We start from the raw sequence: 70,634 nt of genomic DNA, 5'->3' as shown, positions 1-70,634 counted from the left end.
CAATGAATATTCTGGACTGATTTCCTTTGAAGATGGACTGGTTGGATCTTGCAGTCCAAGGGACTCTCAGGAGTCTTCTCCAACACCACAGTTCAGAGGCATCAATTCTTCGGGGCTCAGCTTTCTTCACAGTCCAACCCTCACATCCATACATGACTACTGGAAAAACCATAGCCGTGATTAGACGGACCTTTGTTGTCAAAGTAATGTCTCAGCTTTTCAATATGCTATCTAGGTTGGTCATAACTTTTCTTCCAAGGAGCAAGCATCTTTTAATTTCATTGCTGCATTGCCATCTGCAATGATTTTGGAGCCCCCCAAAATAAGGTCTCTCACTGTTTCCATTGTTTCCCCATCTATTTGCCATGAAGTGATGGGACCAGATGCCATGATCTTAGTTTTCTGAATGTTGAGTTTTAAGCCAGCTTTTTCACTCTCTTGTTTCACTTTCATCAAAAGACTTTTTAGTTCTTTTTTGCTTTCTGCCCTAAGGGTGGTGTCATCTGCATATCTGAGGTTATTGATATTTCTCCCAGCAATCTTGATTCCAGCTTGTGCTTCATCCAGCCCACAGTTTCTCATGATGTACTCTGCATATAAATTAAATAAGCAAGGTGACAATATACAGCCTTGACTTACTCTTTTCCCTATTTGGAACCAGTCTGTTGTTCCATGTCCAGTTCTAACTGTTGCTTCTTGACCTGCATACAGATATCTCAAGAGGCAGGTAAGGTGGTCTGATATTTCCATTTCTTTAAGAATTTTCCACAGTTTATTGTGATCCACACAGTCAAAGGCTTTGGCATAGTCAATAAAGCAGAAATAGATGTTTTTCTGGAACTCTCTTGCTTATTAATGATCCAGCGGATGTTGGCGATTTGATCTCTGGTTCCTCAGCCATTTCTAAAACCAGCTTGAACATCAGGAAGTTCATGGTTCACATATTGCTGAAGCCTGGCTTGGAGAATTTTGAGCATTACTTTACTAGTGTGTGAGATGAGTACAATTGTGCGGTAGTTTGAGCAATCTTTGGCATTGCCTTTCTTTGGGATTGGAATGAAAACTGACCTTTTCCAGTCCTGTGACCATTGCTGAGTTTTCCAAATTTGCTGGCACATTGAGTGCAGCACTTTCACAGCATCATCTTTCAGGATTTGAAACAGCTCAACTGGAATTCCATCACCTCCACTAGCTTTGTTTGTAGTGATGCTTTCTAAGGCCCACTTGACTTAGCATTCCAGGATGTCTGGCTCTAGGTGAGTGATCACACCATTGTGGTTATCTGGGTCATGTAGATCTTTTTTGTATAGTTCTTCTGTGTACTGTTGCCACCTTTTTTAAAAAATATCTTCTGCTTCTGTTAGGTCCATACCATTTCTGTCCTTTATTGAGCCCATCTTTGCATGAAATGTTCTCTTGTTATCTCTAATTTTCTTGAAGAGATCTCTAGTCTTTCCCATTCTATTGTTTTCCTCTTTTTCTGCATTGATCACTGAGGAAGGCCTTCTTATCTCTTCTTGCTATTCTTTGGAACTCTGCATTCAAATGGGTATATCTTTCCTTTTCTTCTTTGCCTTTCACTTTTCTTTTCTCAGCTATTTGTAAGTCCTCCTCAGACAACCATTTTGCCTTTTTGTATTTCTTTTTCTTGGGGATGGTCTTGATCACTGCCTCCTGTGCAATGTCACGAACCCCTGTCCATAGTTCTTTAGACATTTTGTCTATCAGATCTAATCCCTTGAATCTATTTGTAACTTCCACAGTATAATCGTAAGGGATTTGATTTAAGTCATACCTGAATGGACTAGTGGTTTCCCCTACTTTCTTCAATTTAAGTCTGAATTTGGCAATAAGGAGTTCATGATCTGAGCCACAATCAGCTCCCAGTCTTGTTTTTGCTGACTGTATAGAGCTTCTCCACCTTTGGCTGCAAAGAATATAATCAATCTGATTTCAGTGTTGACCATCTGGTGATGTCCATGTGTAGAGTCTTCTCTTGTGTTGTTGGAAGAGGGTGTTTGCTATGACCAATGCGTTCTCTTGGCAAAATTCTGTTAGCCTTTGCCCTGCTTCATTTTCTACTTCAAGGCCAAATTTGCCTGTTATTCCAGGTATCTCTTGACTTCCTACTTTTGCATTTCAGTCCCCTAAACTGAAAAGGACATCTGTTTTGGGTGTTAGTTCTAGAAGGTCTTGTAGGTCTTCATAGAACTGTTCCACTTCAGCATCTTCAGCATTACTGGTTGGGGCATAGACTTGGATTACTCTGATATTGAATGGTTTGCCTTGGAAGTGAACAAAGATCATGCTGTTATTTTTGAGACTGCACCTAAGTACTGCATTTTGGACTCTTTTGTTGACTACGGGGGCTACTCCATTTTTTCTAAGGGATTCTTGCCCACAGTAGTAGATATAATGCTCATCCAAGTTAAATTCACCCATTCCAGTCCATTTTAGTTCGCTGATTCCTAAAATGTTGATGTTTAGTCATGCCATCTCCTGTTTGACCACTTCCAATTTACCCTGATTCATGGACCTAACATTCCAGGTTCCTATGCAATATTGTTCTTTACAGCATTGGACTTTACTTCCATCACCAGTCACATCCACCACTGGGTGTTGTTTTGGCTCTGGTACCATCTCTTCATTCTTTCTGGAGTTAATTCTCCACTGATCTCCAGTAGTATACTGGGCACCTACTCACCTGGGGAGTTCAACTTTCAGTGTCCTATCTTTTTGCTTTTTCATACTGTTCATGGGGTTCTCAAGGCAAGAATACTGAGGTGGTTTGCCATTTCCTTCTCTGGTTGACTACATCTTGTCAGAACTCTCCACCATGACCTGTCCATCTTGGGTGGCATGGCTCATAGTTTCATTGAGTAAGGCAAAGCTGTGGTCCATGTGATCAGTCTGATTAGTTTTCTGTGATAGTTTTCATTCTGTCTGCCCTCTGATGCATAAGGATAAGAGACTTATGGAAGCTTTCTGATGGGAGAGACTGAGGGGAAAACTGAGTCTTGTTCTGATGGGCGGGGCCACGCTCAGTAAATCTTTAATCGGCTTTCTGTTGGTGGGCGGGGCTGTGTTCCCTTCCAGTTGTTTGAGCTGAGGTCAAACTATGGTGGAGGTAATGAACGTAATGGCGACCTTCTTCAAAAGTTCTTGTGTATGCACTGCCGCACTCAAAGCCCCGACCCTGCAGCAGACCTCCGCTGGAGACTCCTAGACACTCAGGGGCACGTCTGGGTCAGTCTCTTGTGGGTTCGCTGCTCCTTTCTCCTGAGTCCTGTGTTGCAGCCTGGTGGAGCAGAGACCAGAACCTGCCCCATGACTTGGGGGTGCGGCAAACTGTACCCTCGTGATTGTCCTAGTAAGCATGCTGAACGGGACATTCTTGTATCAGGATGTGCTCGGCTCCGCTTCACCGCCTACCCTTGAGTCCATCTCCATGGAAACAAAGCAAGATATTCCTGATCAACAGAGGAGCCTGCGCTAATCAAACTCCCCAGTGTGGCTATTCCCTAATGATCTCGTGTGACTTCTGCCAGTAAAAGTGCAGGCTGAAAGGAGCCGTTTTGTCTTCCTGCCACGGAGGGCAGGAGGGGCCTCTGACTCCCCACTTGCCAAATTATATGTGTTTGTCTTTTCATTATGCGCTTGCCCCCGTTTCAGTTCTTTCTCACCTGCTTGTGCTGGACGCAGCAGTCCTGGTATGCACAAGATTTTGTTTGTGCCCTCCAAGAGGCCTTTGTTTACTTTTACCCAATTAACTGGTTTTCTAACCTACCCAGAACCTTCCCCAAATGTATGCACAACTCTTTTCCAAGATGGATACCAGCCCAGAGGCCTATGGCATCACATATTAACATTATGTGTTACTGGGTGGTGCCTAGCAACTAAGCAACAACATTATGCCAAGTCACTTCAGTCATGTCCGACTCTTTGCGACCCCATGGACTACAGCCCACCAGGCTCCTCAGCCCATGGGATTCTCCAGGCAAGAATACTAGAGTGGGTTGCCATGTCCTCCACCAGGACATCTTCCCGACTCAGGGATCAAACTCCTGTCTCTTGTAGCTCCTGCACTGGCAACTGGGTTTGTTTTTTTTTTCTTTTTTACCACTAGTGCCACCTAGGAAACCCCTACACAGCAACAACCACCTCTCCTTTTTGACCTCCAAGGAGCCTTTCTGCACATGTGAAATGTCTCCCTTGCCTCAAGGATGAGAAACACATGACCTCCTGATCCTTTATGCAAACGAGGTTTAGTCCCTTTTTGTGTCTGCCATGATTGTTATCTTAACGTGTTCACAGGACACAAGGCCAGGATATTTACCATTTTAGGAGGCCAGTTGTAAATGTCTAGCCTGGGGCCCTTCTATCTCCTGTCTCACATCCACCCCTCAGATAACCCAGGGTCATCTCCCCATCTCAAACGCCTTTACCTAATCACATCTACAAACTCCCTTGTGCCATATAGGGTGACATATTCACAGGTTCTGGTCATTAGGATGTGGACATCTTGTGTGTGTGTGTGTGTGTGTGTGTTAGTTTCTCAGTCGCGTCCAATTCTTTGGGACCCCATAGACTGTAACCTGCTAGGCTCTTCTGTCCATGGAATTCTCCAGGCAAGAATACTGGAGTGGGTTGCCATTCCCTTCTCCAGGGGATCTTCCTGACCCAAGAATCAAACCCAGGTCATTGTAGGGAAGCCCTGGTGGGGGGCCATCTTGGAGGACCATTATTCTGCTACCACTCTCGTTTCTTAGTAAATACAAATGTGCTGGACAACTTTTCAGGCAGCACAGAATCCCTGATTTCTGGCTGTTGTCAATAGCTGTAACATTCAAGCCTTTTGTGCTATTGTTTCTAAATTGAATACAGTATTCTAGAAATGGAGGGACCTTTAATTTCACTTTGAAAGGTTTAAGGACAGCACAATTAGAAATTTAACTAGCGATTTAAGGAAAAGTAATAATTTCAACTTTATTATCTATTGTCTTGTGACTTTTAGCAAGTCATCTTTACTTCTCTAAATTGTAAAGTTGGGGTAAAAATTGCAATGTGTCTCAGATTTATTATTTATTTGTAAAATGAAAATAGTGAATGCCTACTCTGTCGAGTTACTGTGAGGATTTATTGAATTATACATATCTAGCACAGAGTCGGACACGACTGAGTGACTTCAGTTTCAGTTATCAGTTTCAGCTCAGAGTTGGACACGACTGAAGTGACTTAGCAGCAGCAGCAGCAGCAGCACTTAAAAATGATCAGTAAATATTTGTATCATTATTATGGCCATTTTGCATTTCATTATCACACCTAATCCATGTAAAATATGGGTTTCTAATGTTAAAGAGAAAACCACAGGCCCAAAATGGCATCACTTGTGCTAAAGCCCATGATTCCAAACCTAGACTTGATATGTGACTTAATAGCAGTTTCGACCTTCCCCAGAAACATAATCTTAATCAGCCAATTTGGGACCAGTTTCTGGTCAGCACCAACGTGGTACTGTGTCCTGCGGGCCCTCTCCATCTCCCTCTCCCACCCCAAGAAGAGACAATTCATGTGATACAGATTAATACTGGTCTCTAAAAGATGTCCTGGCCTAAAGTCTCTCTTTTCTTTTGCTAATGACTTCCTTGCACTGCTCTGTTTTCTCTTTTCCTTCTGCAGCCCTCAGGAAAGCCTTTTTAGTTGTTAGACAGGATACTGCTCATTCTTGAATCCTTGGAGCCACTTAGATCTTCAATTTTACTTGGTTGAATATTTTTTTAACATTAACACAAGGCTCACAGGATCCTGTAAGGCCCAAGAATAAGCTTCAAGAGGCTCACGAGTCCTCAAAACCATCTACACAATGTAGAAGGTGAGAAGGTTTGTAGCTTTCATTGGATTCTTGGAGGGTTCAGTGACCTAAATAAGTTTCAAGACACTGAAGCTGAAGGTAAGGAAGGGAGAGCTTGAGATGGCACAAGGAAGCCTTCTGACGACTAGACTCCCTAAGTAGTAGCTCAGGCTCCATCCTTGGGTCAAAAGGTCTAAAAATTTGATTTTCTCAGAGCCCCTCATATTGATCAGATTCAGAGACTCTCACTAGCCTAATTCATAAGAGACCAGAGAACAAATTGGAAAGTTCCCGTGTTGGTGAACAGGAGGCTTGCTTGTCTAGTGACTGCCACAAGGGAACACACTGTTCCCCTGCTCCTGTCACTCAGAGCGTTCCCCTGGTGACAGGCACCCTTCACAAAACAGGCGTTTAAGTTTATGTCTGTTTCTCCTTCTGCCACAGGACTCAAAGATGATGGGATCTGGTGAGAAAGAGATCCCACCCTGCGGTCGCTTACTGGCATCAGGGTATCTGGAATATAAAATACTCTGAAAGGTGGTAAGAAAAAGAGGTCTTCCGTGGCCACTAAGACGGTAAAGAAGAATGGTAAAAAAAAAAAAGAAAAAAAAAAAAAGAGTTGCATAATCAGCAGGGGTATTTTTATATAGACTGTGATTCTATCTGATGAATTCTCTCTGTACCACAACAGGGTTCACCTTGCTAATGACCGTCACATGCCTGTGGTCGCATGCATTGTTCTCTTCTTTTTCTGCTGGAACAGTGCTGGGTAAAAGCCAAGACTTGACTCGCATCACCCTTTTGAAGGTGCAGACCAGCCTTTCTATTAATACACTCTTTTTGCAGAAAAATTATAATCCAGTTGATCATATTATGAGTTTTCTCCCCTTAACATTTAATTGTATTTGGATGAAATAGTATTCTTCTTCCCTTTATTTGATCTAGTGGTTTCCCAAAATCCTATTTCAGGCGTTTACCTTCTCTCAGGATGGTTTACTTTCTCAAGTGATTAAATTCATCTAATAGTCAGTGATTCTTATCAGTTTCACCATCAGAGAGTTGCCTTTTCAAGTTCTGAGTGTACCTTACTGAGTGGCTTCATGTGCCAAACAAGGGACCCATTCTTCTAATCATTATCATCCTTATATTTATTGTTATCTTCATCATTATCATCAAAACAACACTGTAAAAGAGGACTTTTTTGTGTGTTAAAGTACAGTGATCATTTTAAAACTTAGGTAATACTTGCCTCTTCTTATATCTAACCCTTCAATGGCTTCCCATCCTAGTTGGAATGAAATGCAAACTCCTTTCCATGGTGTTGCTAGCCTGTCCCCCAGGGGGACATCCCTTCTTTGGGTTCAGCACCCTGAATTTTCCTTTGGGGACCCACTTTTCTTACACTATTAGTGTACACTTCAGATGGAACAAATCTTTTCCTCCAATCTGAAGTGTGTGCTTTCTCTCAGAATGGCCAGTTAGCATGTTCTTTCTGCAGGCCACAGAGAATGGTTCAAGGACAGATACATGTCCCAAATTTGCCCAATGAAGATCAGGTCTGAATATTTTGCAGCAATCATTGGAAAACTAGTGCAATCTTCCAGGATGCTAAAGTGCTGGAATATACAGCTGAATCTTCTGTTCTTCATTGTTTTATGACATTTATGTCACATCTTTGGCATGGTCAATAAAGCAGAAATAGATGTTTTTCTGGAACTCTCTTGCTTTTCCATGATCCAGCGGATGTTGGCAATTTGATCTCTGGTTCCTCTGCTATTTCTAAAACCAGCTTGAACATCTGGAAGTTCATGGTTCACATATTGTTGAAGCCTGGCTTGGAGAATTTTGAGCATTACTTTACGAGCCTGAGATGAGTGCAATTGTGTGGTAGTTTGAGCAATCTTTGGCATTGCCTTTCTTAGGGATTGGAATGAAAACTGACCTTTTCCAGTCCTGTGGCCACTGCTGAGTTTTCCACATTTGCTGGCATATTGAGTGCAGCACTTTCACAGCATCATCTTCCAGGATTTGAAATAGCTCAACTGGAATTCCATCACCTCCACTAGCTTTGTTCATAGTGATGCTTCCTAAGGCCCACTTGACTTCACATTCCAGGATGTCTGGCTCTAGGTTAGTGATCACACCATCGTGATTATCTGGGTCATGAAGATCTTTTATTCTACAGTTCTCCTGTGTATTCTTGCCACCTCTTCTTAATATCTTCTGCTTCTGTTAGGTCCATACCATTTCTGTCCGTTATTGAGCTCATCTTTGCATGAAATGCTCCCTTAGTATCTCTAATTTTCTTGAAGAGATCTCTAGTCTTTCCCATTCTATTGTTTTCCTCTATTTCTTTGCACTGATCACTGAGGAAGGCTTTCTTATCTCTCCTTGCTATTCTCTGGAACTCTGCATTCAGATGCTTATATCTTTCCTTTTCTCCTTTGCTCTTTACTTCTCTTCTTTTCACAGCTATTTGTAAGGCTTCCTCAGACAGCCATTTTGCTTTTTTGCATTTCTTTTTCTTGAGGATGGTCTTGTTCCCTGTTTCCTGTACAATGTCACAAACCTCCATCCACAGTTCATCAGGCACTCTGTCTATGAGATCTAGTTCCTTAAATCTATTTCTCACTTCCACTGTATAATCATTAAAGATTTGATTTAGGTCATACCTGAATGGACCAGTGGTTTTCCCTACTTTCTTCAATTTAAGTCTGAATTTAGCAATAAGGAATTCATGATATGAGCCACAGTCAGTTTCCAGTATTGTCTTTGCTGACTGTATAGAGCTTCTCCATCTTGGCTGCAAAGAATATAATCAATCTGATTTCGGTGTTGACCATCTGGTGATGTCCACGTGTAGAGCCTTCTCTTGTGTTGTTGGAAGAGGGTGTTTGCTATGACCAGTGCATTCTCTTGGTAGAACTCTATTACCCTTTGCCCTGCTTCATTCTGTACTCCAAGGCCAAATTTGCCTGTTACCCCAGGTGTTTCTTGACTTCCTACTTTTGCATTCCAGTCCCCTATAATGAAAAGGACATCTTTTTTGGGTGTTAGTTCTAGAAGGTCTTGTAGGTCTTCATAGAACCGTTCAGCTTCAGCATCTTCAGCATTACAGGCCGGGACATAGACTTGGATTACTCTGATATCAAATGGTTTGCCTCGGAAACAAACAGAGATCATTCTGTCATTTTTGAGATTGCGCCCAAGTACTGCATTTTGAACTCTTTTGTTGACTAGGATGGCTACTTCATTTCTTCTAAGGGATTCTTGCCCACAGTAGTAGATATAATGGTCAGCTGAGTTAAATTCATCCATTCCAGTCCATTTTAGTTCACTGATTCCTGAAATGTTGATGTTCACTCTTGCCATCTCCTGTTTGACCACTTCCAATTTGCCTTGATTCGTGGACCTAACATTCCAGGTTCCTATGCAATATTGCTCTTTACAGCATTGGACCTTGCTTCCACCACCAGTCACATCCACAACACAGGTGTTGTGTTTGCTCTGGTACCATCTCTTCATTCTTTCTGGAGTTAATTCTCCACTGATCTCCAGTACCATATTGGGCACCTACCCACCTGGGGAGTTCAACTTTCAGTGTCCTATCTTTTTGCTTTTTCATACTGTTCATGGGGTTCTCAAGCCAGGAATACAGACCACCTGACCTGCTTCTTGGTAAATCTATATGAAGCTTAGGAGGCAACAGTTAGAACTGGACATGGAACAACAGACTGGTTCCAAATAGGAAAAGGAGTACGTCAAGGCTGTATATTGTCACCCTGCTTATTTAACTTATATGCAGAGTACATCACAAGAAAAGGTAGGCTTGATGAAGCACAAGCTGGAATCAAGATTGCTGGGAGAAATATCAATAATCTCAGATATGCAGATGACACCACCCTTATGGAATTCCCTGGTGGCTCAGTCGGTAAAGCGTCTGTCTCCAATGCGGGAGACACGGGTTTGACCCCTGGGTTGGGAAGATCTCCTGGAGACGGAAATGGCATTCCACTTCAGTACTATTGCCTGGAAAATCCCATGGACAGAGGAGCCTGGTAAGCTACAGTTTATGGGATCGCATAGAATCGGACACTTTCACTGAGCAACTTCACTTTCACTTTCACGTTATGGCAGAAAGTGAAGAAGAACTAAAGAGCCTCTTGATGAAAGTGAAAGAGGAGAGTGAAAAAGTTGGCTTAAAACTCAGCTTTCAGAAAACTAAGATCATGGCATCGCGTCCCATCACTTCATGGATAGAATCAGACACTTTCACTGAGCAACTTCATTTCACTTTCACACTATGGCAGAAAGTGAAGAACTAAAAGAGCCTCTTGATGAAAGTGAAAGAGGAGAGTGAAAAAGTTGGCTTAAAACTCAGCCTTCCAAAAACTGAGATCATGGCATCGCGTCCCAACACTTCATGGCAAATAGATTGAGAAACAGTGGAAACGGTTGCAGACTTTATTTTGGGGGGCTCCAAAATCACTGCAGATGGTGACTGCCGCCATGAAATAAAAAGACACTTACTCCTTGGAAGAAAAGTTATAACCAACCTAGACAGCATATTAAAAAGCAGAGACATTACTTTGCCAACAAAGGTCCATCTAGTTAAAGCTATGGTTTTTCCAGTAGTCATGTATGGATGTGAGAGTTGGACTATAAAGAAAGCTGAGCACCAAAGAATTGATGCTTTTGATGCTTTTGAACTGTGGTGTTGGAGAAGACTCATAAGAGTCCTTTGGACTGCAAGGAGATCCAACCAGTCCATCCTAAAGGAAATCAGTCCTGAATATTCATTGGAAGGACTGACGTTGAAGCTGAAACTCCAATTCTTTGGCCACCTGATGCGAAGAGCTGACTCATTGGAAAGGGCCCTGATGCTGGGAAAGTTTGAAGGTGGGAAGAGAAGGGGATGACAGAAGATGAGATGGTTGGATGGCATCTCCGACTCAATGGGCACGAGTTTGAGTAAACTCTGGGAGCTGGTAAGGGACAGGGAGGCCTGGTGTGCTGCGGTCCATGGGGTCACAAAGAGTTGGACATGACTGAGCAACTGAACTAACTGAACTGAACTGATGTCACATCTTGGGTTTCCTAGGTGGTACTAGTGGTAAAGAACTCGCCTGCCTATGCAGAAGTTGAAAGAGACACAGGTTCAATCCCTGGGTAGGGAAGATCCCCTGGAGGAAGGCATGGCAACACACTCCAGTATTCCTGCCTAGAGAATCCCATGGACAGAGGAACCTGGTGGGATATAGTCCATAGGGTTGCAAAGAGTCAGACATGACTGAAGCAACTTAGCAGGCAAGCACATGCCACATCTTGCCTTTCTAGAAATGAAGCAAACTCAGAGGAAAACAGAGATAGGAGAGAGATACAGATTGCCATTTGAGCTCATTTCTGTCCAAACTTGATCTTTTCAGACACTTGAGTGGTATCTTTTCCTTTGGGATGGATTAAATGCTGTTCTTCACATCCATAAATGTGAATGGTCAAAGTGAAAGTGCAAGTCGCTCAGTGATGTCCAACTCTTTGCGACCCCATAGACTATACAGTCCACGGAATTCTCCAGGCCAGAATACTGGAGTGGGTAACCTTTCCCCTCTCCAGGGGTTCTTCCCAACCCAGGAATCGAACCCAGGTCTCCCTCACTGCCTGCGGATTCTTCTTTACCAGTTGAGGCACGAGGGAATCCCAAGAATGCTGAAAATCCAGTCTATTCCCATGGCTTGCATGGTCTGTTCCCTGATGACCCCCCCATCTCTCGGGCTGCATTCCCCCTTGTTCTCTCTACGTGACAGGTTTTTGGAACTTCTGTCGGTTTTAAGAAAAAGCCACGCTCGTTTCTACCCAGGCGACTTTGTTCTTACTGTTCCCTTTCCTCCAGAGTTCTCCAGGGCTCTTTCTCCACTTTCAGATCTCAAGTTCAGCACTGTCTCCGCAGAGGCTTTCCTCACTGTCCAGTACAGATGAAACACACAGGACATGTGCTCACTCACTGGCCTGTGAGTTCCCTGAGGGCAGTGGCCTCACATGACTTGTTTAGCATGGTTATCACAATGCCTGGCACTCTGTAAGTGTTACTGAAATATTGGTGGGCCAGTTTCTTGACTTGTTGTGCTTTCCCTGCTGCCTAGAACTCCCCTTCCTTATTGCTTTGCATAATTGACATCTTTCTAAAAGCGCATTTTATTCTATTATTATAAATATTTATTTATTTGGCTGCACCCAGTCTTAGTAGCTGTATGCAGGATTTTTAGTTGCAGTATGGGGGATCTGGTTCCCTGACCAGAGATGGAACTCAGGCCCCCCTGCATTGGGAGTGTGGAGACTTAGCCACCGGACTACTAGTGAAAGTGAAGTCACTCAGTCGTGTCCAACTCTTTATGACCCCATGGATGGTAGCCTACCAGGCTCCATGATCCATGGGATTCTCCAGGCAAGAATACTGGAGTGGGCTGCCATTTCCTTCTCCAGGGGATCTTCCCAACCCAGGGATCGAACCTGGGTCTCCTGCATTGCAGACAGACGCTTTACCGTCTGAGCCACTAGGGAAGGACTACTAGGGAAGTCCCATAATTGACTTATTTTAGTCTTACCTCAAATGTCACCTTCTTTGAAAGCCTTCCCTGATCATAGACACTAACATACATGTCCCCTTATCACAACCCTCTATCACATCACTCTGTTTTTATTCTTCATTTAACTTAACCCTAAGATTATCTTTTTAAATCTTTCATTTATTTACTTACTCATTTTCATTCTCCAACTAGAATATAAGCTCCATGACAGCAGAGGTTGTGTTTGTCCCATTCAAAGCTTCATTCCCAGCACCTTCAGCAGTGCCAGGCTCACATGCTCCCAATAAACATATATTAACTGACTGACTGAATGAATGAAAGCCACGCACTACAGTTGGCAGTCATCTGTGGGCTCTGCACAACAACCTTGTTAATCTTGTTAATCTTCACCACAACCTTATGAAGTAAACACTATCCCACTGTTAGTCTCATATTATAGAGAAGAAAACTAAGTCTTACAGAGGCAATGCAATTTGCCCAAGGTCGCATTATCAGTGATTTGAGAAGCTGGAATTCAAATCGAGTTGTGCATGTTTTGCAGATGAATTCATCCTCTACCACTTAAGATGTCTGTTTTATTATTCATAATGTGAGTTTGGAAATCAAATGGGATTCTTACTTCTCCCACCTCCCCCCTTGCCCATGGACCTTACCCTCCTCAGGAAGAGCTGCTGGGCTGCAGCTCTGCACCCTCAGGTGCATGGGGTGGGGCCTGCCCTGGGGGGTTCATCACGTACCAGGAAGCAGCAGAGTGCATGTTATCTGTGGGTTTTCTACTCTAAAAGAGACAGCCAAGAAGTGGCTGGCCTGACTCACACTAGGACCTTTCCCCCAAATTCATGAATCTGATCAGGTTTTCTTCCCAAGGGGCAAGTGTCAGGGGTGGGGAGGGTATGAGGTGTCTGGAGAGAAAGGCAGAACTATTTTCCTAATACTTCCAAGAGAATCAAAGTTTCTGTTTAACACAGAGAGAGCGAGAACAATTGCCCTTCTCCAGCCCTCTGAAGAGACTTAACATGCACAGCCCTCTGTTATAAAAGAAAAACCTCCAACTTACAATGGAAATTGGAGATGGGATGAGGGGTGAGGGGTGGAGGAGGGTGGGGTGGGTAGGAATATTATCTAGCAAGAATACACAGAAGAACTGTAGAAAAAAGATCTTCACGACCCAGATAATCATGATGGTGTGATCACTCACCTAGAGCCAGACATCCTGAAATGTGAAGTCAAGTGGGCCTTAGGAAGCATCACTGTGAACAAAGCTAGTGGAGGTGATGGAATACCAGTTGAGCTATTTCAAATCCTGGAAGATGATGCTGTGAAAGTGCTGCACTCAATCAATATACCAGCAAATTTGGAAAACTCAGCAGTGGCCACAGGACTGGAAAAGGTCAGTTTTCATTCCAATCCCTAAGAAAGGCAATGCCAAAGAATGCTCAGACTACCGCATAATTGCACTCATCTCACACACTAGTAAAGTAATGCTCAAAATTCTCCAAGCCAGGCTTCAACAATATGTGAACCATAAACTTCCAGATGTTCAAGCTGGTTTTAGAAAAGGCAGAGGAACCAGAGATCAAACTGTCAACATCTACTGGATCATTGAAAAAGCAAGAGAGTTCCAGAAAAATATTTACTTCTGCTTTATTGACTATGCCAAAGTCTTTGACTGTGTGGATCACAATAAACTCTGGAAAATTCTTCAAGAGATGAGAATACAAGACCATCTGACCTGCCTCTTGAGAAATCTGTATGCAGGTCAGGAAGCAACAGTTAGAACTGGACATGGAACAACAGACTGGTTCTTAATAGGAAAAGGAGAATGTTAAGGCTGTATATTGTCACCCTGCTTATTTAACTTATATGCAGAGTACATCATGAGAAACACTGGGCTGGATGAAGCACAAGTGAAATCAAGATTGCTGGGAGAAATATCAATATCCTCAGATATGAAGATGACACCACCCTTATGGCAGAGAGTAAAGAAGAACTAAAGAGTCTCTTGATGAAAGTGAAAGAGGAGAGTGAAAAAGTTGGCTTAAAGTTCAACATTCAGAAAACTAAGGTCATTGCATCTGGTCCCATCACTTCAGGGCAAATAGATGGGGAAACAGTGGAAAAAGTGGCAGACTTTATTTTTTGAGGCTCCAAAATCACTGCAGATGGTGACTGCAGCCATGAAATTAAAAGATACTTACTCCTTGGAAGAAAAGTTATGACCAACCTAGACAGCATATTCAAAAGCAGAGACATTACTTTGCCAACAAAGGTCCACCTACACAAAGCTATGGTTTTTCCAGTGGTCATGTATGGATGTGAGAGTTGGACTATAAAGAAAGCTGAGCGCCAAAGAATTGATGCTTTTGAACTGTGGTGTTGGAGAAGACTCTTGAGAGTCCCTTGGACTGCAAGGAGATCCAACCAGTCCATCCTAAAGGAGATCAGTCCTGAGTGTTCATTGGAAGGACTGACGTTGAAGCTGAAACTCTAATACTTTAGCCACCTGATGCGAAGAAGTGACTCATTGGAAAAGACCCTGATGCTGGGAAAGATTGAAGGTGGGAGGAGAAGGTGACAACAGAGGATGAGATGGTTGGATGGCATCACTGACTCAATGGACATGAATTTGGGTAGACTCCGGGAGTTGGTGATGGATAAGGAGGCCTGGTGTGCTGCAGTCCATGGAGTTGCAAAAAGTCGGACACGACTGAGCGACTGAACTGAACTGAACTAACAGTATCAAGGCTCTAGAGAAGGAAGTGGCAACCCATTCCAGTATTCCTGTCTGGAGAATCCCATGGACAGAGGAGCCTGGCATGCTATGGTCCATGAGGTTGCAAAGAGTCAGACATGACTGAATATCAAGCATGAATATGAGCATATCAAGGCTCAGCTCAGCCAGCTAATGTTAACTGTGTGTGTGCATACATGTGCATATGTGTGTTAAGTTGTTTCAGTTGTGTCTGACTCTTTTGTAACCCGATGAACTGTGTAGCCCTTCAGACTCCTCTGTCCATGGGATTCTTTAGGCAATAATTACTGGAGTGGGTTGTCGTTTCCTTCTCCAGGGGATCTTCCTGACCCAGAGATCAAACCCCCGTTTCTTATGTATCCTACATTGGCAAGTGAATTCTTTACCACTAGCACCACCTGGGAAGCCCAATATAACCATATCACTTCTAAAAATGGGCTCAGCACCTCTGTACTACCTGTTGAGTCAAATTGAAACCTCTTCTCTGGACAAGACTTTTCACCGCTGGCTCCTCTGTAGTCTTATCTGCTCCTCTGGCACCTCCACAGCCGATACCCCTGGAGTAGCCATTGTGAACATCTTATAATTCTTCACTTCTCTGGGTTTTTGTAAATGTTATTTTTTTTTCCTCTACATGGAAGCTTCCTATTCTATATATCCTATATGCTTTCAAGATTAGGTGACTGACCATGAGCAGTTTGAAGGCAGAATAAGTTGTACTCATCTCTGTATCCTTGGACCTCTTCAAGTGCCTGCCTTCAATGAGCGTTGAAGCATCAGCTCAGGGGCAACCTTTCTAGAATCTTTCCTGCTGCCCCTAGTTTGTGCTGGGAGGTCTCCTTCTTGCTGTTAAAGCACTTCATATTTCTATTTATTCTTTGAATGCTATACTTTAAATGTTGTTTTTCTTCTTTTTTAAAATCTACTTTTAATTGGAAGATAATTGCTTTACAATGTTGTGTTAGTGTCTGCTGTACAACAACATGAATTAGCTATGAGTATACTCGTATCACCTCCCTTTTAAGCCGCCCTCCCAGGCCCCGTGTCCCACTCCTCTAGGTCATCACAGGGCTTCCCACCAGCTATCTGTTTTACACAAGGTACTGTATATAGGTCGATGCTACTCTCTTAATTCATCCCACCCTCTCTTTCCTCTGCTATGTGTAAATCCATTCTCTATGTCTGTGCTGTTTTCTTTTTTTTTTTTTCAGGTGAAAGGGGTGTGACTGGTATATCACTGCACCCCAGTGTTAAGCCATGGTACCTGGCACATAGTAGGTGCTTGATAAGTTAAATTTGAATGCAATGTCTTCTGAATCTCCAACATGAAAATCTATGTGCTAGGCACTATTCAGTTCAGTTCAGTCACTCAGTCATGTCCGACTCTTTGCGACCCCATGAAGTGCAGCACGCCAGGCCTCCCTGTCCATCACCAACTCCCGGAGTTCACTCAGATGCATGTCCATCGAGTCAGTGATGCCATCCAGCTATCTCATCCTCTGTCGTCCCCTTCTCCTCCTGCTCCCAATCCCTCCTAGCATCAGAGTTTTTTCCAATGAGTCAGCTCTTCACATGAGGTGGCCAAAGTACTGGAGTTTCAGCTTTAGCATCATTCCTTCCAAAGAACACCCAGGACTGATCTCCTTTAGGATGGACTGGTTGGATCTCCTTGCAGTCCAAGGGACTCTCAAGAGTCTTCTCCAATACCACAGTTCAAAAGCATCAATTCTTTGGCACTCAGCTTTCTTCACAGTTCAACTCTCACATCCATACATGACCACTGGAAAAACCATAGCCGTGACTAGATGGACCCTTGTTGGCAAAGTAATGTCTCTGCTTTTGAATATGCTGTCTAGGTTGGTCATAACTTCCCTTCCAAGGAGTAAGCGTCTTTTAATTTCATGGCTACAATCACCATCTGCAGCCCCCAAAAATAAAGTCGGCCACTGTTTCCACTGTTTCCCCATCTATTTCCCATGAAGTGATAGGACCGGATGCCATGATCTTAGTTTAGAGGGACATAAAGTTGTGTCTCTGATCCTGGGGGGAGAATGAGACATGAAATGTTCACATATATGTTGTCCAAGGTACTATGAGATAACTTGAAGACAATGCTACAGAAAATTTAAAAGAGGAGCAAGTTTCTGACTTGTTTATGATAAAAATTATTATCCACCTTCTTTTCTAACTGGAACTGAACACATCTGTTGACTACTTTCTTAACGGGCTTAGAAGTACCTTTTGTGTGTCCAGTGTGAAAGTAGGTGGGTCATAAATACTAAAGCAAGAAAATAATGCCCAGGTGACAGGTGTGGAAGGGCCTCCGGTTCTGAGTTCAACAGCATCTGAAAAGTTTGACTTGGGGTCAAGGGTTGGGGTTACCCTTGAGATACAGTGGGCTTTAGATTCTACACTGAATGGAAGCAGAGGGTGAGTCCAGGAACCAGTTGAGTTAAAGAGGTAGCCAAAATGGGTGCTCGCCAAGTTGCTTTGTTAGCCTCCAGGACCAGGTCCACTGTCAGCTCCCAGGGCCTCCAGGGTTGCTGGGCACCTCCTGAGGGAGAGAAATGAAATACTCAGGAGTGCTGGGACGCGGGCGCAAGAAATCATCCAAACTAGCAAACAGGAGAGCCAAATTATCTTCTTTCCTATTGGAAGCATTTGGTCTAACTTCTGATTTGTGCCTAGGAATTATCTGTCCAAAGCTTCATTACACGAGACTGTTGACACTGCATAGTCCTATAGGATAAGGATCTTGCACCCGAGCATTGTGAATAGTGGAGGACAACAGAACATAAAGGTGAAGTGGGCTGAATATAATGAATTCCAATTCATCTGTGAGGGTCCCTGACTCTGTTTCTGATCCTAGGTGGTCTTAACAAATCCAAAACAAGACTTTCCAGTATTCTATAAGATAGGGCATGGAAGAGCATGTTTGTCATAAGGTTTAAACATAAAGGAGATAAGGGCTGGGAAGTGCCTCCTTGGTCAACATATAAATTAGGCCAGACTGACATCTCATTTTCTTCTTTTTCTTCTTTTTTTTAAGTAATCAGAGAGGAAGTAGTGGAAGAGGAGGATATTGAACTTGAACAAATATTTTGGCTGGTCCAAATGGACCAGTCCCTTGTTCTTTTTCAAATTTATAATTTTCATTGTATCATTCATTTGGAATTAATCACGGTTTTGTAAGGTTTCAGAAACAGTTCCCTATTGCTTTTTATTATTTAACTTTACACATCTGTGTCTTTGATATTCTGGGATGTTAGCCAACTAGAGGAAAGAGGCTATGTCTTTTTGAAATTCGAGCCCCTTCAGCATCCAGCACCTTGCCTTGCACATAGTAGGTGCGTTAATAAATGATTGATTGTTAAAGAGTTAGGTCCTTAAGAGGAAAGTGAAGAGGAAATATTTCTCTCATGATGAGAGCGAATATTTTTCAACTTATTTCAGATATGAATCAGCTACTCAGCAAAAAATGCTTCTGTCTGCTCACCAGGTATAGAGAAATGCTTTGGCTGAGATTGAGACTGTCTCCAGAGGATAATAAAGTGGGAGGAGATCTGAAGACCCAGAACCACCACGAGGGGGCGGAGTCACAGAGAGTTGGAGAGTTTCTGTCCAATCGCGAACCCTGCCCAGTTACTGAAGCCCGCCAGCCGAAGCAGCCGCGTTTCTCTTTAGGTATTTCTGCCCAGGAAAAGCTGCAGATTCCAAGGCCGACTCCAGCAATGGCCTTTGCAGATCTACGGAAAGTGCTTATCAGTGATAGCCTGGACCCTTGCTGCCGGAAGATCCTGCAAGATGGAGGGCTGCAGGTGGTGGAGAAGCAGAACCTGAGCAAAGAGGAGCTGATAGCCGAGCTGCAGGTTAGGCGAGCGTGAGAGGGCTGTGTGGCATCCTCCGTGGACAGTGGTTGACACACTCGGCCCAGCGCGCCCCACCCTCACCTCCTACCTGGTGTCAGTCTTGGGGGTCTCCCGAGTTTGGGGGCTGGGGAAGGTGGAGGGAGAAGGAGGGAGGAAGCAACTTCTGCAAGCTGCAGGATGCAAACTTTCCGTTCAGTTTGCAACGGCGTGTTCCACGTTGGAACGTTTCCCGCCAACACTGCAAAGTGCCGGCTGCCCGCGGGATGCCAGCGCGGCTCCCCAGGGCCTTCTCTCCCGCCTCGCGCGGGGGTGCCGGGGGGAGGGGCGCCAAAGTAGCTTCCCTTCTTGGAACTCAGGGAGCGGCGAGCCTTCCCTGGCCGGCCCAGCCCAGCCAAGTCCTGCCTTCCCTGGGAGACGCTGGCGGAGTCCAGCCTGTCGCGTGGTTGCTCCAGCAAGCTCCCCCAGAAGCCGCAGGGAAAGCGGCGGGACTAGGGCAGCAAACGCCATACCCGCCTTTAGTCTGATGCAAGACTACGGAGAGTTTTCACCGCCCCTCGGCCGCCTGGGAGCGCTCGGAGGCAGGAGGGGCGGGTGATGGGGGCGCCAGAGATCCCCGCGCCGGCCGCCCAGCCGTGACCGCGGCTCGGGCGGTCCAGGCTTAGTCTCCGCCAGCGGTTTCGGCGGATGACCTCACCTTTGGCCTCGGCGCGGCAAGGTATGGCCAGATCCATAGAGAATCCGATCCCAAATGCTCCCAGGAAACGTGTATTTCTTAGCAAATCTTTCTCAGGAGCGTGTCACCGCTTGTCGTGTTATATAATTAGTGCCGTGTACTTCGGATTTTTCTTTACCTGGTTTGTAAAATCCCTGTGAGATTTGGTAGCCTCGTCTAGGCTTATAACATTTATTTTGGGAACTCTTCACTCCCATTACCGCACTTCTTACTTCTGGACGGCACCCAGCGCCCAGGTGTCTCCGCCCCACCCGTCCGGAAGTATTCTCCCTTGCCCCCCAACTCCCACACCCGGCATTGTAGCCTCCTACCAACTTCAGCCAGACTCAGCCCAGATCCACCCCTCCATCCTTCACTCCTCCGAGAGTCCCTTAAATCAAACCACAGAGGTGGCAGCTGTTGCTCTAGCGGTGAGGCAATCCCACGGTCTTCCTAACTGCCTTTGTATCTCCTCCTGGGTTTCTCCTTGGAATCCTTGTTGGCTCTGTCCCCATGGTACTGTATCCAGCGCCTGTCCTGTACTCAGAGAAGTTTGGTTCCTATCTTCCAGAAGCTTGTCAGCTGGTTGGGGAGCCTGGTTAATAGACTGTGAAGCTAATGACCAGATAACATAGTACTTGAGTGCTAAATGAGACCATCAGAAGCTTAAGCCTCTGCCTGCCCCACTGCTGCTCAAGTGGGGAGGAGAGGGTGATCAGCCTTGACTTGGTGGGGGCCAAGGACTCAGGAGCTGGTCCTTGGAGCACCCTCGGAGTGAATGGGAGACAGGCACTTCACTTGTCACCTCCTCCTATGTGCAGATGGCAGCAGTGGCTTTGGCTCTGGGCAGTGGCCAGAAGGCAGTGTAGTGGTCTCTAGATCCTCACCTCCACCAGACCACCTGGCTGGGAAGTGTGCATGGGACTTCTTGTGGAAATGAAAATCCTGTACCCCTGGGGTAGGGTGGGATGAGGAAGTGGTGAGTGAGTGGAACTGACAAGAATGGGAGCCCTTGGTCACTAGCTGCAGGGTTCCAGGATGTTCGGAGGTTGGCTGGGAATTGGGGGCTGGGACACAAAGGATGTTTTAAAGGCACTGCAAACTCCTGGCAGGAAGAGAGGTGTTTGTTGGCTACATTGTTGAGGGATTTGGGCATGCCCAGTTTTCATGTCTGCCTTTGTAGAAAAACACTAAGTTTGGAATCCCTCTCCTTGGGCCAATGAAAGGACTCCTATCCAAGCTGCTGCTGCTGCTGCTAAGTCGCTTCAATCGTGTCCGACTCTGTGCGACCCCACAGACAGCAGCCCACCAGGCTCCCTTGTCCCTGGGATTCTCCAGGCAAGAACACTGGAGTGGGTCCTATCCAAGCTACCTCTTGTTATTCTGAGTGGAGAGGTATCTGGCTTAGCGGCCCCTGGCCTCCCCTGTTTAAGCCTTTTATATACCGAAAGAAACTGGAGCAGGTTGATAGAACCATGCCTGGCCTCCCTTCACACTCCTTGGTATTCTGGGCAGGCACGGTTTGTTCTCTCTCGTTCCGTGGTCAGGAAGTACAATCATTCCCCAGAAGCATGCTTTTCAGACTTGAAGCAAGTCACAGCTCATTAGTGGGCATTGAAGTCTGTTTAATGGGTCGTGATTAGCATTAAAAAGAAAAAAAAAGTAAATATCAGACAGCAATACAGATAGTAAGGCTAAATGTATTTGTTACTGTGGGTCTTAGTCAAAAGTTTGGAAAACACTGGCTTGAAATAATAAAACTTCTTGTTGGAACTCAACAAAACTCTTATTTAGACTGTGTACCCCTCTTCTATCATCTTATACAAATCTAGTAATAAACATTAAGTCTTACCACCTATCAGTGGTTTTAGACTTTGACCATGACCCACAATAGGAAATTCACGTTACACCGTAACTCAGTATACACACACATATGTGTACACGCATACACTCCAGTTTCATGAAAGAACACCCACATTGTATATGCTGTGTTCTGATATTTTCTTCTGTTTCATTAAATAACAGTGCTGGTCAGAATCCACTAAATGCAGGCTGGTAATGCATTTAACTTTCTGGGGCACCTTAGTATCTTTATCTCCAAGTTTTAAGAAAGCAAAAGAAGGGGATAAATTTCCAGGCAAGAGTCCATGTTTTGAAAGGCTCTTTTAAAATAGCACGTTTCCAGCCTGTACACCAGGATTTGGTTTGCAAAGGTTACATAGCCATCTACTTAATGAGGATCACATATATTGTGCCAAACAGTACCGACCTGCATTCTCTGCAGCCAGGGGAACATAACCTGGAGACTTTCTTTGGCGTCCCCTGTTACATAAGTCAGCGCGTGCTTGTGTGTTTGGTCATTCAGTTGTGAGGCAGGAGCAATGCTGAAATCACCTCCAAGGCGAAGCCTGTCCTCCTTGGGAACGGAAGCATGTGTGAACTTGAGGAGCATGAATGTGTTTCCACTGCTGAGTTGGCATAGTTTGTCTGAAACAGCCATAAATCCAGCAGAACAGGGTCCTGCTGTTTTCCAGCTCTGAGGCCACTGAGGGGCTGGGAGTAGGAAGGCAAACCGAGTGCAGCAAATGCCTATTCCAGCCAGCTGTCATACGCGGATACAGCACACACAGCAGAGAACAGCAAACGGCAGAGTAGGTGTGGTGTTGAGATTCCTGTCGCAGGAGCGCCAGAGAGGACCTTGCGATGCTGCAGAAGAAAATTATAACCACAGCAAACTTCTGAGAGGATGTGGGCTGCAGTTTTCAGAAGTAGAGGAGAGGTGGGGAGAGCAGGGAGCCACATCTCAGAGGGATGGCAGGGTCCTGAGAGGGGGACGGTGCCTGGGAGTGCAGACTCTCAGTAAATGTATGCAGATTGACTGAATCCTAACTTTTTTTGGGGGGGGGGGGGAGCGGCGCTCACCACGTGTGGCTTGTGGGATCTTAGTTCCTTGACCAGGTATTGAACCTGGGCTCTTGGCAGTGGAAGTGCAGAGTCCTAACCGCTGGACCCCCAGGGAATTCCCTTGAATGAATTAACTGATGCTGTTTGAATGAACAGGAACAGAGGTAGCTGAGGGTATAAGAGGCCTTGCAAGTTTGTGAACTCTGGCCACAGGGATGTCCAGATCATGTGGGACCAGTGTCTGCTGAGTGGAAGTCTGCAAAGGCAGATTCTCACTTGGGATGGGCGAGCTCTGCCTGTACATCTCAGCTGGTCTGACTGGAGGCTCTGTAGACTTCGTGGCTTCAGAGGAAGCTGGGACACACCCTTGAGGGAAACAGAGAGAGAATGTAGGATAAATCTCCATAAGGGAGATCCTTCCACAGAGAGAGGCTCTGCTTGTTAAAAACTGGTGTTTCCGTGTTTGTCCTTGGAGTCTGCAGCGATGGGGTGCACTCCTGGGGAGTCTATATGCCCTTCTGCAGCTAGACTGCCCTGTGAGAAGATTCCCAGGGTTTGGGGAAGGGCTGGCAGCTTTGGAGAGAGTATTCAAGGAGCATTCTATTTCAGAACCACAGACACGAAAGGGTGTGAAGTGCTGGTGAAGGGTCCTTGATGCAGCTCTCTCTGGTCTGGCAGAGCTCCAGCCAGTGAGCATGCATGAAACATTCACACCTCCAGAGAAGTACTTTTTCAGCCTTTTCTAAAGAATCATCCCAGTGTTGAGAAGCCCTCCAGATCTAAGTAGACTGCAGAGTAAGCTTCTTTTCTCCTCTCCCCTCCGTGGTGGGAAAAGAACCCTCTGTTCTCCCTGCATTTAACTTGTCCAAACTTGTTCCTAGGCTCTGGACTTGTGCACAGTAAACACAGAGTGGGCCCTTACCCTGGAAGCCAGATGCCAATAGCCTCTCTTTGTCTTTGGAATCCATGTGGTGGGAAGGGAAGAGGGAAGGTTCTCATGGGATCCAGCTGGGTGCCCCACTGGGGAAATGCAGAGTGAGTTACAGGCTTCAGATCAGCTGTCTATTCCAGTGCTCTTGTGTTACTGGAGGAAACCAGGGGTGGTGGTGACATAACTTGGCACAGTGACCCAGTGTGTCATTGGCAGCACGGGGCCTAGAGCCCCAGGCTCCTGGTTCCCAGCTTGTTGCTTATGCAGACGCCCTTGCAGCTTGCTCATCAACGAAACCTGGGACAGCCAGCGTTGGGCAGAGTGTGCAATCGCTCTCCAGCTCCATTTCCTGGGCCTTCTCGTTGAGTATTTGGCACAGCATCCTTATTCTGCAGAAGATACCATCAGATGCTGGACAAGCCTAAGGACGATTATCCTCAGGTCTGGCTTAGCCCAGGTAAAATGACTGTGATGAATCCAAAAAGTCTGATTTCTCACATAGGTTTAGTTTTAGTCTAATAGTGCCTGGTTTTCTGAGCAACTGTGAACCAGCTTAATTGTTTTCTCCCCTTCCCTCTACTGTGGTTTCTATTTTAGGAAATGTTTTTCTTTTAATAATTTGTCTTTTATTAACTTCACTTATTCAGCCGACCAACATTTATTGAGTGCATTCTGTGTACCAGGCATAGGGGCTCGCAAAGTGGAATCTGATCCCACCTCACCCCTTTAGTAGCTCCGTGTCTGATGAAGGAAGTGATGTCCCTTGAGCAGGGCCAGATATTGTGCCAGGGGTTGTACCTGTCATTTCCTCCTCACACACCTGAGGAGGCTGAAGCTCAGAGTCTTAGCTTGTCAGGGCTGGAGCTTGGATTTGAACCCAAGCCTGACTGTTGGTGAAGGCTTTCAGAGGTGTGTGCGCATACACATGCCTTTCCTGGCTATCCAGCATCAGCCTGCAGGGACTCCCACCTTGGACAGAGAGGCTGTACAGAGACCAACTCTGGGGATCCAGGTGTTTCTTTCTCTGCCTCAGGACTGTGAAGGCCTTATTGTCCGCTCGGCCACCAAGGTGACCTCTGACATCATCAACGCGGCAGAGAAGCTGCAGGTGGTGGGCAGGGCTGGCACGGGCGTGGACAACGTGGATCTGGAGGCCGCAACCAGAAAGGGCATCCTGGTCATGAAGTAAGTCGTGGAGGTGGTGGGAGTGAGTGTGGAGACTGACTGCGTGGAGGGAGGAGATGCCTGTAGAGTCAGAAGAGGGTCCAAGAGGCTGCCTGCTCCAGGCTGAGAACAGATGGGGTGGGGGCAGGTCGGAGCTCACGGCTTAGTGGTTCCCCAGGTTTCTGACATGGAAGCTGTCTTGTTAATCTGAAAATGCTTCACAAACTCACCCCACAGATGCTTGCACGCCTGCAGCCTGGCTGAGGGATCAGAAGAGCCTTCGTGGATTTCCCTCAGTCTCTGCTGCAGCCTGCCCCTCCCCCTCTGTGGTTCCGCATGGAGCCCGGTTCTGCAGGCTCCACTGGATGGTGGTTCTTGTGCTGCAGCACAGCCTTTGCTAGTAGACAGACTTGCCCACTCTTTCTCTTCCTCTCTTCCCTGTGCTCTTCTGGAAAGGGACCCCAGTTTCTCTTTCAGACTCCAGGGCCAAGAAAGAAGGGGTCCTCCTCAGAGCTGTTTTTTGCAGAAACTCATGGCCAAGGTCATGGCAACCCTTATTTCCGGCACCACTCTGACATAAGATGGAGTGGCAAAGTTATCCCTGTCCACTTCTCCATCCTCCATGTTTTCTCTTCCCTCGGGAGCCTCATCATCGTCAAGACCTTCCCCTCCCTCCTCTCCACTTCCCTCTGTAGGGTAGAGGTTAACTGACCTGGTTATCAGCCTGAGGTCAGTATCCAACAGAAGCGATGTTAACCGGTAGCATGCTCCGCGCTTCCCAAGTGACTCACTGGCAAAGAATCACCTGCCAATGCAGGAGACGTGGCTTCCATCCCTGGGTTGGGAGGAAATGGCAACGCACTCCAGTATTTTTGCCTGGAAAATCCAATGGACAGAGGAACCTGGAGGGCTACAGTCTATGGGATCACAAAGAGCTGGACATGACTGAGTGACCGAGAACACAATGCAACCCATCCTTCAGTCTTGTCCTGGATCCAGAAGCACCAGCCCCCTGGCCCCAGCACTACCTCCCATATCCTGTTTAGTGTGGTCATTAGCTGCGGGTGACAGGAAGCCAGGTGTTCTTAGAAAGACAGATTCTAAGAATCCTTTTATCTTGACTTTTTCATTTTAAAAAAATAGAGTCTCTTGACCTTTTTTCTTTTTATAACCTTCATTTCCAGAGAAGAAAAGACCCAGTAGAGGGCATAAAGGGTAAACGTGTGTTAATATTCTAAAAGCAGTAAGGAAAATCCTTCAAGAAAAGAAAAATAGTTTCATGGATTTTATCTCTGTCTTCCTTTCTGCAAGATGGGTAGAATCAACATTGCCCTTTGATTTATCATGTGAGGAAGCTTTCTCAGTGCAAAACTTGTGGAGAAATAGGAGAAGCCCAACAGGACGAGATAAAAATATTAGCTTTGTTCCTAATAAAAGCCAGGTTGGGCAACTTGATAAAGGTCTGTGGTCAAATAGCCACCCTCTGCCTCTGTTACAGGTACAGATGTGTGACGCTAACACCACAGTGTAAATCAACTGTACTCCAATAAAATAAAAGCTTGATGGCATGGAGCAGCAGAGACTTGTGCTTTTTGTAGGCAGGTAGATCCTGAAATAAGAGGAGTCAGATAAGGGCTGAGCCGCACACGTTTCTCCCCATCTAAGGAGATGCTTCTCTGCCTCAGGAGAAGTAAGTCTGCGTAGAGAGAGGCCAGGTGTGTTTCTTGAATGGGGGTCCCTCTGCAGGAAAATATAAAGCTGGGGCAAAAGGGTTTTTTTTTCCAACTTTGGGTTTAGGGCAGGAGTACCTCACAGAACTCCAGGCTGGTGGCATGGGGTTGGGGGTTTGCATTAAGAACAAGTACGCTCAAAATGTTGGAGAGAATGTAGAAAGAGGGGAACACTTATACACTGTTGGTGGGGATGTAAATTGGTGTAGCCACAGTGGAGAACAATAAGGATCTTCCTCAAAATCTAAAAATAGACCTACCACATCACCCAGCAATCTCACTGCTAGGTAAAAAAAAAAAAAAAAATGCTAATTTGAATGTACCCCAGTGCTGATAGCAGCATTATTTCAATTGTCAAGATGCAGAAGCAACCTAAGTGTCCGTGGACAGATGAATGGATAAAGATGTGAGATATATATGTATATATATGCACACACACACACAAACACACACAATGTAATGCTGTTGTTTAGTCTGTTAAGTCGTTTCTGACTCTTTGTGACCCCGTGGACTATATAGCCCACCAGTCTCCTGTGTCCATGGGATTCTCTAGGCAAGCATACTGGAGTGGGTTGCCACTTCTTACCCCAGGGGATCTTCCCAACCCAGGGATGGAACCCATGTCTTCTGCATTGGCAGGTGGGTTCTCTACCACTGAGCCATTCTGGGAAGCCCATATAATAGAATATTAGCCATAAAAAGAATGAAATTTCGCCATTTGTGGCAGCCTGGATGATTTTGGAGGGCATTAGGAAATAAATCAGAAAGAGAAAGACAAATACTGTGTGGTGTCACATGTAAGGAATCTAAAATGTATACCAAACTAGTGAATATAACAGAAAAGACTCATTGATACAGAGAATAATCTAGTGGTTACCAGTGGGAGGGAGGGGCATCATAGGGGTATGGAGTTAAGATGTACAAACTATTAGGTATAAAATAAGCTACCAGGATATATTGTACAACATGGAGCGTAGCGACAGTGTTTTATAATAGGTGTAAATGGAGTCTAACCTTTAAAAATCGTAAATTACTATATTGTACACGTTTAACTTATATTGTGTATCAGCTATAGTTCAATTTTTTAAAATGTAAAGAAATAACCCATAAAGCTAAACAAGAGCAATAAAGAGCCAGGAGAGCTCTCATGGAGCAGGAGAGCAAGCTCGGGGTGCACTGGAGGCTTTCCACAGGGGCAGGTGTGGGAATCCTGGTCTGGCTGACAGATGACCCCCCTCTTTTTCCATGCATAGTACCCCCAATGGGAACAGCCTCAGTGCGGCGGAGCTCACCTGTGGAATGATCATGTGTCTCGCCAGGTAAGTGAGTCCCTAACTTCTGAGGAGAGTTACTCTCTGTGGTCTGTCAGTTGTTAACTCCCTAAGCAAACTGACCCAGAGAGGCTTAGGAGCACTTCAGCCTGGTGATGTGCGGGCTGCTAAAAACCTTCAAGGCTGTTAGTTCTTAGCTGCTCACTCATCATCCTGGTTCTCACATCCATTACCTGGGAGCAGGCCCATTGAGAAAATAAAGACGTCGGTGATCTCTTTCTCCTTACTCACTTCCGCTCTCCACACACATCCCCTGTGCCAGTCACAGTAGTAGGTGTCCACACACACACGAAGCCTTCTCTGATTTTGAAGCCTCACAAATGCTGTTTCTGCTGCCTGGGTATCCGTCCCTGCCATTTCTTTCTTTAACTCTTAAAACTGTTCTTCAAGGTTAAGCTCGAGTGTTAATTCATCCAAAAAGCTCTCTCTAAGATTCCCCAGCCAGGCTGATTCTCCTGGGGCTTACCTCTGTCACTGACCTTGCAGATCTATATGAAGGGAATGAAATAGAAAGCTTCCCTGGGATCCCTGGGACCATGACCTGTGGGTTCGTAACACAAGAGATCTCAAAGGGTCAAATCTCTTAAAGAGAGGGGACAGCCTAGGACCAATAAATATCACACAGTGTACAGGAGTCTTACTGTGTTGGGTGGTAAAGTGACTGAGCTCCCACTGTTGAACAGGTAGTGGGTCATTGGGAAGGACAGGGAGCCAGTGGGTGGGCAGAAAGGTGCTCTGGGTCCCTTCGCAGGTCCATGGATCCTTAAACAGGGAACCAGGCAGCCAGGACCCCTTACTTCTCTACTCAGGGGGACTGAAACCTTCTGGGCCTAAGAAATGATCCTTTCCCCTTCTCAAGACCTGGGAGAGGGTCTGAGGGCATTCACCTTTGCTCTAACTCTTCCCCAGGATTTCTACCTGAGATCGTAGGTCTTCACTGATACTCACCTGTCAGTGAAGATGAGAAGAGGGTGGAAAAAGGAAAGAATAGGGAGAATTGCCCAGCAGAAGGGACCCGGTCCGGAAGGGACCCTGCACTGGCTGTTTGGATCTCCCAGAACATCTAGAGATGTACTGAGGCCTGATGCCCTGGTGTCACGTGTGCTACTAAATTCAGTGGTGTGTGTTTGTGTGTGTTTTTGAGGGATGAGGGAAGGATCCCAGTGCAGCTTTCTATTTCTCTCACAATTTTTTTTTTGGGAGTGATGTTCCCTTGGGAGTCAGGAATAGTTTTCCTCCTATTCCATGACCAACTTTACTTAAAGGAGTTGGCAAAGCGGTATGATTTAGGTTCCCAACCACTCATCATGACCTCAGTCATCACCAGTCTCGTAACTCAGTGTGCGCTGGTTTAATCAGTATGCTTTCCCAGCCAGGCAGCAGCAGAAGGGGTGGGCGGTGGGCGGTGGACAGTGAAGCTGAGAGCACTGGGTAGTGTGGGTGGAGAGCAGGCCGGGATGGGCCTTGCGCTGGGGGACTTCGACTAGATGCCTGGTCCTGAGGAGCTGGAGAAGAGCACGGACACGGAAAGACAGGAGGATGCGACAAAGGTAGACTTCACTGTTCGCCTGTTTTCCTTCCTAAGTCAGGTCGGCCTCCACTGAATTCTCGGGAGGTCTTCTGCCCACTTGTGGCCCTCCTCACACTGGCCTGCTGAGGACCCCACAGTGTTAAAACCTGGGAAGACACCGTGGCCAGCTGGGTGCAGCACCCAGAGGGCGGGTGTGGGCATTTCCTGCACCCGATGGTGCCGCATGCATACCTCAGATGGCACCATGCAGCCAGGTGGGCAGAGGTCGGGAGGCAAGAGGACAGAGGAGGCCGATGGGGGCTCTCTCTCACTCGAGCAGGTTTGATCAGTCTGGCTTTGCTTCCTTGAGGCAAGTCATTGTCCTCAGTGAAGTGAGGACTTTGTCCTTCTTGCAGTGAGGCCTGATGGGCCAGAGCAGTGAGATGGGGCTGCTTCCGTGAGCTCTGTTGAGTTTGCCCATGAATTCATGGGGCTGTGACAGCAGGGCAGGTTCTCCGTCAGCCTCATCCTCAGATGGAAGTCTGTGCCTGGTAACGTGTAGACAGGAAAGAAAGCTTTGAATCGGAACTCAGGGAAGTGGAAATATGGGAGCGGTTATCTTGGAATCTCTGTTTTCTCTCTCGCATATGCAGACACGCACACACCGCTGAATTTTATGGCCGGCAGGAAAGCCTGCATTGAAACGCTTAGGAGGCTGGCTGGTGGGGATGCCTTCCTTGGCTTTGACTTCATTCTGCTACTTCTGGCTGAGTGATGCTGGGCAAGGTGTTTAACCCCCAGTGCCTGCAATCTCCCCCCAACTCTCACCCCAACCCCCGCCATGCAGTTATTGTGAGCATCAAATGAGCTGATATTTAAACATTGCTTCTTATCTCCTCCTTTCTCGCTTCCGGAAGAGCCTGGAGGACCATGATCCACATAACATATCTTGCCTCTGATTTCTCACATCGCCCTAATTTCCTTTGTGCCCTCTGGAAAACACATGGAGAATCAGACCTCCATGCTGGCTGATAGGAGAGGATAGGCTGTGGAGTGTGTGGGGGGTGTGTGTGTGTGTGTGGTGTGAGACAGGAGGTCCTGTGGTTGTTGGAAGTGTCCAGACTACAGCACCTGCTACCCCAGTGTAGTCTAACTCAAGGGAGAATAAGTATTCAGCTATCCCCTGATATAGTGGAAGATGTCATAGGTTGTAGCTCTGAATGAAACAAGAAAATGGAAATCTTTGTGCTTCTGAACATTTGGTGTTGTTAAAATCCCCCAGTACACCATTTCATTATCTCTACAAATGCTGGAGGATTAGCGTTTGCTTTTTACATGCCTGGAGTCACTGAGGCCAATATTCAAGCAACTGAGATGGACTCAGAACCTCCTCCCCGACATTTGGCTGGAGACAATCCCAGGGCTCCAAGCCAGGTCTTGTCAAGGGATCCTCCTGCTATAGCCCTTTGTCCATCCTCGGTATTTCTGAACCTGAGCCCCCAGACCTAGCTTGTACTTGTCTTCATCAGGGGATGCCCGGCAGATGTAGTGGCCGTGCAGCCTTCAGACTGCGCCTCCTTCCTGGGCTAGTGGGGTCTGCGTGGCCCTGCTGACTGTGTCTGTCCTTGCAGGCAGATTCCTCAGGCGGTGGCATCTATGAAGAATGGCAAGTGGGAGCGGAAGAAGGTAAGTGGCTGGCCTTGCCTCACCCTGCCTGGCTCGGTGTCCACAGTCTACTGCAGGCGCTGACTTCGGCTTCTTTCCCTGTTTGCAGTTCATGGGAACCGAGCTGAATGGAAAGGTCCTAGGAATTCTTGGCCTGGGCAGAATTGGGAGAGAAGTGGCCACCCGGATGCAGTCCTTTGGGATGAAGGTAAGAGGTCGCCAGACCTCTTTGATGTGGGGCTTCCTGTGGCAATTTTGGAAGAGGCAGCTTTGCTTGAGAGACACTGAAGCTTTGTCCTAGGAAAATCTGATGCCCTCTTTTGAGCCCCTGAGTAAATGGGTGGTAAAGCCAGGGAGGGAGGGGACATGGGCCCACTGACCTAGACCCTTGAACTCAGCATCTGGGAATACTTGGTGGATATCCTTCAGCTCTGGGATGAGTAATTGCCCTGAGTCCCCGTGAAGTAGAGTGGAGTCTTATCCCGCCTGTGTCCTTTCCTCCCCTTCTGTGAGGGCCTTCTTGTTTTGCTGCTTCTGTCTCCTGTGATAAATCAGAAAACAGGAGCAGATTTGTAACCTTGCAGCAGAGCCACTGCTGTCCGTCTTCTAGCTCCCCGCCATAGTCCAGAAGAGGTTGAAAGGTGCTTGCCTATACACTGTGAGGGACTTCCCTGGTGGCTCAGACGGTAAAGAATCTGCCTGCAATGCCAGAGACCTGGGTTCAATCCCTGGGGCAGGAAAATCCCCTGGAGAAGGGAATGGCAACCCACTCCAGTATTCTTGCCTGGAAAATCCCATGGACAGAGGAGCCTGGCAGGCTACAGTCCAGAGGGTCACAAAGAGTTGGACATGACTGAGCAACTCACACTTCCGCTTTCATACACTGTGAAAAGATCATAGAGCCCACAGTGGCTGGGAAAACCCACACATTTCTCAGGAATCTTCCCTGACCCCACTGCCCACCGAGGCTCTGTCTTATCCTGTGCTTGCAGCTCAGTAGTTCTTCTGGTTGAGGGAGAGTTGTCATCAGAAGCAGTGCCACTCCCCAGCCCCCACCCTGGGGACCCATCCAGAAGACCGTGCCAAAGGAAAGGAGAGCCACTGGTGCCCAAGTGGGCGAGAGAGGTGTGGCAGCTGGGTGGGCCGGTGGGCCAGTGGGCATCTTACTGTGGCTGTGGAGAGAGGGATTGTGGGTTCAAACTACAGCCAGGAAACATTAAGGAGGATGGTTTTGAAAATCAGATTATTTCAGGTCTAGAAACATTTACATAAAGCTGTGTGGAATTTTCTCTTTTTTCCCTTGCTCCTTCCTTTCTGTATGTCCTTCTCACTTTGCATTAGAAGAGACCTTATAGATTAACCCTTAATTTTATATCAACCTCTGAATTTTGTAAGTTTTTGCTAAGGGCTCATAGCAAATGGATGGTGAACAAGGACCAGTTGGGCATCCCTTTGTACCACAGTCTGCATCTTCTCTGCTTATCATATTCTCTACTTATCATATCGACTGAAGTCAGCCAGATATCTCTGCTAAGCTTTAGCACCAGGAAGGAGAGGTACCTTTTTCTGGCTCGCTATGAGACGGGACATGGCCCAGTAGGATGCATTGATCATGGAAGCAGACCAAAGGCATGTCCTTTGTGCAAGCCACAGGGAGCACTCTCTCCTTTTTGCTTGTTTGTGAGGGCTCAGGGTAAAGGTTCAGCTCCTGGAAAATTCTGATCATCTAAAAGCAGGGGTCAGGGGTTCAGTAAAACCCAGAGCACATGTAGCCAAACACGTGAGTGCTTCACTGATGATGTGGTGACTTTGGGATGGTTGCCAGACCCAGCGGTCATTCTGTCACGTGCACTCCCCTCCCGTACGGCACCGCAGTACACTGGGCTCTTCTAGCTTGGCAACACTCATTGTCAAGGACGTGAGACGTTTGGGTGACTTAAGCCAGACCAAAAGCCCTACCCTGTTTCCTGAGTAATTGAAGTGACTGGTAAGCTTGTCCGTCCTTTTGGCGTGCACACGTGCTCAGTCGCTCAGTTGCATTGGACTGTTTCTGACCCCATGGACTGTAGCTCACCAGACTCCTCTGTCCATGGGATTTCTCAGGCAAGAATACTGGAGAGGGTTGCCATTTCCTCCTCTATAGGATCTTCCCTACCCAGGAATAGAACCCCACCTTGGCAGATGGATTCTTTACCACTGAACCACCTGTGAAGCCATCTTGTTTCCTGAATAATTGAAGTGATTGGTAAGCTTTGTCTGTTCCTTTGGCAGCACTCAGCTACTTAACCGCAGCTCCAGCTGCTTCCTAGAGGCACAGAGGGATACAGGACCTTGAGCATCAGCAGCAGACATGACTGACATGGCTCAGCTCAGAGATGTCTGGACCCTGCATATGAGTGCTCACCTGTGTCTCTGGGCATAGCACATACCACATGCCCACATGCTCTGTCCCCAGCATGGTTTTGAGGGTGTGGGCACCTTTTTTGTGTTGCAAAATATATCTGCTTCTCTGGGGGATTCTTCTGTCCAGATGTTTCTGGAGGGTCACTAGACTGTTTTGCTTCTGGTACATGTTCTTTGTAAACTTGAAACACACTTTGGAATGTACCCCCCACCCCACATACACCCCAGCCCCTCAAGAGCAGCCTGGCTCTGGTTCTTTCCCACTGGCCCAAAGGGGCCTCTTTTTGTACTCAGCTGCTCACTTTGATCTAGCTCCCTAACAGGTTTCTGGGTCTGACACATTTTGAATCATATTTCAGTGCAGAGAAATTACTGACCTGCATCTTCTGAACCTTGGTTGATGTTTGAGCAGTTGCGGAGAGCAAGATTTTCTAAAGGCCAAGGAAGGAAGATTCTTGAACAAATTGTTAAAGAGATGATTTATCAGCGTCCAGGCAGGATGAGTGTTTACTAAACACAAGTTGTTTCTAACTAGTCTTGGTCTCTCTTTGGAAATCAGTAGTAAACTGGTAATACCATGGGATACCCTAGATGTATATGTCTTGACTATTTAGAATTATAATCATGTAATAAGTGAATGCATTCTCACAAAAATTGAAATTTAGATAAAGGTCTCCTAGGTGACCATCCCAATCCGAGTTTCCTCAGGCAGCATCAGTTTGATATATGTCATCTCAGACTTTTTCTATGTGTTTACATGGAATACAGGTTTCTGGGATATAGGTGCAGTTCTGTACCTATAGAGGAGTTTGAGCCTAGAGACAGTAGAATGTTGTGCATGTTTTTAAGATAAAAACGTATATTTTGGAATAAGCAGATTGACTGTATTTTTAAACTGTTGCATGGAATTCCTTTGAAGGGATAAATTGCTTTTATTTGGCAATTACCTCAATGATGAACATTTTAGCTCTTTTGTAGAATGTGGACTTTAGCAAGCATTGGTGAGGTCTTTCATGATACCTTTGAGATTAAGATGGAGATCATGAGCTTGGTGCAGAGGGTTTAGTAACTGGCTGAAGGATGTATTCATCTCAGTCTGCAGGGGGATTGGTTCAGGATAGTGCAGGGCTCTGCCTTGCTCCCTGTGCCCATCCACAGCCTGGATGACGTGTCATTTGTGGATGACAGGAAGCAGAGGGAAGTAATTAATACTTAAAAGTTCAGACTTAGGTCCTAAGAGGCATAAGAAGTCTAGAATAGTTGGGCATCCTAATAGGAAATTTAGTTGGAATACATGTCAGTGCCCCACATATGAGGCCCCAGAGCAAGTAGAGTTGGGTGTAGAGGTGTTTATAAAGGCTTTTCCAGGAGAGGAGGCCTTTAGTTGACAACAGTGCAGTGTGATTAATTGTGACATGGTTGATAGAAAAGGTTCTGTGACTCTTGGCAGCATTGAAAGAAGATGACTTTCAGAACAAGGGGGTGACATTCTTCATGCTCCGTACCGATCAACCCCTGTTGTGAGTATTTGAGCAGTCGAAGACCCCATGTTCTGCAAGACTGTGAAACTTGGGAGATGGGGTGATAGCAGGGGAGCCCACACATCTGTGCTTCCTAAGAAAGGGTAGAGGCACTGGGATCTCTCAGCTCATCAAGAGGTGGGAGTCACAGGGGAGGGCTTGAAATAGCCAAAGGGAAGTCGTATAGATGAGTCACGCTTTCTGAGAAGTAGATCCAGGAAGGAGCACTAGAGTGCAGGCTGCAGAGGCGGGGTTACAGACAGAGCTGGCCTCAGGGGAATAAGTGATCTCGGGAGAGAGTGAGTCCCCATCACTGCGGATACACTTGCAAGACCAGATAACTACCTGGCCGGCAAGTGAAGAGGGGATGTAAACACAGACACAGATGCCCTTTGAGCCCTCACATCTCTGAGTACACATCACCCCAGTGGGCTACCAGTTTCTTTAAACTGTGAAAGGGCCCTGGCCATGAGTTCACTGTGTGATCATAGGTCATGGTGCCAAATTTTTAAGGACTGGGTTTGTTACGGTAACTTGGGAGAACAAGCTAAAGACATAAAGATGGGACTGCCCTTGAGATCCACTGGTTAAGATTTCACCTTTCAATCCAGGGGTTGCAGGTTCCATCCCTGGTTGGGAAACTAAGATTCCACATGCCTCTTGGCCAAAGAACCAAAACTGAAAACAGAAGCAGTATTGTAATAAATTGAATAACGGCTTTAAAAATGTTCCACATCAAAAAGGTCTTTTTTAAAAAAGGACATAGAGTGGACCAGGAGGCGTGGGGGACCCTGAGTTGTTCTGGTTGGGCCAGCTCGAGCGGAACAGTAAAGCCTGTAGGTGTTATTTTTATCATCCTCTTCTCTCCCAGCACTGAGGTCTTACCCTGTTCCTGGTCTGTCACCAGGCTGTTAACCACTAATCAGGCTGGTGTGTGTGCGCTCCGTCAGTCACATTCAACTCTCTGCAACCCCAAGGACCGTAGCCCACCAGGCTCCTCTATCCATGGGATTCTCCAGGCAAGAATGCTGGAGTGGGTTGCCATGCCCTCCTCAAGCTAATCTTCCTGACCCAGGGATCAAACCCAAGTCTCTATGTCTCCTGCATTGGCAGGCAGGTTCTTTACCACTAGTGCCACCTGGGAAACCCAGTTAGGCTGTTAATGGGATGACTGTTATCTGACTGTCTCTAGGGTATCAGGATTTAAGACCTGACCCCATCATGCCGCAGGAGCTGTAAGGAGAGACCTTCTTGTGCTCAGATGCTGGGGGTGGACCATCCCTTTTCCTCCTTCCCTTTGTGACTGTCTTATCATTTAGGGAAGCGGGAGCTTAGCCAGGTGGCTTCCTAAGAGCATGTGGTGTATGAGTGGGGATGGGTGAGGGAAGAGCCCATCTATGCCAGCACAGGCCTAGAAGGAGCCTTGGAGGTCCTTAGAGCAGCTGCTGACATGCTTGAGCCATAGGTACAGGTGTGGGTTTCTGGATAAATCTGGCAGCCCGCAGCGGCTGGTGTTCTGAATCACTTGAGTCTTAACACACTAATTTTCTTGTCCTCAGTAATATTGCTGGATAACAGATTATAACTCTGGAGGCTCAACTCATTCAATCTGGCCTGTCCCCTGGGATGGCTTAATAGGCCCCAGCCAATCAGGAGCTGAGCCTTATACTTTCTTACTAGGTTTTTGGTGAGGAGCAGACTAGCGTCTCTTAACAGTTTCTTTGTGGCCAGTATTGTGAAGCATCTGACATTAGCCCAAAGGGAGGGATGTTTAACTTGAGGCTCCAGTTGTCATCAGTTCCTTTGGGTCTTGCCAATATTTACTGAGTTAGTTAGACAAGGCTGTGGATTGAAGGCAGGAGAAGGGGACGACAGAGGATGAGATGGTTGGATGGTATCACTGACTCCATGGACATGAGTTTGAGCAAGCTGTGGAAGTTGGTGATGGACAGGGAAGCCTGGCGTGCTGCGGTCCATGCGGTCACAAAGAGTTGGACACGACTGAGTGACTGAACTGAACTGAATATTTACCGATCTGCTGTGTTAGATATGCCTACAGTGACCCTCTGGAGTCAATATTATTATCCCATTTTACAAATAAGTAAACTGAGACCCAGGAAGGTTATGTGTAATGCTCAAGATAATAGGACGAGTAAGGGGTGGAGTCCAGCTCAGACTCTGGGCCTCTTGGGTTGCAGTCTGGTGCTCTTTGCCCAGCACTGCCGCCAACGCCGTCCTTCCTGCTGGTTCCTATTGGTAAATCAGTCTCTGCACCATGTTCTTGCACTCAGTCATTCACGCAGCAGGCAGCTCCCATCTCAGTCTGGTACCTGCAATTCTTTCTGCCCCAGAGCAGTGGTTTTCAGATTCTTCCCAGAGCCTCAAGTGTAGACACATAGTAAGGATGTGGAGGAGCTCAGTGGTAAAGAATCTGCCTGTAATGCAGGAGACACAGGAGACATGGGTTTGATCCCTGGGTTGGGAAGATCCCCTGGAGAAGGGCATGGCAACCCACTCCAGCATTTTTGCCTGGAGAATCGCATGGACAGAGGAGCCTGGGGGCTACAGTCCATGGGCTCACAAAAAGTAGGACACAACTGAGCAACTTAGCATGCGCATATACACTCAAGGACGTGGAGTGTGGGCCCAGGGAGGGAGCAGGTGGTGGGGCTTCTGGACCTTCACCTCTGTGGTTTTGAATTGATCTGGTTTTACATTATTATTATTATTGACTGTGCTGGGTTTCGTTGCTGTGCAGGGGTTTTCTCTAGTTGCCATGCACAGACTTCTCATGCTAGTGGCTTCTCATACAGAGCTCTAGGCTCTCAGCCTTCAGTAGTTGCAGCCCGTGGGCTCAGTAGTTGTAGCTCATGGGCTTAGTTGCCCCATGGCATGGGGGATCTTCCCGGACCAGGGATTGAACCTGTGTCCCCAGCATTGGCAGGCGGATTCTTAACCTCTGGACCACCAGGGAGGTCCTGATACGGTTTAATATTGAGTTTATATTTAAGATTTCATTGTGTGGTGGGGGGCAGAGTGCCAATGCTAAACTCAAAGATTGGCTCTGGGATAGAGAAAGGGCACGTGACCATTAGGCTCCTCTGTTGGAGCCCTTTTATACCTTGAAAGCCTCCCTGATCTCCTCCATCCACAGGCAGCCAGAGGGACCAGGAGCAGTATGACTGGTCTCCCAAGGCTGCCTTCTATGACAGCAGCTAGGAGATCACCTGGGAGCACCACTTGAAAAGCTAGGGTTCCTCTGTTACCCCAACATCAGGACTCTGTCCTGGGGCTGGAGTTGGGGTGAGGAATTTATGCATCCCTTTATGCATCTCCCCAAGGCTCCTCTCTAGGAATAGACGATAAGAACCCGGAAGTGCCTGACATCTATACATTTGACATCTGACCTTTCTTGGACACATCGGAACCCGACTCGGGGTCAGTCTCCTGGGCCTCATGTCACCCTTTTTACCTCCCAGAACATGTCTTCTGATATAAGAGCCCTAGCCCTTAGTTGAGTTCAGCCTCTGTCTCTGCCCTGGGTATCTTGAGTGAAAAATGAGAACAGGGTAGAATTCTTCCCCTGCAGTTGTCTGCAGATGAAGGAGGTGCTGTCTCTCTGTGAAAGAAAGCTGAGTCAGGGCCTGCTGACAGCCTGGCAGATGCTTATCTCACCTGCACCGCCCCCCTCCTCCACCCTTTAGCCCCAGGCACCTGCAGTAGGGACGCTGGGCTAGACTCAGCCTGCAGGAGCCTCCCTGTGCTGATTCTTGGCTTCTGAGAGCCCAGAGACAATAGGGTTGTGTGAACTTGCTCCCTTAGGTTTGGCTGTGTGACTTCTGTTGGTTTCCCTATCCTCCCCATGTTCTGCATGAAAAAAAAAGTATATCTGGATTAGAGATGAATGGGACATTGTTCCAGCCAGCCTCAGAGCTAGTGGACAAAGAAGACTTGTGAGAACCAGGGCAGGGTCCTCTCCCCTCCCCTGGATGTTTCATTCTCCCCACGAGAAAGGAAGAGTTTACCTCTGTGGAATGGCCATGAGCTTACCATCCTGTAAGGGCGTGGGGGTGGGCAGCCTCTTTCCCCGTACCTCCATGAGGGTAGGAGTGGGACCCACTTGGCTTCTTCAGTGCTGCAGAGCTGACGATGAGTGAAAAACGTGGTTCCAAAAGCCACACCTCATTCATAACTTTTCTGTTTTTTCTCTAGGAAGGCTGACTTGATCTAGTAATCTTCTGTGCCATAATTTTCTAAAATAACTTTTATATTTCCCTAGCTTCAAAAGAAAGTCATGATCAGTGGGGGAAACTTGAAAGAGTATAGGAAAGCATAAAGGAGAAGAAAAATTAATTCTACCACCTAGAGGTAACCACTGTTGAAGTAGTAGGCTTTGTGTTCTTTCTGTTTGTGTTTGGTTTAATCTTGGGCCGACTCTGAATGTTTTCTCAGGGAGCTTTCTTTTCATGGAACATTGAATTGTTGAAAACCAGAGGAGGGGTCACTTTGAAATTGTCCACCTGCTCCTTTTCTTAAAGTTGAGGATCCAGGTCTGGAGGCACTGACTTGCACCTGGACACACTGTTGACCGCACTTGAGGCCAGACTCAGGCCCACCTCCTGGTCCAGAGTCCTTATCTTGGGTCCTGCAGACCTGCACAGCTCAGCCAGCTGTCCTGCCTTCTTGAGCATTTCAGTACCTTTGAGATTCTTACGACTGCTACACCTCTTCCCCATCAGGTAACTGTGGCTGACATGGGCCAGGCCTAAGGAGAGAGCCCGGGGCAGATCTCATGGGTAGACCAGGCAGGAAGTGGTTAGGTCTTTGATGTTGCAAGAGAAAAATGCTTCTTACCTAGTTGCACATTCTTCCCCGCTGCTTGTGCTGCCTTGGCAACCTTCAAAGCATCGCCCCTGCTGAGAGGTATGTGGCTGGTAGCCAGGATTCTTTCTGATGTAAGAAGAGATGTTTCCATCTCATTCTATCCCTGTTTTCTCAGGTGGGGGCTGTGGGCCTCCCCACTCCACCCCTGATTAGCAGGTAGGAATTAGAAGTGTGGACGCTGGATCCAGAATACTTGTGTCCCAATTCTACCACTTGCTACCTTTATGACCTTGGTTAAATCATTTAATGGGCTTCCCAAGTGGAATCTACCTGCCAGTGCAGGAGATGCGAGTTCAGTCCCTGGGTTGGGAAGATCCCCTGGAGAAGAAAATGGCAACCCACTCCAGTATTCTTGCCTGGAGAATCCCATGGACAGGGGAGCCTGGTGGGCTGCAGTCTCCAGGACCACAAAGAGTCGGACACGACTTAGCAATTGAGCATGCAAATCATTTAACTTCTGCCTCAGTTTCTTCATATGTAAAACAGGGAAGTAATAGTATCTAACTCATCAAGTATGAGGTGCATATTGTTGTTTGTTGTTTAGTTTCTAAGTTGTGTTCACCAGGTTCCTCTGTCCATGGGATTTCCCAGGCAAGCATACTGGAGTGGATTGCCATTTTTCTTCTCCAGGGGATCTTCCCGATTCAGGGATGGAACCCTTGTCTCCCACACTGGCAGGTGGATTCTTTACCAGTGAGCCACCAGGGAAGCCCCATGAGGCACATAGTTAATGTGAAGGGTGTTTGCCATCATCAGCTATGAGTCTGGGCTTTTTCTTCCTTCTCGTGAGCTTTGTCTTCTCTAGCATTCCCTCTTCCCATCAATATGTGACGACCTTTGGCTGATTTCATGGGGTCGATGAAGTTTACACCCTGAGTTTCCTGTCTGCCCTCATCTCCCAGGAGCCAACCTTCCCTCCTTCTCTGTAGCCTCAGGGAGGTACCTCTGCTTTGGGGGCTGTCCTCTCCCCACCAGCTCAGACCGCGGTTCTTTCTGGATCCTCCCAACCCATGGTGCCTCTAAGTCTCACTTTCCTCCTCTTGAAGTCCTTCCCCTCCCGTCAAACCTGCCTTGTTGAAAGGACCTGCCTTTAGTCGTTTATACCTCTGCCTGATTAGGCACCCAGTTACGCCTTCCAAGACGAGGTACACTTTAAGCCTTGTGAAAGGAACCTTTGAGAGACAGGACTGTACTCTACCCACCTGGTGTCAGCGCTGGTGTTTCACCCCCTTCCCCGGTGGTGAGTCTGTCTTGTTGATAGCCCTGCTGGGCACCGCCACCACCCTTCTCCCTTACCTCTTCCTCACTCCGTTGAAGTGGGCGGCGTGCCTGCCCATCTTCGGGCCCGTGGGGCCTCCAGCTGCAGCCAGCTTCTCCCCTCCTTTCCCTCGTGCCCTCTGACCGCGTCACTGCTCCCCCCAGGATCGTCCTTTCTCACGGGGCTCCCCACTTTCCAAGGGTGTCTGAGCTCCACTGGTTCAGCCACATACCAGCTGCTCCTGCATCCTTTCATGGTCCAGAGCTTGGAGGTGGGCGAACCTCCCTTTGAATTCTGACCCTGCCTGCTCCAGCATGGATGCCCCACTTCCATCAGGTCTCAAGTAGGAAGAATAATAGTACCAACCCCCTTGAATTACCGTGAGAGATGAATGGGTATTGTGGGAGTCGCTCAGTGGTGTCTGACTCTTTGCAGTCCCATGGACTGTAGCCCGCCAGGCTCCTCTGTCCATGGACTTCTCCAGGCAAGAATACTGGAGTGGGTTGCCAGTCCCTTCTCCAAGGGATCTTCCCACCCCAGGGACTGAACTCCAGTCTCTGGCATTGCAGGCAGATTCTTTACCATCTGAGCCACCAGGGAAGGAAGGCTTAACAGTAGCGCTCAGTTTAGTCAGTGCTCCATAAACGGTAGCCATGATTAATAATACCAATACTGACAACTAACAGGGACACTTACCCTCTCCCTCTCACACGTCCCCAGACGATAGGCTACGACCCCATCATCTCGCCAGAGGTCTCAGCCTCCTTCGGTGTGCAGCAGCTGCCCCTGGAGCAGATCTGGCCTCTCTGTGACTTTATCACTGTGCACACACCTCTCCTGCCCTCCACCACAGGTAGGTGTGTGGGTTGACCACAGAAGTCGCCAACCAGGTAAGGGTGGGCCCTCAGTCTGGGCCTTCTGCCCACACTGGGGACCAGCTATGGTGGGAAGGTGGCCTCCAGATCCTGTAAGCATGGAGCACGGTGATGCTTTGTTACACGGCCTGGCATCAGATCAAGGAGGGGTGAGCTGGCTGGAAATGCACAGGGTCTGGGTGAACTAGGTCAACATGTAGGATCAATGACCCTGTGGATACTTCCTTGGACCACTGCCTGAAGCACTAAATCTCAGGGACATTTGAAATGTTTCTCAACTCAACTGAGTCTGGTCCAAATTCGTCACTAGGACTTCTGGCCCAGAGCATCTGAGAAGGGAGCAGTGAGACCAGAGAGGTTGTAGTCCCCCAGGAAGGAGGCGTGTGGGGAAGAGCCCGTGGTGGGGAAGGTGGGGCCTCCGGAGCCAGAGCAGGTGGTTCCCGACACCATCGGTACAAGACAGCGTCTCCTTCCCTCCCAGGCCTGCTGAATGACAGCACCTTTGCCCAGTGCAAGAAGGGCGTGTGCGTGGTGAACTGTGCTCGAGGAGGGATCGTGGACGAAGGTGCCCTGCTCCGGGCCCTGCAGTCGGGTCAGTGTGCTGGCGCTGCACTGGACGTGTTCACGGAGGTAAGTGCCTGCTCAGCGTAGGGGGCAGAGGGGAGGTGGGAACAAAGGGCCTTGGGCTGGAAGCCCAGCTGAGCAAAGACCTTGGCTTACTGTCTCTAGTGGGAAAAATTATGTTGCCAAAAATAACACCTCTGTGTCAGGAGGTAGGTAGTATTAACCCATCTTACAGATAGGAAAACTGAGGCTCAGAGAGATGGAGATGTGCCCAGAGCACATGAGTAGTAAGTGATGGAGCTGAGATTGGAATCCAGTCTCCGACTGTTCTGCTGTGATGGAACATTCATGAGGAAGCCGATTATTACTGAGTCCACGGACCACCGGGTGAAACAGAAGTAGGAGTTGGCATTGCTCCTGTCCTCTCCTCCTCCAGTTCCTGAGGCAGTCCATAGCACTCCACCCAGAGATGTCTCTTTCTGGTCAGGAACCACCCCGGGACCGGGCCTTGGTGGACCATGAGAATGTCATCAGCTGCCCCCACCTGGGCGCCAGCACCAAGGAGGCCCAGAGTCGCTGCGGAGAGGAGATCGCCCTCCAGTTTGTGGACCTGATGAAGGGGAAGTCCCTGGCGGGGGTTGTAAGTATGCCTTGTGGGGCTGGGCCCAGAAGGAGAAGTCAGAGGAGGGCATGTTTTAGCTGGGAATGGGGACCCGGGGCTGAGCAGTGACCAGATTCAGCCCTGGGAGCCCAAGATAAGGCACTGCACTTGACAAGCGGAGTGCTCTGGGTGGGGCGGCAGGAGCTGCCCTGCAGTTTAGCCTTGAGAGCTGAGGCCCGGCACCCTGGAGCCAGCTTAGCTTGCTCTATTGTAGGCTTGCTGCTGAGACACTGGGGTTTTTTTTCCCCTGCGCCATGCCTCTGGAGAAAGGCTCCTTTGTTCTCTGCAGGCCTTGGGAGTGAAGGAGTGAGGCTGGCATTATGGCGGGGTGCCCAAGGTTGGGTGAGTGGGGGGGACGGACCGAAGAGAAAGCCTTGATAGGGTGTTCTCACCTCGTCTCACTTTGTAACACGGAGCACATCTTTCATAACCTCCACTTAGAATCCTGTGCAGAGGCCCACCCTGCCCCCACAACCTTCATCACCCCTGCTAAGGAACTCTCCACTCCCGCTGGCCCCTTAATTTCCCCAAATCGTGACTTCTTGACTGTGCTCTCAGTGGGCCCTTCCTGGTCCTTTGTTTCTTCTCCAAGCTGAACCTGACTTACACTTCAAGTCCTGTCTCATTCATTCAGTCTTCAGATGGTCCCTAAGCTCCAGTGGGTGCCAGATGCTGTCATAGCCCTTTGGGGACACAGGGGTGAATAAGGGGCGCAAGTGGCACTAGTAGTAAAGAACCTGCCTGCCAGTGCAGGAGACGTAAGAGACGTGGGTTCAATCCCTGGGTTGGCAAGATCCCTTGGAGGAGGGCACAGCAACCCAGTCCAGTATTCTTTCCTGGAGAATCTCATGGACAGAGGAGCCTGGTGGGCTACAATCCATAGGGTCGCAAAAGAGTCGGACATGACTGAAGCGCCTTGGCATGGCAGGGGTGCCAGGTGCTTCAGGGGGCTTGCCACCTGCCCCTTCACGAATATTTGCTTGGCTTGTCTCACTTCATCCCAATCCTTTTGCCATGAGCCACATTCTTGTTATTAAGATTTCATGAGTTTATATTTTAGTCCTTAATTATACTCTTTTAAGTTTTCAGAGGATTAAAAAAAAAAATCAAAGCAGGATGTAAGCTTTACTGCAGCTCATGTGGCTCTACCCCAAATACTTAACCAGTAATGAATGGGGGTGGGCAGGGCTAGAGGGTGGTCCCTGACTTCCTGGCTGACCTTCAGCATAGGGCTTTTCGCTTCTGAGGACAGAGTTATGGCGGGAGAGACACAGGGTGCTTTGTTCAGCCCTTGTTTGAGAGCCCGACTCTCCAGGCCACCGTGACCGCTACACCCTGAGAAAGTAAGGGACCCATGAAATGTCCCCTTCTTACTTATGTGGTCAGATCTCAGCCAGATCGTTAAACTTAGTCTCAAATTAGGAACAAATGCCTGTTTTACCCTGCAGTGGCTCGGGCACAACAGGCATTGGTAAGAAAGACCTCCTTGTCACCCAGGAAGCCCCACTGTCCCTCCTTCTTTACTGGGTCCTCTCCAGTTCCTTTCTGCTGTGACTTGAGGCACAGACTAGCCTGAGGATCAGGTTGGCACCTGAATGCCTTGGCTCTTCCTGGAGCCTCCTGTTCATCTTCTAGAGAAGATAGATGCCCCTTTTGACTCGGCAGACCTGTGGCGAGCAGCGCCCTGGCCTGCGGAGGGGAAGGAACCGGGTGTGGTGCATGCCTGTGGGGCTTCTCCGGTAAGCGCTTTCCCACTGCCCGCTGCAGTTCTCACCCTCCAGCTGCCGCCTGGCCCTTCAGTTCTTCCCTCGAAGTTCTGGGATTCACTGCCCTTTCTTCTGTGCACTTCACGGAGGATCAAAGGGGAGCCGGCCGTGGGGCACCGTCACACCCGGGACCTCCTTACACGGCAGGGTCTGCTGGGGAGTCCTGCCTCCTCGGCTGTTTCCATCATTATGAGTCCTTCTTTAATTCTCTGCCAGTTTTCCCTGTGAAAACAGGAATAGATACCTCCACGTTTTCCTCTCATTACATCTGCCTGATTGATTTGCATCCAACCCCAAGATTCTAATTAAATCCTTCTTAGATGATTCTCTTTACAGGTTGCCTCAGTGCAAGTGGCCAGATACTTAACTCAGAGACATCTTGAGCCACAAGATGAAATAGACATTTTGACCCAGAACATGCTGCTTTGTTGTCAGCGGGGGGTCCAGCTGGGCAGACCCTAGACTTCACAGCATTGGAGGATTATGTGGCTTCTGCCTCTTTGCCACTGCCCAGCAGGCCTGTGATGGACTTCATAGGAGTCCACATTTGAAGAGTGATAGGATCATCAAAAGTGTATGAATTCAGGGAATTCCCTGGTGGTCCAGTAGTTAGGACTCAGCGCTTTCACTACTGTGGCCCAGGTTCAGTCCCTGGTTGGGGAACTGAGATCCCACAAGCTGTGTAGTATGGCAGAAAAAACAAGCCTTACAAATAAATCCAGCCTTACAAATTGTGATATTTAGACAGAGTGTTTTGTGACAGTGCAAAAACACACTTAAAATCAAGATAGAAAATAAAAATGAAGGCAGATAGGAAAGCCATTCCAGAGAGACCCACCACTCTAGGTCTAAGTGATCTGTGACTCTCCACATGGTTTATGTCAAAGACCCATCTTCCTTGTTTGCACAGGAAAATCAGATCTCTGGTGGAGTTGGGGAGGGGTGGCGGCACATTCAGAGAAGAGGGAGATGTCCCTTCCCTCTCTTCCCTGATCCCCTCTTGGCAGTTTGAAGTGGGGGAGCCTTTTGTGCTTAGGGGAGCCGATAGGGGGCGCCAGGGAGCTGTGCCGTTTTCTGGCTCTATAGCGCTCCTCAGCGACAGGAACAAGCTGTCATCTTGTGGGTGGCTGATGACGGTTATCACCCCAAGGCACCCAAAAACCAGGCTGGCCCCTGCTGCCTGCTCTCCGTGTGGCGCTAAGGCTTGGCTTTAAGACCTTGTCTGGGAGCTGAGTCGGGCAGGGGTGGCCTGTCCCTCCCCTTCCTGACCTCAGTCCTGCTCCCCTTTCTCTGCAGGTAAATGCCCAGGCCCTTACCAGCATCTTCTGTCCACACACCAAGCCTTGGGTCAGTCTGGCTGAAGCTCTTGGGGCGCTGATGCAGGCCTGGGCTGGGTCTCCCAAAGGGACCATCCAGGTGGTGACACAGGGTGAGTTGGGGACTCTGCAGAGGGAGGGCGAAGAGGGCTGTGGACTCTGCACCGCAGCGGGTGTGTCTGCTGCAGGCCACAGACCAGCGAGGGGCTCCGAGATGCCCCTGTTCTTGTGACCCCACGTCTCACATCCCATCTGAGTATGGCTCGCTTGCTACCAAGTGAGGACAGAAAGGGAGGGGCACACAAAGTCACTGGGAAGTCTGCTTAATTTTTGTAAGTCCTGTTAGGCAGTATTTTTAAAATGTGCATGTTTGGGATGCGAGAAGGACCTCTGCAAGGTTCAGAGCTTCCTGTGGGAGGCGGTAGGATGGGTGGAGGGAGTCCAGGGGAAGCGACAGAACCTTTATTCCAGTTTTGACCCAGTTGCTTACCTGCCCTGGGACTTCCCCTGCTCTGAGCCATGGGTTCTTCACCCATGAAGTGAAAGCTGAGGCGGGTGTGTCAGACAAGGCAGGTGCTGGGGGTATTTTGTGCTCTGGAACATTCTAAGGTGGGCTCTCCAGCAGGCTGATGTCCTCAGGGGCTCAACTGGGGAGTGGGTCCCCTGTACTCTGCAGAGGCCTGTTCTCCCCATTGACTGTTGGACACCTGCTCACTTGCGGAAAGGCGGGGTGGTGGCGGGGTAGACCGCTAGCATTGCCAATACTTGGAAGGGGCAGAGGCAGGGAGGTTGGCTCAGGTGCTTCTGTTGCCCCTTTCTGCCTCCACTTCCTGAGACCAGCAAGGGTATAAGTGCCAAGTAGGGGTGAGGGTACAGGCAGACCCAGGTGGCCGGGCCAGGGACAGTGGAGCTGGGCTGGGTTCTGGAGAGGAGTGTCTTAGAGTGAGCGCCTCCCTGGTGTGGACCCCCAGTATGTCCCCCTCCCCTGGCTGCCTCTCCATCCCCCAGAGGGTAGCAGAACTGCCCAGCAGCCTGGGCTTGGGCCCCCCCCCCAGGGCGGTGAGGAGCCATGTGACCCAGGGCTCAGGGCTAGAGTGCACTGCCCGCTCCCGTGTTTTTCAACACACAGCGCCCTGACGGCAACTTCTCTCCGTCCCCAGGATCATCCCTGAAGAACTCCGGGAGCTGCCTGGCTCCCGCCGTCATCATTGGCCTCCTGCAGGATGCGTCCCAGCAGGCGAATGTGAACCTGGTGAACGCCACGCTGCTGGTGAAAGAGGCCGGCCTTGATGTGCGCACCCTCCCCTCCCCTCCCCTCCCCTCCATCCCTTCCCCTCCACCCCTCAGCACTGCCTTTCTCCCCTGTGTTCAGAGCTCCTCTCAGCTCTGCTCACTGATGGGGACCCCCCCAGGGTGTGAGTCCTGCTGGTGACAGTGCCTCCCTGTGGGAGACAGCCATGACCTCCCCCGCCGCCGGCCCCCGAGCATCAGCATGAGAACTGACACCCGTGAACGTGCTGTGTGCATAACTGCTCTGTGAGCAAGAGGGCCAGCGGGACCCCCACTTCACAGCCAAGAAGGAGATCTCAGAGCCCGGCCGGGAGCTGGGAGGTGGCCCCGCATCCGCCTGTAACTCTCCATCCAGCACTCCTTTACCACCCAACCCAGGGTCTGGGCTAGTCTGCGAACTCCAGGAGCTCGCCACACATCTCTTATCCTCTGCGGCCCCTCATGGCTTCCCTTCAGTGTCTTCCTTTCTGGTTCCCTTTTAAGATCAAAGCCTGTGTCCTCTCCTCCGCCTGCTCTCTGACATCCTAGGTTGGCCACTGCTTCTATGCAGGGAGCAGGAAGTCAGCACCGGAGGGACCAGGCTGGACCACCTCTGGTGGCTGGGCTGCCTGTCCAGCCCTTCTTCAGGGATGATCCTGGGGACAGAGAGAAGTCTGCCTCCCTCCCTCTGCTTTCTCCTCCTCCCACCCTCCCCTCCAAGCCTTTACCTGTATCCGGTAGATCTCTTCGCCCTCCTTCAGGGAGGAAGCTCATGCTCAGGGGCGCCAGGCTTGCCCATCTGCCCTCTCCCCTGACCCTGAATTGCTAAGTGTGGCGGCCAGGCTGATGCCCTACAAATTGGCATTTAGGCCAAGGGAGGGAGTAGGCGTCACTGTGCCTCTTTGCCTCCTCTCTGCAGGTGACCACCTCCCACAACCCTGCCACACCAGGGGAGCAGGACTTCGGGGAATGCCTCCTGACCGTGGCCCTGGCAGGTGCCCCCTACCAGGCCGTGGGCTTGGTCCAGGGCGCCATGCCTGTGCTGCAGGCGCTCAACGGAGCTGTCTTCAAACCAGAAGTGCCTCTCCGCCCGGGCCAGCCCCTGCTCATGTTCCGGGCTCAGGCCTCCAACCCTGCGATGCTGCCGACCATGATTGGTGAGGAGGGCCTGTGGGGCTGGCCAGTGCCCTGGGGGCAGGGACCGCTGTGCGCGTGTGTGTGTGTGTGTGTGTGTGTGTGTGTGTATGGCTCTGTCCTGGGATTGCGCTCTGTGGATTTCTGCCTCCTTCAGCCCCTCTTCATGCCTGCAGGCATCATTGGATCTGCAGCAGGTTCCAGAACATGTGGAATTGAGAGATTAATTGCCTTATCTGAGGTTGCAGAGCCATGCGGCAGGGGTGGGACCCCAGAGCCCCTGTTACTAGCCAGGTGCTCACCACGTTAAGGACTCAGTTTGAGACTGCTTGTAGAAGTGTATCTTGGAGTTCAGAGCTGTTGAGTTGCAGGTTTCCTGACGGCAGGGCTGAGTGGTGGTCAGCCTGATCCAACAAAGCCTGTCTGAGCATCCCCTCCAGCAGTCGCAGGCATCTTGGACCTGCCTCAGGCCCCTGGCACCAAACCTGCTCGGGGTCCTGGGGCACTTCCAAGTATGGCAGAGAATGAGTGCCCACAGGCCTCAGGGGGCCTGATATCAATGTCCTTGCCAGATGCCAAGAGGAACTTTCCCCTGCTTTTCTCCCTTGCTGATCGTCCGGATAAAACTGCCAGCCAGCAAGTCCAACTGGTGGCTTTGGCTCTTTGTGGCTAATCTTCCCTCCCCTGCCTTGCCTGATGGTCAGGGTGTTCCTGACAGGGAGCCCTTTGTTCCCTCTGTCTCAGCTCTTCAATTCTGAGACCACCACCCGTGTTGCAACACTGATGTCAGAAATCAAGACTTGTGAGCCTGCTCCCAGCCTCCTGCTTCTCCTTCCCCTGTGCCTGGTGCTAACCAGGGGTTTCTTCTACTTCCAGGCCTCCTGGCAGAGGCAGGGGTGCAGCTGCTGTCCTACCAGAGCTCCGCGGTGTCAGATGCGGAGACCTGGCACGTCATGAGTATCTCCTCCCTGCTCCCCAGCCTGGAGCCCTGGAAGCCACACGTGACCGAGGCTTTCCAGTTCCGCTTCTAACCTTGGGCTCTCCTGTCCCAGCCTCGTGGGATTTTCTGAAGAAACATATCCACTGGGAGAGGAGATCCACATTTCTGGGGCTGACACTGCTTGTGTCTCCTCTGAATCCTATCCTCCTATGGTACAGAAATCACCTCCCAATAAAGAGCCTACCCTCTACTCTCTGGGCAGTTTTGTGTTGTCATTAGCCGGAAGAGCCACCAGAGGGCATCCGCGGGCAGCCGTGGGGCTGGGCTTTGGCTGCAGGCGAGTGGGATACAGAAAGGGAGACCCATAAAGAGAGATCTAGATGGGGTGGGCTACATGTCTGTACGGGGGTGCTCTGAAGAGGACCCTTTCCCTGTGTCTCAAGTTTTTAACAGACATTTTTATAGGAACAAACCTCAAGGGTTTGAGCAAGTGCCTGTGCTGTTTTGGAGTAGGAAATGGCAACCCACTCCAGTATTCTTGCTTGGAGAATTCCATGGACGGAGGAGCCTGGTGGGCTGCAGTCCATGGGGTCGCAAAGTCTGCGCTATTTTAGATTCCCCCTTCTGGCTGGGAACATAGAGGCGCACTGATAAATGTAACTCACCAAACATGTACAGCACTGTGTGCCAGGCATTGGGTTAGGAGTTCTGCCTTGGGGGAGGTTTATTAGAGCTCAGCTGCTTCTGTAGACATCTCTCTCTGCTGTGGGACAGAGCACACAGGTCACTGGAAACAGGGAGGAAAGAGCCACAACAGGTGTGTGTGAATTCTGTTGAGACCAGAGGAGAAAGTCATTTGAGTTGAGGATGGTGGCTCCCAGGAGATGTTTGGAAAGGTTTCATAAGAGGAAGAAAGTGTGAGTAAAGGCATGGGGCCTGAGGATATTTGGCAAATTCACAAAGCCAGTTTTGTACGGTGTGTGTGTGCACGCATGCTCGGTTGCTTCAGTCATGTCTATCTCTTCACAACCCTATGGACCATAACCTGCCAGGCTTCTCTGTCCATGGCATTCTCCAGGCAAGAATACTGGAATGGATTGCCTTGCCCTCCTCCAGGGGATCTTCCTGACCCAAGGATCGAACCCGTGTCTCTTGTGTTTCCCGCTTTAGCAGGCGAGTTCTTGATCACTAGCACAACCTGGGAAGCCCCAGTTTAGTATGGGATAGACAGTATATCACTTGATTTTAAGATTTTCATGAAATATGTCAGAACAGTACTCCTGTGACTGGAGGGTTTCACCCTTTGAGGGTTGTTTTCCCTCTATCAGTAAGGGATTGTCTATTCCCACCTCAAACCCAGTAGCACCTGTTTTGGAGACTACCCCAGGCTGAGAAGGCCCGATACAGGGTAACTGATTGCCACTGGCAGCAGCAAACCCATTCCTGTGGCCTCAGTGCTGTGACCGAAGGTTGATAGAAACTCCGCCTGTAGCCACTCCCTGTGCTGCCATGGGCCTTGCACACCTGGAAGGGGATGGACTCGGACAGGAACAGCAAAGTGGCTTGGAGCTGCTCTGACCTTGAGCACAGTGTTTCACTCCCTTTAGCCTTTGTTCCCTCATCTGTAAGAGAGACAGTGAGACCTCTCAGGATTGAATGGATAACAACTGATTTGTGGGAAGTGCCTAAGGCACTTGGTCAACATTGGTTCCTTCATCCATAGGCCTTTCAGAGCAGATGAGCAGGTCACACTCAAGGCTCTTACATAGAATCCTGTGCACCAAAGGGCCCTCCCTTCGCCCTAGTAGTAATGTTTTGCCAGATCTAGACATGCTTGTCCTGACATCAGAACCCATTCCCTCCGAATGGAAAGAGGTCTTGCATAATGTGGCATCTGGTTGTTGCGGGGGTGGGGTGCCACTGGAGCCCACTACTAGCTAGAAAGACGGGCTGCGATTGATGAAGCTAAACTTAGTTAAATGTAAAGTTGAGCTCAGAAGCTTCTCTTGGTGGCTCAGTGGTAAAGAGTCTGACTGCCAATGCAGGAAACAGGTTTGATCCCTGATTCAGGGCCACAGAGCAACTAAGCCCGTGCACCGCGAGTATTGAGCCTGTGCCCCAGAGCCTGGGTACCGCAACTCCTGAGCCCGTGTGCTGCAGCTGCTGAAGCACGCATGCCCTGGAGCCTGTGCTCTGCAACAAGAGAAGCCGCTGCAATGGGAAGTCCGCATACCGCATACTGCTCTCTCCAATAGAGAGCAGCCCCTGCTCGCCACAGCTGGAGAAAGCTCAAGCTCGTGTGCAGAAATAAAGACCTAGCACAGCCAAAAAAAAAACACGTCGAACACAACTTTCAGCTTCCCAAACTCCTCTAGACAGACCATATTTTGTGCTCTAAGGTCAGAGCAACCCAGAGTAATTTAGAATTACTCAAGTAATTTAGGAACCCAAAATTACTTGAACAGCCCCCTGTACCTTCCTAGACATGAGTAGCCAGTGAAGGCATGGGACACATTCACTGCATCACTTTGTCCACATAAATGCTCCTAAATTTAAAAAAGCAAGTGTGTTTAAGATCCATCTGGTGCTGGTTACTCCTTCACGTTAGTCTGTGGTTCGTGGTGTCTCCATACCACCTAACCTTAGAGTGGAATTCCTTCTTGTGTACCTTGGCTGGTAAGCAAGGGTTTGCTTCCCGTGGTGGAGACAGAACAAATGCTGGGACAGGAGAGAACTGGCTTCAGAATGCTGACTCCTAGAATTATGAGGTTTAGAAATGTGTGTGGTGTGTCTAATATGTCCTCTGAGGACAGGAAGTTGCCTCATAGTCAGTAGACTGGCTCACTGTCCACGTTTTTTTTTTTTTAATTCAGTCATTTTATTTTTTGACTGTGCTGGGTCTTTGTTGCCGTGTGCAGGCTATCTCTAGTTGCAGCAAGTGGGGTCCATGCCTGGGCTTCTCCTTGTGACTTTTCTTGTTGTGGAGCACAGCCTTTCGGGCACGTGGCCTTCAGGAGTTGTGGTGCACGGGCTTAGCTGCCCCATGGCGTGTAGGGTTCTCCCGGACCAAGGATTGAACCTGTGTCCCCTGCATTGGCAGGCAGACTCTTAACCAGTGGGCCAGCCACCAAGGAAGTCCTCCACATCTGTTTTAACATGATATGTAGGTCTTCTTGATTGAGATGCATAAAACAGGCCACAATACCCTTCCCTAGTCATCACTCCATCCTCTTTCCTGCTCTAGGTTGTCCTGGGTGACTTCTTTGCCCGCATAGGGAAGTTCTTTATTTGCATGATAATAGCTGACCTTAAGGTGAAAATAGTGACTGGGCAACTGAAAAATCATTCCCTTATCTGCTGACCTGACACAGGAGGAGGGGGCTTTCTTCGGAGTCCGTTTTCATGAAGTGGATCCGGATCAGAAGAAGGCCTAGGGCTTAGTATCAAAGTTAGTGGTTGGAGGAGTTGAAGAGGCTGGGAGCCTCTGTCTGTGCGGTAGAGACAATGACCAGCGCCCTTCTGGGTGCCCTGCAGCCGAGCCAGGGCTGACGCTCAGCTGGCACCCTGATATCTTCACTGTTAAATACTAATATTTTTAATATCACCCCCACAGTGTCCAAATGACTCCCAAGTGGAGGCAGGCCTGGTTCCGGCACTGGGTGACACAGAAGCTCCTGATTGCTAAGGCCAATGGAGAGATTTAGCACCAAGACCCCTCAGTGAACTCTACTGAGGGACGGCAAGGCCCCGAGTTCCCTTCTTCAAGAATTCAGATGACTATCACACTGAGTGGAATAAGTCAGACAGAGAAAGACAAATATCATGCGATATCATATTGGTTGGGGGCTTCCCAGGTGGCTGTAGGAGCAAAGAACCCACCTGCCTATGCAGGAGATAAAAGAGATGCAGGTTCGGTCCCTGGGTCAGGAACATCCCCTGGAGGAGGGCATGGCAATCCACTCCAGTATCATATTGCTTATATGCAAAATCTGGAAAAAAAAAAAAAAAAAGATACAAATGAATTTTTTTTACAAAACAGAAAGAAACAAACTCAGAGACTTAAAGAATGAATTTATGGTTACCAAGAGGGAAGGATTGGGGGCAGAGAGACAGAGTGGGAGCTTGGGATTGATATGTACACACTACTGTGTTTAAAATAGATAACCAACAGGGGACTAACCACTGTATAGCACAGGCAACTCTGCTTAATATTCTGTAATAACCTAAATGGGAAAAGAATTTGGAAAAGAAAAGATACATGTATATGTATAACTGAATCACTTTGCTGTACCCCTGAAACTAACACAACACTGTTAATCACCTATTCAGGGGAATATGGGCTTTTCTCCCATGGCTACAGACACTACTGCAGGGATCTTAGGAAAGGTGTACACTGTCCTGCCCGGGGTGCCGACTAGACGGAGGGCCCCCAAACAGCTTGTTGAGGAGCAGGCAAAGGTTGGGGCAGGGGTCGGGGGTTGGTAGCCAACGGGGACTTGTGGGTGGCAACTGCAGCTTGTGTAATAGGGCAGGAGTTCAGGGAGCATCTGGAGAGGGGCGGGGAAGGGAGTCAGCTGATGAAGGCATAGTGCTCACGTTGGGGTTTATCTTGGATTTTCTGGTGTCTACTGTGGAACGAACAACAGGCAGGGAAGTCCAAGGGACAGAGGGGCGTCAGATGAGCAACTCTTTCCCCTGTGCTCAGTGTCCCGTGAACCCTATAGCTTCCCTCCCATCCCCAGCCTTCCCCACCCCCATCCCCCACCCCCAGAAACCGTCTTCTCTCCTCCACAGTGCCCCTTTCTTGCTGGGGTGGTGGAGGAGACTCTTTACAAGGAAATAACTGGATGCTTCCCATTCCCCTTCTCAGCTCCATCCCCTCAGTCCTAAGCCATTGCTATTTTACAAAAAGATTCTAGATGAAGCAGTGTCCCAACTCAAGGGAGACAAAAGATCCTCTAATGGAAAAATTTCCTGCTAGGTATTGAACTTTTTTTCTTTTTTTTTTGGCTGGAGGAGCCAAAAATGTAACCTATTAACCTCTGACCTGTGTTTATTTGTGCAGAAAACACTATCAAGGCATGAGAGCAAGGGACTTTGATCCTCAGCTCCTGAAGTCAACTCTGGCCCTTGTCTTCTTGTCTGCTGGCTCTGTAAAGTGTCTTTATTTATTTGGCTGTGCTGGGTCTCGGTAGGGGCAGAGGGATTTTCGGTCTCTGTGGCAGCATGGCCTGGGAACTCTCAGTTGCAGCAGGTGGGATCTAGTTCCCTGACCAGGGATTGAACCCGGGCCCCCTATATTGAGAGCATGGAGTGTTTTGGCCACTGGAGTACCAGGAAGTCCTCGGTAAGGTGTCCTTAGATTAGGTAAGGAAGCTGGGAGTGGAGGTTCTGTTTCAGCCTACACCTCTCAGCGAATGGAATTGAAAGGGCGAGAGGCAGGGTGAGAGGTGAGTGCTCAGCAAGCTTGCTGCTGTGGGGGTGCGTGTGGAAAGTAGGGCTTCAGAGTCCTGACAGCTGCTGCACTGCTTGTGCCCTAGTTTCCAAGAAACACAGGAGGCATTCTCTGCTTCTTTGCTTTTTAATGGTTATTTTAGCTTAGTACCAAACATGGAATTTAGAAATTCACAGAAAACCCTAAGAAACAAAGACATAACAGCATGGAAATGTGATAATGACAATAATGACAAAGCTACAACAAACAAGAGGCGAGTCATCTGGATCTGGAAGGAGACAAGGGACCCGCCACACTTTCCGTCTGTGATTCAAGGCTGAGTCTCTCTGTCCCGCCACCTCTTCAGAGAGGGCTCTGCAAGGCCATGACAGTGATTGCAGCAGGGAAAGGCAGAAGGACCCATTCAGGATGGCCCCTCACTCTATGGGGCCAGTGTTTACAAGGCTGCTGTGTCCAGTGCAATTATTTACCAGCTAAGAGTGGGGGCTTTATACAGTTGAAAGAGGGCAGCCGTTCTGTAGCACTTTTCCCAGGAAACTCTCCACAAATCTGTAAAGTTTAAAGAAACAAAGGAAGGACATCAATCACAAGTCTCACCCTGGGCAATCCCATTCCCATGTCTGCTCCTTGCCCAAGGCGGGCTCTCCTAAACTGCATCCCTAGGTCTGGGTGTTCCACCGCCCCTTGAGGAATGGAGTATTTCCTGCCACATCAATAAGCAAGGATGTCACAGTCATCAGCGATTCCAGCCTTCCAGGGCACTCAAGAAGGAGAAGAATACCTGGCAGACATCAGGGGAAGCCGCTGCCTACAGGGAGCCCTGAGGAACTCAGGATGTGAAAACACAGGATACGGGCCCCAGATAACTGAGATGCATATGAAAGCAGTGATTTCAGTAAGCCCCGACTCTTGCATATTCCCATACACAGAAACAATAGAATGGGAAAGACTAGAGATCTCTTCAAAATAATTAGAGATACCAAGGGAACATTTCACGCAAAGATGGGCTCGATAAAGGACAGAAATGGTATGGACCTAACAGAAGCAGAAGATATTTAAAAAAGGTGGCAAGAATACACAGAAGAACTGTACAAAAAAGATCTTAATGACCCAGATAACTACAATGGTGTGATCACTCACCTAGAGCCAGACATCCTGGAGTCCGAAGTCAAATGGGCCTTAGGAAGCATCACTACAAACAAAGCTAGTGGAGGTGATGGAGTTCCAGTTGAGCTATTTCAAATGCTAAAAGATGATGCTGCACTCAATATGCCAGCAAATTTGGAAAACTCAGCAGTGGCCACAGGACTGGAAAAGGTCAGTTTCAACCTGATCCCAAAGAAAGGCAATGCCAAAGAATGTTCAAACTACCACACAATTGCCCTCATCTCACACGCTAGCAAAGTAATGCTCAAAATTCTCCAAGCAAGGCTTCAACAGTATGTGAACCAAGAACTTCTAGATGTTGAAGCTGAATTTAGAAAAGGCAGAGGAACCAGAGATCAAATTGCCAACATCCATTGGATCATAGAAAAGCATGAGAATTCCAGGAAAACATCTACGTCTGCTTCATTGACCTCACTAAAGCCTTTTACTGTGTGGATCACAACAAACTGTGGGAAATTCTTAAAGAGATGGGAATACCAGACCACTTTACCTGACTCCTGAGAAACCTGTATCCAGGTCAAGAAGCCACAGTTAGAACTGAACGTGGAACAAGAGACTGGTTCTAAATAGAGAAAGGAGTATGTCAAGGCTGTATATTGTCACCCTGCTTATTTAACTTATATGTTGGGTACATCATGCAAAATACCAGGCTGGATGAAGCACTAGCTGGAATCAAGATTGCCAGGAGAAATATCTGAAGGGTGAATAGGGTAGCAGAGATGTGCCTGCAAACGGGCCTCTCTGCTAGGGCTGGACGTCCTTGCAAACGAGGCGTTCTGCCAAAGAGTCTGGACACAGCCTTGAGTTTAACGGTCCCTTGCAAACGAGGGAGCATTCCCTTCTTGTGATAAAGAAGGAATAGAGGGCTTTGTACAGACTCTGCAGTAGACTAGGATTTTACTCCCCTTTGCTATAAGATAACATGTATGCACCTGCGCTGTGCTGAAAAGGCTTATTCATGCAGTCTGGAATTCTGCCTAGGGGGCTTTTATAATAAATGGCAATTAGTTTTTTGCCCAGTTCTGTTCCTCCGGCCAGAGTGTGCGTGTCGTCTGTCTCTTGTGTGTGTCTTGTTCTGCGTCATTTCACTCATAATCTCCAACAATATCAGTAACCTCAGATATGCAGATGACACCACCCTTATGGCAGAAAGCGAAGAGGAACTAATGAGCCTCTTGATGGGAGTGAAAGAGGAGAGTGAAAAAGTTGGCTTAAAACTCAACATTCAAAAAACGAAGATTATGGCATCTGGTCCCGTCACTTCATGGGAAATAGATGGGGAAACAGTGGAAACAGTGAGAGACTATTTTTGGGGGCTCCAAAATCACTGCAGATGGTGACTGCAGCCATGAAATTAAAAGACACTTGCTCCTTGGAAGAAAAGCTATGACCAACCTAGACAGCATATTAAAAAGTAGAGACATTACTTTGCTAACAAAGGTCAGCATCGTCAAAACTATGGTTTTCCCAGTAGTCATGTATGGATGTGAGAGTTGGACCATAAAGAAGGCTGAGCACCAAAGGATTGATGCTTTTGAACTATGATGTTGGAAAAGACTCTTGAGAGTCCCTTGGACTGCAAGGAGATCAAACCAGTCAATCCTAAAGGAAATCAGTCCTGAATATTCATTGGAAGGCCTGATGCTGAAGCTCCAATACTTTGGCCCCCTGATGCAAAGAGCTGACTCATTAGAAAAGAGCCTGATTCTGGGAAAGACTGAAAGCAGGAGGAGAAGGGGACAACAGAGGATGAGATAGTTGGATGGCATCCCCGACACAATGGACATGAATTTGAGCAAGCTCCAGGAGATGGTGAAGGACAGGGATGCCTGGCGTGCTGCAGTCCATGGGGTCGCAAAAGAGTAGGACACTACTGAGCTGCTGAACAGCAACAACAACAATGCACAGAAAAGTGCTAAATTCCTTCACTTGGGGTATTTGGTTTCTTTTAACAATAGTCTCTTTATGTTCCAGCTATTGCCCTTTGTTTTAAAACACATCTACATAATCTGGCTCCTTCTCTCACCTCGTCAGAGCAGTTGCCTCAGGTTTACTTGAGATGCTGTCTCCTTGACTTGAAGTCCCCAAAATTCCCACTGAATAAAACGTTAACTCTCAGCTTTTAGGTTGTAGCTATTTTTTAAGTCAACACCCTCTAGCAACAAACCTAGATACCTGAGTGCCCTGAGCCCAATGCCCCAGGAGCCAGGGTTGCGAGATGGGCAGGGTCCCCGCGACATGTCCTGTCTGTGAAGGGAGAGCAGACTGGGCAGTGCAGAGCCAGAGCTCCACAGAGCATCATGCTGACATAAAATCTTTGTTTCAGCTAACATCTCATGGTGTAGGCTCATTGCTCCTGTGAGACGAGGATGAGCCCCAGCTTTTCTCTTCATAGATACAATGCTGCCTAACCTTGTGGGCTGGGCTTCCCTGATAGCTGAGTTGGTAAAGAATCTGCCTGCAATGCAGGAGACCCCGGTTCGATCCCTGGGTTGGGAAGATCTGCTGGAGAAGGGATAGGCTACCCACTACAGTATTCTTGGGCTTCCCTTGTGGCTCAGCTGGTAAAGAATCTTCCTGCAATGCAGGAGACCTGGGTTGGGAAGATCCCCTGGGAAAGGGAAAGGCTACCCACTCCAGTATTCTGGCCTGGACAATTCCATGGACTGTACAGTCCATGAGGTCGCAAAGAGTCAGACACGACTGAGAGACTTTCACAAGCTTGTGGACCAGGAGACAGAGGGAACCTGATGTGGAAACTCTCCCTTGAAAACTCCCAGTTCTCTCTCTCTTCCTCCCCTCTCTGTTTTTGTTGACTGAACTAGCTTGATACAGTTAAAGACTCACTCTTTGCCACTGACTTGCCCTCAAGAATCATATTACAAACATATAACAGAGAAGCAAACAGTTGACTCCCAGCTAGGGCCAAAGTCTGAAGAGTCTGCTTGTGGAGCCTGCTGCCTGGCCTGTCGGCCTCCTTGCCCACCCTGCCTCACCTGTAACATCTCAGGCCATACTTCAACTGCCCCATAGGGGCTGGAATGCTGGCAGTGGTTGGTAGTGAACAGAGGACATGCCTTACCCGCAGTTTCCCTTTTTCATCTGGGTATCTCATTTACTTGGGACTTCCTTCTCTTTCCCTGCTCCCTACCCTGACCTTGGCAAGCCTTTTTAGTCTTCCCCCTTCATATCCTTAAGTAGGGGGAAAATTTTTAAAAACAGAAAAACATTTGGCACAAAAGAAATTGCTTCTTGTTCTTCCATTCTGCTTATCTTACCAGTTTGGAAGATAAACTGAAGGCAGATTCCTGAGTAGGTGAACTACAGGCTTCTAATTCCCACTCTTTGATTTTCCTTTAAAATAAAGAATTCTCTTAGTTCTCTTCCTGGCTCAATCCTCCTCCATCAAACTGTTCTCTCCTCACACTGCTCCCCACTTTCTCCCCAAATCGCACGAAGCGGGGATTGCTCACAGCCCCTTAGCCTAAGGCTCTCTCCAGCTGGCTCTCCCAGAATCCCCAGCACCTGTTACCTTAAGAACCTGTTTCCAACAGTGTGTGCCTTCTCTGATGCTATTCACCTTTGTTACTGACTTGCCCCTTTGGAGTACTGAGTTCCACAGTTTCAGGTTCACATCCCGCTTCCCTTTACAGATGCTAATTTTGTTTCTATCAAACTTCTAATTCTATCAACCTCCTTATCAGGAGGAGATCAGATGACAAACAAGTTGACTCTTTTTTCAGATTCAAGATTTAAGGACATGCCCCTCCCCCAGCATTTGCCTTTTGTAGGCGAAGAGCCCCAAGAGTTGTACTTGGTCATCATGGTGCAAACTCCCCACCTCTGGTCATTTTGAAAGCTACTAAGTGGAATGTTGCCTGTCATATGGGTAAACAAAGGATGTCAGTGTCCAAGACTGCAGCCCTCTAATGTGAGCCCTGAGGAAACTTGTGAAATCTTGTGATATCTAGCCCTAGATAGCTGAGGTGTATATCAAAGGAATGATTTCAGTGAGCCCATACTCTTGCATCTTCCCATATGCTGAAAAGCCAGAAAAGTCGGAAAAGTGCTAAGTTCCTTAACTTGGGATATCTGGTTTCCTTCAATTAGCAATAATCTTTTGAAGTTCAGACTACCTACCTTTCATTACTATATAACCTGGCGCCCCCTCTCATTTCCTCTGAGCGGCTCTCTCAGTTACTTGAGATGCTGACTCCCCGACTTGAGGTCTTACAAATTCCCACCAAATAAAACATAACTCTCAACATTTAGATTGTGAATATTTTTAAAAAACTCTCTGGCCTTTTACACTGTCAGAATTCCATCTGTTATATAACACAGGGGGCTCAGCTAGGTGCTCTGTGATGACCTAGATGGGTGGAATTGGGGTGGTGGGTGGGAGGGAGGTCTAAGAGGGAGGGGATATATGTATACATAGAGCTGATTCACTTTGTTGTATAGCAGAAACGAGCACAACATTGTAAAGCAATTACACTCCCGATAAAAATATAAAAGAAGTGAAAAAGAAAGAATTGCATCTGTTGCCCAGAAGAAAAACTTTAAGCCACTAACACTCGAAAATTTCACTCACCACCTTTAGACGGGACGCCGGGCGTACTTTCGGCGATATAGCTCATCCACTCGCTCCAGGTACCAAGTGCCTGGGAAAAGGCTGTTCTTATCACCAGGTGGTGAGAAATTCACTATGGAACAGGAAGGGAGGCAGTATTCACAAAGGGCTCTATGGGGCTGAGGAAGAGAAAATGGTAACAGGGACATCCAGAGCTTCATGTGGAGCTCTCCTGGCTGTGCTGCAAGGGGTGGTGAGGTCGCCTTGTCTACACCCAGCAGAACTCTGGGCTAGCAGAAGAACCAGAAGCAGCTGCCTTGTGGCTGGTACCTAAGACTTGTTGACTAGAAATTTTATTATAAGATACGCTGCTTTCCTACAGTAAACAGGCCCTTCCTCCATTGAAATCTTCATCATGTCCTTCTACCGAAGGTACCGAGCTTGAGGGGTACCTCAGAGAATCCTGTCTTCTAATAGACACTTCCTTCCTAGCCCTAAGTTTTCCAATTCTGATTCTCTGTTTGCCCATTAACATTCATCTCAGAGGCCTTATCTTTAACTGTTTCCTTTTTCGGTCTAACATGTTCCCGGGTCCAGATAAAAACTGACTAATGACTAAGTTTAGGGGTTTTTTTGGAACATTCTCAGTTGCATAACTTCAGTCCTCTTTTCAGTGCAAATCATGGGTCCCACGTTTTGCTTGAAAAAATATGGTTACCCTGGTTTTAAAATCACCGTTTGGTTTCTCCAGTCTGAAATTTAGCTTTGGTTTACTTTTCCTTTGTTGCTTTTTGGGGGCAGTTTTTTTGTTTTATATTTGATAAGGAAAGGGGGCAATTGGAAGGAAATCATAGTATTTGCCGATAACATCATTCATTAATTAATTCATTAATCTCTGGCAATCCTGCAAAGTTGGTATGGTTTTAGAAAGGAAGCAACTCAGAAAAGTTCAATAATTTTCTCAAAAATAGAGGGCAAGTGTCACAGGTCAGTTTAGACTTGGATTTCTGGCTCCAAAGTCTGGGCATTTTCAACCATTGCTTAGATACCATCAGTATTTTCAAAGACCATACATCTGGCTTCCATGGGACTTCATTGTCCAGTATGTATCCTGTTTTGGGTGGCTATCTATATTTTGTACTGGGAAGCCACATGCTGCCTCCTACCTCTTCCCAACTCTGCCTTCTGCTTCCCAACTCAGTTTGTCCCCCTTTGCACCAAACAACCCTTTTTCCCAATCATATATCACAGAAATCAGTACTCTCACTTGCTATATTCTAGACTGCTGATGAATTCCTGCCACTCAGCTACTGGCATAGAAGCTGAGAAAAATTGCCTTCCCCTTCTCTCTTTCCACCTTTTTTTTCTTACTCTTGTGGTAGTATTGTTCTCTTTGGTTCATTATTTCTGTGAACTCCTCAGGAGACACACGCTTCCGGGAGGCAAGACGTTTCTGCAGGTCTGATGTACTGGATACCAGCTTCTCCAGCGGGGAGCCTGGGAAGCAAAAGCAAGACCCGTAAACTTACATCGTTGTCATAACTGCTACCAAGCACAAGTCTAGTATAGGGTCAGCTCTGTGGGAGCTGCTGCTCCAAGGAAAAGTGCTCAGTGTATGGCTTAGAATGTCAAGAAATGATCAAGATCATCAAAAACAGCATTAGCAAAACTAAGGCAGACCTTCATTTCGTCAAGGTGTATCCCATTTAGTGCTTTGATGTACGCCCTTGATTACATCCATCATAAAATAATCAGCACATTTTTACTGGATATCTCAAACCCATCAACTTCTCTTTAGTCAGTTGTAATCAAACCATGACTACCTCTGGCCTAGACTATTTGTTGAAACAAACTAATTGGTTTCCCCGTATTCACCTTTGTTCCTCAACAATCTAGTCTCTAATCAGTAGCCAGGGAAGTACTTCGAATATGTAAAATAGACAAGCTTATTCCATTGCTTAAATCCCTTCAGGGCTTTCCTTTGTTCTTAGTCACAGCAAAATTCTGTCAGGATGGGAGCTTTAGTAGTGGTGGAGCAGAAAATGGTTTCTTTTCCCAGATGGAACTGGCCAGAAGTGCCTGAACAAAAGACTGGACTCACCCAGAGAAGCATCCTGGGACACCCGGAAAGAAAAGAAACTTGCTGCCAAACCAGAGCCATAAGAGAAGGCACCGATCCTGGAGCCAGCCAAGTCTTGGGCAGAGTGACTACAAGGAGAGGAATCAAACCCAGAAAAACACATCAGCGTTATATTCTGCTCTGCAAATAAACTGCCGATCTAGTCAACCTCTTGCAACTAGAAACAGGCTCTGGGCACTCTACACAAAGAGGGAGTTTTGGAAGATCCTGGGAGTAGGCCCCAAAGGAAGAAAACTTGCCAAGAGGAGAACACCTAAAACCCAAGATATCACAGTGAGCACAACAGAATTTCTGGGATATAAAAGGAACTTCTCCCTACCCATGAAGACAAGACAAATTCAGTGAACTCTGAAGTTACCTCCAAGTGGGGGTCAGACCATTGGATTCACCTCAGGGCTCCCATGTTGACTGGCAATGCTTCAGGAGTTGTAAATTTTTAAATTATCTTCTCGTTAGTAATAATCTGAACAAGTCCAACCATACATGTATATATTTTTTCTTATGTTATATACATGCACTATAAGTATTTTTTTATAAACTCTACAAAACTGAATATCTATTTAAAAACTAACACTGGGGCACCTGCTGAGCTTTTACTGTTTTAATTGCTTTTGACATTTAACATTCATCAAAATTTTAGATGGTAGGTATTGTTATTATACAAATTTTATAGTTGGGAAAAATGAGGACTGTAATAGTCATTTTTCCAAGGTCAAAGTTAGTAGGTGGTAAAGAGATTTGAACATAAATTGTGGGTTCGAAAACTACAATGCTTTACTGAGTATAGACATTTTAAATGGATGAGATAAAAATATGCATAAAAATTCTCCTATTTTCTTGATGTACCCAAACAGATCTTGCACATCTGCTGGCATGATACATGCATTTCAGTTTGGAAAAAGTGTTAGTCATGTCTGACTCTTTGCAAACCCAAGGACTCTAGCCTCCCAGGCTGCTCTGTCTGTGGAGTTCTCCAGGCAAAGATACTGGAGTGAGTAGACATCCCCTTCTCCAGGGGAATCTTCCCTCCCCAAAAATCACACCTGGATTTCCTGCATTGCAGGCAGATTCTTTATCATCTGACCCAGCAAGGAACCACTGTTTAATACTGATGGTCAATCTACCTACACATACACCTTTAAAATACATTTCTTTCATTTTCCTTCCTTCCTTCTTTCCTTTGTGAAAAAATTCTGTGCGAGTAAAGGAATGAAACTTGGTTGACCCTTCAGACCAGAGGCCAGAGTAAGAGCAGGTAGGGACAGGTGCAGTACTCACTGGGCCAGAAGTGAGGCCAGGCATCCATACAGGGATGAGGTGTACATATTCCCGTTGTACGTGGAGAGGTAGAGGGAGTTCTTGGTTTTCTTATTGAACATGTTCAGGGAGGCTTTTAGAAATGCTTTATCTACCTCCTTATTGGTGTAGGTGTCTTCCAGCTTTAGTCCCCTGTGAGGCAGCCAAAGAAATAGGTCATAGGAGAAGACACATGAAGGAGGAAGGCAGCAAGCAGAAAGTATAACAGCTACTGGAGAGAAGACTTTGGAACACATGTTTTTATTATAGAATATTCGGAAATACAGAAAATACAGAGGAAGTGTCACTGACAGTCTTGCCGCTCAGAGAGAGAGCATCAGTCATAGTTTTCTTATGGAATCCATTCCAACTTTTACAGTCTATTGAAAAATAAAACCATGCTATACATTCTGTTTAGCATGCTTTCTTAACTAATTTTCTCTATAACATGAAATCATCTCCTTTAGCCTTATTTTTAAAGACTGCAAAATAGACCATGATAGGATGTACCCCTCTTTAACCAAACTCCCCATTTCTATCCTCATTAGCTGAAGCCGTGAATAGCTACATGCTATTTTTTTTAATGAAACAAACATTTTTTTCCATTAAAACCTTTTTTATACAATTTTTAAAAGTTATTGTCCTTTTACAGTTATTACAAAATGTTGGCTATATTCCCCATGTTGTACAATACTTCCTTGTAGCCTATTTTATACCACTGTATATCTATTGGAGTGTACCACTGATGTCTGTCTGTGCTCAGGCACTCAGTCGTGTCCGACTCTTTGTGATCCCATGGATTGTCACGCGCCAGGCTCCTCTGTCCATGGGGATTCTCCAGGCAAGAACACTGGACTGGGTTGCCATGCCCTCCTCCAGGGGATCTTCCTGACCCAGGGATGGAACCTGTGTCTCTGGTGTCTCCTTCATTTCAGGCAGATTCTTTACTGCTGAACCACCAGGAAAGCCTGATATCTAGCTAATGGAGTAGTAATCCACTGTATATCTAAACCACATCTTCTTCAATCGTTCATCTATTGATGGACCCAGGTTGCTTCCACATCTTGGCAATTGTCAATAATACTGATCTGAACATCAGAGTGCAGGTATCTTTTCAAAAAAATTTTTTTTCCAATATATACCCAGGAGTGAAATTGCTGGGTCACGTGGTAGGTGGTTTTTTTTTTTTTTTTTGAGAAATAACTACATGTTCTTTTAAAAAGGTGAAATTACTGAGCCAAAGTTATAAACATCTTTAAGGCTTTTGATTTGTGTTTCCCTATTACTCCCCCAAATCCGTCCACTATTGCTCACTTTCTCATAGCCTTAAGTCTGGATATTCAAATTTTTTAAAGGCTATGTAAAGAAAACATAGGGCTTCCGTCCTAGCTCAGTTGGTAAAGAATCTGCCTGAAATACAGGAGACCCAGGTTCAATCCCTGGGTTGGAAAGATCCCCTGGAGAAGGAAATGGCAACCCACCCCAGTATTCTTGCCTGGAGAATCCCCAGAGACAGAGGTGCCTGGTGGGCAGTCCATGGGGTTGCAAAAAGTCAGACACACTGAGTGACTAAGCACGCACATAAAGAAAACATTGTTTATATGCATTACTAATGGGCATGCGCATTTAAAAATATGCATATGTGCATTTCTTCCCTGAGGAAATTTCTTGTCCATATCTTCTATTTAGTGGGCTTATCTTATTACTGATGAAACTTTCATATGCTAAAAATATTAGCCTATTATTTTTGATATATGTTAAAATTTTTTCCATGGGGCAGTCTTAGAAGAAGCGTTTGTACTAACTTTGCTGTTTTGGTTGGTTAATAGCAGGGTTAGCAGTAGTAGTTAGAAATGGGGACAGATGTTGGTAGAATACTCTAAAACTTGAAATGAGAAGATACCAAGAAGAAAGGGAAAGATTCCCTTCCCAGTGAGATCTCTTTGTGTTGAAGTTTCTTTATTTCTAAATTGCATCAATAAACAGCATTCTCCCTGCTTTATTGAAATCCAAGGAGGGGGAGTATGCTGGACTATCCCTTTTTCATAGATAAGGGGGAGGAGGCAACAAGTTAGACATTCTTTAAGGCAATGGCAAGTAAGAAAGACCAGACCTTCCCCAAGTTGCTATCCTGCAGTGTGATTATTTGTTTCTAGGTGTTTCTGTACAGACTGTGAGCTCCTTTAGGTGGGGAACATGAAGTCACACCCACTTTTATGTCCCTAGAGTTTCATATGATGCCTGGCACACAGTTGATATTCATAACATGTTTCTTGCCCGAATGATTTTGGCACACTCCCTTTCCCTTTTTCTTATTCTCTGAAACTTCTTGAAGTCACCTGATTGACAGGTGCCAGCAGGGTCCCTCTGCTCCCTGAGATACAAGGTGAGGTCCTTACGTAGACAATAACCCAGTAACCCACACGAGGACTTGATGTCATTTCTACTATGTTAGAGGATTGTTGTTTTTACCTCACAGGAGTGGCTAGTCATCCAGATTCAAGGCATGAGGAAGCCCCTTCATTCTCACCCCTCATGAGCCTCTAGGCTCCTCCTGAACAGGACTCACCTGAAGGCCTCCAACCCCTTGTAGATGCCAGTCTGTGTGTCACCACTGGCCAACAGGAAGTCATTGAACATCAGGCGGGCCAGGGATTTCTGGACTAACTTGCAGAAAGGCGTGTGAAAAATCATATACTGCACATCATCGAGAGTGAAAGGCCGATCGATGCCAGCTGGAAGAAGAAGTATGAAAGCAAGGATACAGTGTGTTCTAAGGACTCCCAGAGAACGAGCTCCTACCTACAGTGAACACACAGTTTGTTCATTTTACAAGCATTTTACCGAGCACTTTCCCAGGTGGTGCTAGTGCTGAAGAACCTGCTGCTAACATGGAGATGTAAGAGGTGTGGGTTCGATCCCTGGGTCGGGAAGATCCCCTGGAGGAGGACACAGCAACCCCCTCCAGTATTCTTGCCTGGAGAATCCCCAGGGACAGAGGAGCCTGGCAGGCTACAGTCCATAGGGTTGCAAAGATTCGGACAGGACTGAAGTGACTTTGCATGCACACTACTCGTAAAAAAGGAAAAAAAAATCAATGTTTTCTTCCTTTCTGCCAGTGCCAACTTCCGTGACAGATAATTCCTCAAATCAACCTCATATCGTATTGTTTTCTCTATTTTCCAGAGGAGAAAACAGGGTCTCCAAAATACGAAGCTAAGTTACATGTCCGAGGTCACTCAGCTTGAAAACAGCTGATTTTGGCTTTAGGTTCCAGTGTCTCTGACTCTACACTCCAGACCCTCTTTCACTCCAAAGAGAAGACCAGTGCACCCTTTCCCCTTAGAAAGTTTACAGTTTGGTGCTGAGATTCAAAGCAGCGTTGATCAAATTCGATATGAGAATGAGGGGTACAATTAAAATGTCATGAGTTCAGAGGGTGCCAGAGCAATTGTTCTGGTTTAATTGCTAAGTCGTGCCCAACTCTTTGGGACCCCATGGACTGTAGCCCGCCAGGCTCCTCTGTCCATGGGATTTCCCAGGCCAGAATACTGGAGTGGGTTGCCATTTCCTTTTCTAGGGAATCTTCCCGACCCATGGGTTAAGTCTCCTGCATTGCAGATGGACTCTTTACCATCTGAGCTACCAATTAGCCAGTAGCAATTTTACAATGGGTGGGCAGAGGCTGAGAGGTCTAAGTTGACTCCTTTCTCATGGGGGCAAACTGCATTCCCACCAGCGCAGTGGAAAGAGCCAAGATGCTTTAGGCCACCCCTAGAGCATCTGTGCTCTGACGCTTCAGCATATGCCTTTTCCCACGCTAAAAGCTGCGTTTTTCAGACACCCAGCTAGGCACAGCCAAACAGGTAAGAACACTTTTTATTTTTATTTTTTTAAGGTAAGTAAGTTTCTCTGTATTTTAAAAATAAGATTTGTTTCTTATCTGATTATGAAATCGGCACATATTTTTTAGCAGAAAACTTCAGAAACGAAAGGTGAAAATAAAATTAACTTGCAAAGCTACCATGCAGAGAAAGAAAATTACTGATAACACTTAAGTATATTGAAAATATAGGTAAGAATTTTCAACATCAATCAGACTTTAAAAGGTGGCAAACTATAAACTGAGTCAAATCACCCCTGACTTCAACAGAAATGAATCCTAGCACCCACAAGACATGGTCATTCTGACTCACACACTACCTCCCCAGGTGGCTGACACCTACAGGCTTCAGCTGTGGCTTAGGGTTGTTTACTTTCTTTCACTCAGTTCAAGTTAAAGGCAATTTCATACTTGACTTTGGATGACTTCCAAAGGGACTTCAGCCTAGACCCGGGAAAGCATGTAAGAAGAAGATGTGAAATAATTCTCTTGTGATCATTTGCAGAGGAGAAAAGAGTCCTTGTGTTAAGAGTTTGGGACACACTCTCAGCCTCATGTAAGTAGTCTGTGACTTGGGCCCTCTGAGCCCCATACCTTGCTTCCACTGTTTCTCGATCTTTTGACGGTAAAATGCGTAACATTTGTCCAGGGCCCGTAAGTAGCACTGGATGGAGAGCTTCCCATCCACCAGTGGGTACTCTGAAGTCACATCTGGTTTGTAGAAGTCGTACACGTTCTCCATGTGGGTTCCTCTAAGCCCTGGTGAGGCACACAGAGGGATTCAGAAACTGCACAGTGCAGCCCATATTGAGCAGAGAGGGTGGGAAATCCATGTACAAGCAGCACCCTTGTCTTTATGTTCATGCCCAAGCCCAAGGCCCACTGATTATCCCTCAGGTGTTCAAAGGGAGTTAATTAGATGAATGCCTTTTTATAAGTGAGATGTATATTTCTATTTCCACACCTATATGGGCTTAAAGAAATCTGGAACAGACTCCAAAAGTCTCAAAGGAAAGCTCTTACTTTATAGCCTATTATTTTCTTTCATTTTCAATGGTCACTTTAGCTCCCAAAGGGTCCTTGTCAGCAGCACAAATGCCATTTGATCCAAACACCATTATCCTGATGTGTGATGGTATAGATGAAGCCACCTTGCTGATCCTTCTCTTCCCTTTCTCCCTGCCCTCTGCTCCCCAGTGTAGTCTTTTGCAGGCTACTTCAGCCCTGAATGTTCCAGTTGGGAATTAAGAGCTAAGAGCTAAGCATTTGGCCATGCCATGCAGTCCCCTGGTACCGTGTTTACTGCACAGTGTACTACAAACCTCTCTCGAGGACCAGAGGGGCCTCGGGCCCAACCAGCATTGCCACAGCTCCAGCCCCGCCTGTGGGGCGAGCATTACCACTGGGGTAGACGGCGATGTCCCCACAGACCACCAGTGCGTAGCGACCTGTAAAGAGAAAAGAAATAATTATTACTGCCAAATCTCCAGTAGAGTGAAAGCCTCCTCTATGCCAGGCACAATTTTAGGTCCTGGCAATAGATAACTGAACCAAAATAAAAATTCCTGCCCCCGTGAAAGTTACACTCTAGTGAAGTGTAAATGACATTGCACCGGAAATGCAACGTCAAAACTCAGTGTTCTCTGACTCAGGCTGTAAAAATTCCTCATTTATTCAACAAAAAATTCATAAATCAGCACTTTTGAAAATAATTTAGGTTTGTACTCTTTGTAGTGCTATAGTGGAAATTCTTTCCAAATCACAGAAGGCCAAACGATGGGAAGGAAACTAATATTTGAAATCCTAGACACCAGTTATCCTCAAACAATCCTTTAAACAATCCATTGAGTCAGGTAATGTCCACATTTGTAGAGGACAACATTGCCTTCCAGAGAGTTCAGGTAATTTGTCTAAGGTCACCCATTTAGTGAATATGGAATTTTGTATTCAAACTCAGTTCTGACTGGATCCCAAACAAGGCGCTTTGAAAAATCTAGTACCACTTTCTTTGTGAGAAGAATTAATGTTCAGTAACCACATTTAATGTAGATGATCTATGAAATTACTTCTCTAATAGGCAGATGATTATTCAATAAATAACCGTTGTCTTGAATATTATTTGTTACTTCTTCATCTAGTACAGCTTGCTCCTAAACGTGGGTATGTGGAAAAGACACGGCAGTACTTTTAGTATTCTACCTAACCTGTCAGAAACAGTTATCTCCTCTTTATAGACAAAGGAATTGGGGCCCAGAGAACTGAAGTCACTTGCCTAAAGTCACACAGCTAACAGATGATGGGATAGTGATTTCGTCAGAATTCCAACCCAAATTCACTGAAACCCAACAATTTTCTGTTAAGACTTTTTAACCACACCAACAAAACAGTATTTTTTCTCCCCAATTATATATATATGAATATAAAAATAATATATAAAAGTATAAGATAAATATATAACAAATAAACATAATCTATATAAGCAAAATTTATATGTTATATAAAATTTGGAAACTATAAAAGAGTATTTATT

The 70,634-nt window shown here is 47.3% G+C and overlaps 2 protein-coding genes across 2 annotated transcripts in view; one reads left to right on the top strand and one right to left on the bottom strand.

Moving 5' to 3' along the window:
- Positions 1-18,853: 18,853 nt before the first annotated feature.
- On the top strand, positions 18,854-49,827 carry PHGDH (phosphoglycerate dehydrogenase). Its single transcript, XM_052637734.1, has 12 exons — positions 18,854-19,056; positions 24,637-24,788; positions 27,751-27,816; positions 30,970-31,024; positions 31,113-31,211; positions 41,789-41,921; positions 42,425-42,573; positions 42,995-43,147; positions 46,231-46,363; positions 47,411-47,541; positions 48,439-48,676; positions 49,530-49,827. Exons 1-12 carry the CDS (start codon positions 18,919-18,921, stop codon positions 49,682-49,684), a joined length of 1,602 nt encoding a protein of 533 aa, XP_052493694.1. The 5' UTR covers positions 18,854-18,918; the 3' UTR covers positions 49,685-49,827.
- A 10,984-nt stretch (positions 49,828-60,811) lies between these two features.
- The window catches only part of HMGCS2 (3-hydroxy-3-methylglutaryl-CoA synthase 2), an 18,511-nt gene continuing 8,688 nt past the window's right edge, over positions 60,812-70,634 (bottom strand). The window contains exons 3-9 of the mRNA XM_052637837.1: positions 69,427-69,552; positions 68,699-68,863; positions 66,791-66,956; positions 64,204-64,374; positions 62,887-62,993; positions 62,157-62,282; positions 60,812-60,918 (exon numbers count right to left, since the gene is read on the bottom strand). Of these exons, the coding sequence (XP_052493797.1) occupies positions 60,812-60,918; positions 62,157-62,282; positions 62,887-62,993; positions 64,204-64,374; positions 66,791-66,956; positions 68,699-68,863; positions 69,427-69,552 (968 nt within the window). The remainder of the gene's footprint in view (positions 60,919-62,156; positions 62,283-62,886; positions 62,994-64,203; positions 64,375-66,790; positions 66,957-68,698; positions 68,864-69,426; positions 69,553-70,634) is intronic.

Source organism: Budorcas taxicolor, chromosome 3, assembly GCF_023091745.1.
Source record: "Budorcas taxicolor isolate Tak-1 chromosome 3, Takin1.1, whole genome shotgun sequence".
Classification (NCBI taxonomy): Eukaryota; Metazoa; Chordata; class Mammalia; order Artiodactyla; family Bovidae; genus Budorcas; species Budorcas taxicolor.
Note: the sequence above shows the minus strand (reverse complement) of the source record. Positions and strands in the feature narration are given on the sequence as shown.

Bases quoted from the DNA above. Each gene is read 5' to 3' on its own strand.
- PHGDH (XM_052637734.1), top strand. From the start codon at position 18,919: ATGGCCTTTGCAGATCTACGGAAAGTGCTTATCAGTGATAGCCTGGAC. The intron at 27,817-30,969 runs GTAAGTGAGTCC...CTGTCCTTGCAG, and splicing joins ATGATCATGTGTCTCGCCAG to GCAGATTCCTCAGGCGGTGG. The intron at 47,542-48,438 runs GTGCGCACCCTC...TCCTCTCTGCAG, and splicing joins TGAAAGAGGCCGGCCTTGAT to GTGACCACCTCCCACAACCC.